The 72,089-nt window shown below is 36.4% G+C and overlaps 2 protein-coding genes across 3 annotated transcripts; one reads left to right on the top strand and one right to left on the bottom strand.

The window, feature by feature from the left end:
- The first annotated feature begins 33,383 nt into the window (after positions 1-33,383).
- On the top strand, positions 33,384-36,187 carry LOC120634518. Its single transcript, XM_039905193.1, has 4 exons — positions 33,384-33,436; positions 33,759-33,870; positions 34,348-34,430; positions 34,604-36,187. Exon 4 carries the CDS (start codon positions 34,606-34,608, stop codon positions 35,923-35,925), a length of 1,320 nt encoding a protein of 439 aa, XP_039761127.1. The 5' UTR covers positions 33,384-33,436; positions 33,759-33,870; positions 34,348-34,430; positions 34,604-34,605; the 3' UTR covers positions 35,926-36,187.
- A 293-nt stretch (positions 36,188-36,480) lies between these two features.
- Positions 36,481-39,078, bottom strand: LOC120634664. Of its 2 annotated transcripts, none has more exons than XM_039905402.1 (2): positions 38,890-39,078; positions 36,481-37,857 (listed from the first exon to the last, which is right to left on the bottom strand). In XM_039905402.1, exon 2 carries the CDS (start codon positions 37,850-37,852, stop codon positions 36,608-36,610), a length of 1,245 nt encoding a protein of 414 aa, XP_039761336.1. In that variant the 5' UTR covers positions 37,853-37,857; positions 38,890-39,078; the 3' UTR covers positions 36,481-36,607. The 2 variants fall into 2 exon arrangements, with proteins under 2 accessions (XP_039761336.1, XP_039761337.1); XM_039905403.1 differs by having other exon boundaries at positions 38,863-39,078.
- Positions 39,079-72,089: the final 33,011 nt, after the last annotated feature.

Raw genomic sequence — 72,089 nt, forward strand, 5'->3', positions numbered from 1 at the left:
ACTTCGTTTCTAAATAAATCAGGACTATTGCAAGACTAGACTAAACTATTATAGCGTTTGTTACCCACCCCTTGACTAAAGCGTCCAACTGAAATGTTTTGAGACAACAACTCGCTACTATATTATTCTCTTCACTTGAGCGTCCAGCTGAACGAAAGTGGGACAAAATAACATAATAAAAACACACGACTATACGATCAAAATACCATAAGTAATAATATTTAAAAGCCACGCGCAAAAGCTAGTAAAGACTATTGCAAGACTAGACTAGACTATACTGTATAGCCTTTGTTAGCCACCCCTTCACTTAAGCGTCCAACTGAAATGTTTTGAAACAACATAACAACATATTATTCTCCAATGTCATTATCATCATCGCAACAGTGAGAATTTAATTCAAAACAGTCGCAACAGAGCGACGATCTAAAACTCAAATGTATATATAAAGAGCGGATCCGGAAACTCATTGTGGCTCCGCTGAAACAAAAGACACAGATATCACATCTATAGATGCGACTAATGCGTAGTTTTAGAAATCGATCGAAAATAAATTATATTGAATACTGTATTTCTTAAACAAGTAGTTTCAAATTATGGTTGTGTAAAATTAATAAAACAATATAAATGTCACACGTACAGTAATATTGTCTCGTAAAATTAATATGAAATGATCAACTGAAAGTGGTAAATAATTTATCTGAATTGCTAATAAATAATAAAATACGTTGTATTTAATAGTTATTGTAGAATATATACGTTTTCATCATTATTATATTAGTCAATCTAAAACAACACTAAAAAGTTTGAAAAACAGTCAACAAGACACAAGGACAACAAGGACAAGAAGTCTTGACTTTTTTGGAGCGAGATTTTTTACGCTCAGCGGGACGCTGTGAGAGCAGAGCAGGAGAAGCGGAATAGTACGGTTTAAACCACACCATCAGCAATGTACTCTCTACGCACGTTGCGCTTCGAGGCCGGAGCATCATCAGGAAATGATGGATTATAAACAATTGCTTAGTCACTTTGCAATTGTTCATTTAAGCCTTAGGTTGGTGGACACAAGGTGGCACGTTGCGGGACGTGTTGTTTGCATGCTTCGCAGGGCATGCAAGGCGCACGTCCTGCAACGCGCCGCCCTGTCTCTTAGCAAAGTTAATTGTAAGTTGAAGCTTAATGCTCGTCGTATAACATGGAATTCTGCAAAGCTTATGCTTCTATCCAATATTCGTTCGATAAATAATACTCTATTAAAAGAACTCTTGTGCGACTAAAATTTTACTTTTAAGTATAGTTTGCTGCATTTTAACTGGTTTCTACCAGGTATCCTTTTTTTTTTATCTGTGAAAACCTGTTATTAGTTTTAAGTCAACCAATTTATGAACTATTTTCTAATTATAGCAGTTGGATTTCCAATTAATGTAAAAATTTAATTAAATTATAAACAAAAACGACCCTGTCCCATCTAGTTGCCATATAGCTCAGCTAAAGATGTTATTATCGCAGTTCGAGTGCAGCGAATGATATTGCGAGTATAATACAGTTTTGAACCCGTTAGGGAAATCGCGAACAGCTCTACATTATTATTACTATTATTATAAATACTGTTATTCTTGGATCTTTATTGCGCGGCAATGTTTATCAATGGCTTCTTGTATATTAAAGTGACAGGAATTCCTATCGCGTTAGTTAAATCCCCCGCGAAAAAGGGGAAGTTTAATACTATTTTTAAATTGAGAGAATTATACGTACAATAGTCGTTATGTCATGCTTATTACTGCCGAAGCATTGCTGTGTTCTGGCCTGAATCGGCGGTTGCCGGTGTTATTGGCACGTGAGGCTTACCTACCTAGTTAGGTACAATTTCGAGGAACCGCCGAATCCAACTCGGATGGGCAACGTTCGGGAAACTTCGTGACATCTTCTCGTCCAAAATCCCTCAGTGCCTGAAGACTAAAGTCTTCGAACAGTGCGTATTGCCAGTGATGAGTCCCTAACTATGGGCCTCATAAGATGGCACAGAGTTACTCAGTTGGCGATGGCGAGAGCAATGCTACGAGTATCTACGTAGTCAAATCAGAAATGAGGAGATCCGTAAGAGAACTAGAGTTACAGATATACCTAAGCGAGTCGCGAAGCTGGAGTGGCAATACGCACGGCACTTAGCTCGGAGAACCGATGGACGTTGGGGTCTTAAGGTGATGGAATGGCGACCTCGCAACGGTAAACGCGGTAAACGTAGTTCGGCCACAAACGAGGTGGACGGAGTGGAAAAACCTTTTCAAAATTTTTATCTTTCGCCTTATTCTACGTTCGATGAAAAAGCGACACTTACAATAGAAAAAAGAGTAGGTATTTAATACATTGAAAGTTTGATTATAACGCATTATCTAGTTCTCATAATCGGACAAAGTTCAAAGTTAGTATTAAACGTAAGCTTATAGAATAGTCCCAATATAGTATAAAGGACTACATAATCGATAAAAAAGCTTGGGTGTGAATGATTGCCTTAAGCAGGTTGCTCTTCTAATATTTTTAAATGGCAGTGTGAGATGGTGATGACAAAAAAAAACGCCCGTCTAATTTTGTTGTGGGCTTCTTCTTAGACCAGGACGCGTTTGGTATCCTCATAGCTTTCGTTTTAAGTTTACGAATATGGTTATCGCCATCATCTCACTACTGTGTAATTCTCGTGACGGGTCTCGTGTTCTCTTAATTGTGACGGGATTAAGGTTGTAGTCCACCACGCTGGCCCAGTTGTGGGATTCCACACACCTTTGAGAACATTATGGAGAACTTTTAGGCATACAGGTTTCCTCACGATGTTTTCCTGCAAGTGATCTCGCTTAATATACTGAAAATACGATTGTTTCGTCGCTGCAGGTCCCCACTTAGCAACTTGTTTAATGTTCGAGAACAAATCGTTTTGTTAACTGCCCTCACAAACGGTTTCCTTTTAAAGATCTGCTTTACATTGCGGTGACCATATTGCTGTTTCTGTTTTCATACGCAGCCTATTAAAAAAATGTATCATTATCACATCAACAAATTTAGTTTTTCAATGAATTTAATTTTTCACAGCTGTGCCAAGGCTTCTCTAATGTCCTGGCGTCTAACAAAGACGACAAATGGGTTATACCGTAGCAGTTTCTAGGTTGGGTATACCCCTTTTAAAGGGGGGGGGCACTCCATATACTCCATAATAGACCTTATGACACTCGTTTCAGAGTCGCAAATACTGTACTTCTGATTCCTTTTAACTTAAGTTCTGTCTAAAGGCTAACTAATTATAGGCAAATTGGAGCATTCATTTGAGCGATTTTTTTTTTATTTAAGCAAATTAAATAAAAAAAAAAATTGCTTTAAGCTTTGAAGGAAAACATCGTGAGGAAACCTGCATGCCTGAGAGTTCTCACCATGGCGTTATCAAGGGCGTGTGAAGTCTACCAATCCGCACATGGCCAGCTTGGTAGACTACGGCCTAAACCCGTGGAATTTGGAACTCTCTACAAAAGTCCTACGTCCAGCAGTGGACGTCTATTGGTAGATATGAAGAAGATGATGATGACATAAGATTCATTTTATTCAGATGTTCAAGCATTTCCTTACTAGAACCACTTCTTCTAAGTTCTAAGTAATATTGATTTTCCAAGTCGTAGGTTAAATGCAAGACGTGAAGCTACCTTTGCGTGGGCTATATGGAAGACAAGGTATTCAGCAAATAACTTTTTATCTCATCTTTCAACAGCAAATATTGTGAGACGGACGGACATCATGTCATAATTGGCACTTTAAAGAAAATAAGTATTCAAATTCAAAATGTTCTATTCATGTAGACCTTATTACAGGCACTTAAGAAGCGTTCATACATTTTAAATATTACACTAATGTTAGTGATGGTGATAACTGCATTCGTTAACTTAAAACTGAAGCTAGGAGGGTTCATAATGTGCCACGATCTAAGAAGAGCCCACAACAAACTGAGCCAGGTATCATAAGGCTTTAAAGTTTTTGTTATTTGTTTTGTTTTAATATAAGTTTGTTGTATAATTTTCGCTTGGTACTTAATTCCTAAGCAATTGCGGTTAATGTTATCGTTTATGTATAACTAAGTTGTGGAAACTTCATTGGTTTATATGTTAAAAAAATACGGCATTACTTTTATGTGTAAAAGTACTGTATGTTTCCCATGAAAAGCTAATAAATAAATAAAGTAAATAAATAGAAAACTACTCTTCCAAATCGTATACTAAGGCTTCAGAACTTACGTGGGATTGTCGTTAAAATATTCTGGGGCTTCATTGGCAGTTGACTTTCTCACACTAGGGCCAGTGCGTGACCGCAGACCAGAGTTTGAAATACTGACCCCATTGACAAGGATTGAAGTCCACAACTACAACGTGCCGTTATAATCGAAGTCATAGTTACGAACCCATTTTGTTTAAGCATTGCTGTGTTCCGGACTGAAAGGGAAGATTGCCGGTGTAATTACAGCCACTTGAAGGTTACTTTCAAGGACGTATTCTTTACGTCCACTTTGGATTTAAAGTTGTAAGGAAGCTATGGTGATACGCTCGACCGTAACTATAGGAAGATCTTCTTCCGAGCGGGTGATCGTGCTCGAGGTCCGATCATGCATCTTTGGAAGTGGTATATATATAGTAATTTTTTGTGAAAACTTCGCTAGCGCGATGCAGGATTTTTGGTAGCGCCATCTAGTTCGGTAATGTGGAGACTGCTACAAAGTTTTTCATCATGCAAAATTTCAATTAGTCCCTTTCATCTAGTACCCATATTGAGGGAGTTGTAAAAAACCACAATTTCGTAGCGGCGGCCATTACGATTTTCATCAAATATAGCTAAGAACACTCCCGACTAATTCAGCTATCAAACAAAAAAAACTAAATCAAAATCGGCTCATCCGTTCGGTCGCTACGACGCCACAGACTGAAACACACTCACGACCACGTCAAACTCATATCTCCCGTCATTTTTGAAAAATACGTAAGTAATATGTACGCGAGTATTTTAGGGATGTAACAGAACAAAGTACTTTATCCATGTCACCAGGGTTTAGTATTTTAAACCCTTGTTCTGCGGTCTACCACAGCCCCTTTTGGAAGGCAGGGAGGCAGCGAGTTGCGTCCAGTCAAATGCCGATGAAGCCCCAAAATATTTTAACGATAATCCTACGAAAGTCCTCAACTGGATTTAGCTTGACACTTCTCGGGGTTACCGTTCGATTACACGCAACGTTTTGTGTATTTTTAATACTTCTTTTAAGTCATGCATATGATTGTTGAATAAATCAAATAAAATAAAATAAAAGGTATATTTTTTCATTATTGTCATGTGATAGTGATACATAATGTATTAATTTACAACTAATGCTATGAGAGTTTCAAACGAGCGACGATGATCTAAGAAGGTCTTATTTTCAGGATTCGTTTATGTAATAATATGTCATTTTCTTAATTCGACCATAACTTTTATTATTCTTAACAGATTTGAATTTATCGGCTATAATTTGAATTCTTACACCATCCTGAGTGACACTGGCTTTAATCATATTTATTTCAATTGGGTAGGAGCTCGACTTCACTTTCGGGTGACCGGACAGCGTGGTGGACTACGGCCTTAACCCCCTTCATTAGTTCACAATTATTTTTTTACGTTGGTATACGACATTAACGGAGTGTTATGTTTTTATGATTCATGTGTACATTCTCATACATAATCTTAACATATTCTGATGTAGGTATATCCCGGTATCATTAAAATTCTCATATCATCCTCAGTGACATTGGTTTTGTATTTTATTGATAAAAAAAGCAATATGGACGACCTCATTTGAATTTTTTAAATTACGTTCTTAACATTTCATCAATAAAAGTAAGAAATTTACTATCGCACTTTAGAGATATTTAGTTATAGTCTTTCTTATGCCTAACATATTTCATTTCAAGACATGTAAGGTATAAGGATATATAATAGGACTTTATAACCAAATGTTACAGTTATTTTATAAAATGGGTAAATAATTAAATTTTGATAACTATAAATTCATATTGGCCATCTATTTTATAAAATTGATTAGAATTTTTCGACAAATACGCTCATAATTATTAATTTATTAATAAATACTTTCCAAGAAACAATTAAAATTATATTTGATTAACAACCAAAGTTGATGACATTGAGTTGGTGGGTAACTTGATATAAATACGCCTGCTTTATCGATGCACCGCAGTCCTACATGGACTCCAACGATGCAAAGATACCTCCCGGTGTCTTAGTCGTTTATCACAAGCATTTTCATTCTATGCGCTTATATTTCAAATTGTATGCGTTGTTTTGTTATACTTTTCTTTTTGTTCTATGTACTTTTTGTGGTGTGCAATAAAAGTATATTCATTCATTCATTCATTCGTTCATTCATTCATTCATTCATTCATTTTTAAATGAAGTCGCCAAGCCTACATTTAACGGCGTTCCTTGGATTTTGGTAGGTTTGATCCTACCCTAGGCGGGAAGATTCCGATGAGAATTAGAAGATAACTTATTATTCACGTCGTGCTAACGAGAAGGGCTCGCGATTATCTTAGCGTCTCCTTTTTTAATGAATTCTCAGAAAGGCATACCTAGTAGGTATTATAATAATGCATTACACAGTACACTTAACAGTAACTTACAGTAGCCTCGCATTATATTTATAACAAAACGTAAGTAAATATAAACAAAAAATCGATATAAACAGTCGAATTACTAGAAACGGACATAAATTAGTGATATCTTCATATCGTCTGAGAAAAGTACAGAAATCCTTTGTGGGGATGGGTATATGCTTTTATAACATGATACCGAAGGTAATTAGATCTACCTTTACCTAACTTTAAACAATATATTAAAGCACATTTAACAAATCGTGGTTACTTGGATTGATGAATTCCTTAACGACGTTTCAAAAGTGCTTTTAAATTAGGCCTACTTGAAATAAATGAATTTTGAATTTTTTTGAATGTTCTAGAGAAATAAGAAGCTTAATGGCCGTAAGTAACGTAAGGCAATGCCTAAGTAGGTAACGCCTTTTGAATTTATTTGAACGTTCTAGAGACATAAGAAGCTTAATGCCCGTAAGTAACGTAAGGCAATGCCTAAGTAGGTAACGCCTAATGCAAGAAGATTGCTAGGCGACAATTACCTTTCACCAATCGCTTTTCACTAGGCAACTCATATAACCTAACTTGTCTATGATTCTTGCCACAAGATGCGGTATTTTGAGGTTGTATTATCATATTTTTCATTTTCCGTGTGGATTGAAAAATGGCGTCTGACGCCGTTAGTCATCATCTAAGAGTTGGTGAAACGTTTTTTCCTCTACGCATCACCCAATTCATAAGGATTAAGCTTTTCCTAGGTTTAGTGAAAACGGGCTGTTGTTTAATTAAGTTGCTAACGGTACTCACTTCTGACTTACTAAGTAAAACAAATGCCGTATTATTTAGGCATTTGATGTCTATAGACAAAAATACATTTCACCAATGCCTTGGATTAGGCGTTACTTATTAAAGCACTTTCCTTGTTCGGCATCACTAATCCTTTCTCGATCGGTGTTACAAAACGACATGATGTTTTGTATTAATATAAGATATACCTACTGTTTGTTAAGGCTGGGATGGCCTAGTAGTTACAACTTCGGAATCCTCTTGCTGGAGTTGAATTCCCGACAAGTTCTGACTTTAAGAAAATAAGTGTTTTAAAAATTATATAACGTTGAGTTCGTTATTTGCTTTAACCTGCATGCCTGAGAGTTCTCCATAATCTCAACGGCGTGTGAAATCCACCAATCCGCACTTATCCAGCGTGGTGGACTTCGGCGACTACTACGTTAGTTATTGTGTAACTTCGAAAACTATAATAATGATATCCTAACTAATTTTATGTGCGAAACTGTTTGTTTGTCCTTCCTTCACGCCCTAACTAAGCAACCAATAAACTTGATTTTTGGCACAGATATAGTTGAAAGGACGTAGAGTAACACAGGCTATTTATTCCTGAAAAACTAAGGGTTAATACGATATTTGTATCCATTTATACAAACACGGAAAAAGAACGGCTGTTGTCTTTCTTTTTCCTATCTAATAATTATATAAAAACAATTATAGTAAGTAGTAATCTCTATCTAGTAATCAGTGGCGTGCACTTCATACATGCACAAAAGCATTGCCTACCCTAAAATTGATATTATAACTCGTATAGGAGATTTTTTGCTGTTTTATGCAATTTTCCTGCTGTATGCATACCCTGGTGAGAAACCCAGTGCAAGCCACTACTAGTTATTATATAAAGTCTATCTACTAATTGTATAAAAAACTCCCAAAACCGGAACTAAACGTATAAGTCAGGACGTCTGGCCACCCTACTTTTGACCGACTTCGGTAACATAGGGTTACAAAACAAAACTCGTTAGGACACATTCCCATTTCACGCTGTTGCTAACTTTGTTAACACTTGTGTTGCAAAATGGTGTTATTGTCCGCTCTGTAGATATAGTTTTATCTTTGACATAAGAGCTACTGTTTTCCAAAAGATGTGAGACGCTGGTGTCATGAGTTGTGGTCATGAGATCATCATGACGTCCTAGATTCGATTTCCGCCTCGGTCCACCTGTCAATAGTCTATAAAAGTCCACTGCTGGACTAATGGCCTACAGGATTACTTAAATAAATAAATAAATAAATATACTACGACAATACACACATCGCCATCTAGCCCCAAAGTAAGCGTAGCTTGTGTTATGGGTACTACGATGACTGAGGGTACTTAAATGAGGGGTTTGCTGCTGTCCGCTGAGGAGTTCTGTCCTCTATCTCCAACTAAGTTCATCAGATCTGCACAAAGTTTTGGGCAAAATTAAACACATATTATAACCTGTATAATCCAACAATAATTATTTAAATCGGTTATAATTTGTCGGAGTTTTGGTGGTGAGTGTATTGATTTGTTAAACGATACATTAGGAAAATTTAAAACCAAAATTATTAAAACGTTTGGCACTTCGCTAGAAGACTCGTAATCTGATAATTAGGTACCTCAACTTTGTTTTCTAAGTTCCTAAAATATTAACATTGGTAATGTAAGTTTCTATTTTAAATTCAAATTCAAAATTTCTTTATTCATGTAGGCCTATCACAGGCACTTATGAAGCTTTCTGTTTGTATTTTATTATTATAAATTTACATATCTTTTAATAATGCTTGTATAAAATTGAGTTATCGTTCATACTAACCAGTGCAGGCTGTGACTACCTATAAGTGATATTATGTGTCATTTGTAACCTAAGGCTAGCTTTATTCATAAGTATAAGAGATGTAATTTTGTTGGTAGTCCTAATAAAAATAAATAAATAAATAAATAAATAAGTAAAATTGTCAAACACTTTCATCCCCTCTCCCAAAGGAACCGAGCTTAATGTCGGGATAAAAAGTATCCTATATTACTTCTAATGCTTTCAAGAATATGTGTACAGAGTTTCATGAGGATCGGTTAAGAAGTTTTTGCGTGAAAGCGTAACAAACAAACTTAAATTGACATTTATAATATTAGTAGGGATAGGGATAGGGATAGGGATAGAGATATACTTAAAAACATAGAATATACGTATAAACCCCCGGCCACTGAAGAACAGTCATGCTCATTACACAAACATTTTCCAGTAGTGGGAATCGAACCCACGGCCTTGAACTCAGAAAGCAGGGTCGCTGAATACTGAGCCAATCGGCCGTCAAAGCAGATAAGATGGTAGCAGGCTAACCTTTTAGGGGAATGACAGGTGTATTAAACCCATAGGTTCAACTAAACGGTTCTACGCGACTGCAGTAGAAGTCTAAATCGCTTTGCGTACCTTCTTTGGAAGTACCAGTTACGGCTTCAAATTTCTACTAAACCAGAGCATATTTAGAAATTAATAATTGCCCCTCCCGGAGACTGAAAACGAGACCGGGGAAGTTGACCTATGAAATATTTTAACTGCTAAACACGGGCGAAATATCGACAAATCCCATATTATTGTCGAGCATTTAAGCCTGTTGAACTATATTTAAGAAATGTTAATTAACCACGAATATCTTAGTTTAAAATCTTTAGCTGCTAAACTTAGTGAATGTTGTAAAATGACGAGAGACCTCACTCATGATGAAAAAAAAATGAGGGACCACATACGAGTAGCCTCACTTAAAAAAAGATCACATAGTTCTATTTTCTATCTTGGTATTATCGCTCGGCTATTTAGTATTAATATAATCATTATTTATTGTTTAGTGCTTAAAGCGGTGATAGCGCTGGTAGGAGCTCGACTTAACTTTCGGGGGAGCCGAGTTCGAATCCCAGCACGCACCTCTAACTTTTGTAAGGTATGTCCGCTTTAAATAATTAAAATATCACTTGTTTCAACGGTGAAGGAAAACATCGTGAGGAAACCTACATACTTGAGAGTTCTACATTATGTTCTGAAAGGTGTGTGGAGTCCACCAATCCGCACTGGGCCAGCGTGGTGGGCTACAGCCTTAACCCCTTCTCATAGGGGGAGGAGAAAAGTGCTCTGCAGTGGGCTGGTAATGGGTCTTTGTGATGATGATGACTTTGTGAAATTTTGTTTCCTTCGTTGCGCTTTCGAAAATAAACCTTCAAGTACCTAATTAAAATATCACTTGTTTCAACGGTGAAGGAAAACATCGTGAGGAAACCTACATGCTTGAGAGTTCTACATTATGTTCTGAAAGGTGTGTGGAGTCCACCAATCCGCACTGGGCCAGCATGGTGGGCTACAGCCTTAACCCCTTCTCTTTGTGGGAGGAGACCCGTGCTCTATAGCGGGCTGCCGTGCTCTTGAGTGGGCCGGTAGTGGGTTGATGTGATGATGACGAGTTAGTGAAATTTGGTTTCCTCGTTGGTTGTTTCCGAAAATAAACCAAATGAGACACATTAATTAAAATCCCAAACAATGAAAGCGGATTAAACTTAACAATTAGCAAACAGAGCCTCCATCAATCCCCACAGTTTTAATTAAAAAGGTAAAATTATATAAAAAGCTATGCATCATTAATTCAAACAGTTTACTCAGTGACTTATTAAAGTCAGATCATAAAGTCCCGCAAAGCCTGCAAACACTGAAGGCTTTATAAGAGGGTCGCAGCGGGGCGTCCCGGTTAATTAAACTCTTACTTTGTATTAAAACCGATACTTTGTAACAGGTTCCTATTCAAAGCGGGACGCAGAGCGACTAAAATGTATTTGTTTACATTGGTTACAGCGGTAGAGCTTTATGGGACATAGCTCCCCGGCGGAAGTGTTACCGCCATGGTAATATCTGCAGCTGAAGGGCGTGGTTTCCGGTGTTGCTACGGGCACGTGACTTGGACCCTACGCCACAGATTGATGGTCACAGCGCGGTACTCTGTAAAGCGTGTCCTGTGAAGTTCGCAACACTGTTTATAGCAGATGGTTTTGCAGTCATGAGGGTTACCTAATTGTGTAATTGTTTACACATGTTACAGATTTGAATTTTGAAGGAATATCCTTACCTTGGAAACTGTCGCTAGCGATCGGCTGTGTAATTCCCTAAATAGGTCTTTATTTATAGTTAAGCTAGCTGTTGCCCATGACTTCGTCTGCGTTTGATTTTGTTTATTGATGTTGTATTCAATTTAGTTCTAGTTCTAAAAAAAAATAAAGTATTCAGTATCGCTAAGCCTTAAATGAGGGGTTTGCTGCTGTCCGCTGAGGAGTTCTGTCTTCTATCTCCAACCACATTTATCAGATCTACACAAAGTTTGGGCAAAATTAAACACATATTATAACCTCTATAGTTCAAAAATAATTATATATTTGGTTATAATTTGTCGGAGTTATGGTGTAAAATCGTCAAACACTTTCATCCCCTCTCCCAAAGGAACCGAGCTTAATGTCGGGATATAAAGTACTCTATATTACTTCTTACACTTCCAAGAATATGTGTACAAAGTATCATGAGGATTGGTTAAGTAGTTTTTGCGTGAAAGCGTAACAAACAAACTTACATTGACATTTATAATATTAGTAGGGATAGGGATAAATAAATAATATATATACTACGAGAGTACATATCGCCAGTAGCATACACATAGCTTTGGACAAGGGTATGTATAAAGTAGGAAGGTGGCATAAAATGGAAAAATCCTAATACAATAAGAGTTATATAAAAATAAGGGTAGGCAATGCATTTGCGCATGTATGAAAAGCGCGCCACTGCATATCGCCACCTAGCCCCAAAGTAAGCGTAGCTTGTGTTATGGTAACTGAGATGACTGATGAATACTTTTTTTTTATTTATATAAATACTTATAATATACATATAAACATCCAGACGCTGAAAAAACGTGTGAGCCGTCACGGGACGCCTGGCAGTTGTGAAACATACAAATTGTTTTCTATAAAAAAACAACCAAATGGATAACCACTCTTTTTTGTAAGTTATAATAATAACTGTTTTATTACAAAACTAACATTCATTTGTATTGTTACATACGAAATACAAAAATTTTATCATACAGCGTTGCGTCGCCACGGCATGTGTCGCCACGCCAAAAATCAGGTTTACCCTCCGCCTATAGATGTTTCACATAAAAAACACACACAAAAGTTTGCCAGTTGTGGGAATCGAACCAACGGCCTTAGACTCAGAAAGCAGGGTCGCTGCCCACTGCACCAATCGGCCGTTACAAAGTTCGAAATAAGCATTGCATTGTTGTTAAGATTATTAGTAAGAATGAATAAACCTAGAAATCGATCACAAAATTGGGTCAAACGCCATTGAAACGTATGGATGTCTTTAATTAAAGACCTATTCGTAATATAAGCCCAAAACAACATTAACATGATAATAGGCCGACTATCAGACTATAACCGCTTTTAATGGACACCGAATAAAACACTAGACGAAACGACTTTACTGGGCTGCCACTCACACCGTAAGTGAAAGCGTTTGTGTTGATAGACGAGAAAGCATTGCATAAGTATATAATTTTATAGTACCAAAAGTCGTGAAGTACTATGGTAAAAGGCTGAATTGTTTCATTGTGCCTAAAATCTTTAATACAATTGAGTTGCCTAGGATAGCTAATAATGTCAGTACAGTAGTTCTTAAGAAGTTGAAGTAAAAACTACTAAGGGACTAAGAGAGAAGAAATTAAATGTAATTTCTTCTCTGTTTTATAAGCCTCGAGTAGTGTTTTAGCCTATTTATATATTTATATTTCCTTTTTTTTCTCTTTGTCTTCGTTAAAATATTATTAATTAGGAGTAAGATATAATAGATATAGTTTTTATTATATTCTAGCTTTAAGTGCATGTTTGATGTATATAGACGAGCACTAACTCCAACGCCAACCCACTAGTTAACCAGTATGGCGAGAAAAAATATTATCTGTGCGTCTTTCGATAAAAAAAATTAAAAAACAACGTCGTTGAACAAGATCTGTCTGTTAAGAGGATAAATAAAACCTAAGAGACGTGTGATGACGTCAGATCAGAACGCAGTTCTCACCATCCGTCCTCATAACGCAGGTATCGTACGAGGCGACTAAGGAAATGTAATGAAGAACAGGCAGCGTCCTCTGTGCCCTACTACCAACCCGTATGCCGGCGTGGTGATGAGCAAACTCTTCTGTTAGGAAAGGCGTTCAGTCTACTAGTGAACTAATATAGTCTATTGTACGTAATTATTGGATAAAAGCAGGCGTTACTTTGCTGAAATCCATGATATATTATGAAAATTAAGCTTAATTTCCTATACTCCGCGTTTTTTTTTCGGGATATTAAATTTTAAACCATTCTCCAGAAACTTCATCTCGTCATTTGACAAAATGGTATCCGTATGTTTCTTAACTGTAGTTGCAGTACTCATTTCGCGGAGTATAGCAAATTAAGCTTAATTTTCAAAATATAACAAACTTAATACAAAACGCGTTAATCGAAAGAGTTTTTAATCCTCTGAGCTTTTTCAAATTTTGTCACAGTCGTAAACAAGTGGGATACCAACCTACAGCTGATGCCATACAAATCTACTGTCATTGATATCATACAAAATAAGTAAGCCTATTTTATTAGTTATCTTTTAAACTCTTATACTACTCTACTTACTCTTAGCTTACACAACTATGAATTCAAAGTTAAAGGAAAAATGTATTTATTTCATACTTTTGAAAGGTCTTTACATATTTTTTGATGATTGATTCCAAAACTTTTAATTGAAGTTACAAAGACTCCAAACACATCCAGTATAATCATGTGTATCGTTTTCTCGTCCCGTTGCTATAAGTTTAGACAAGTAAAAAGACAATCATTATCTCGTGTAGCGTTATATTCTTTTTGTTATTATAATCTAAAAAAAAAATACTAATATCAGAAATTACTTCTGCGTTGCACAACGGTGTGAGAGGGCGGTCTGGTAAAACGCTCTCCCATTAACCTGTGAACAAATCGAGGGGTCTCACGTACCCTCACCATCACTTAGCGAAACCTCCCGGGCATTTAGATACGAAACTATTTGCTGTGAATAAGTGAAAACGTGGTTTGCGAACGCTTGAAGGTACTTTGGATGGCCAATACGATAATAATTTAAGAATTTAAAATAAAAAAGACGTGTGTGTACTTATGTACACGCGTTAGAATGACTTGTAACTACTAAAAGATAAAAATCTTTTCAAAAATGTCTTCTGTATCTTTCACCAATAGAAAAAAGGTATTTCATACATTGGAAGTATTATTATAACGCATTAACTAGTTGTCTTATTATCGGACCACCGAGTCTTACTCAACATTAAAATTCGAGATTTTTGTACAGTTGAATCAATTAATTCACCGAAATGAGGCCGCAGACTTTGACATTTGAAAGTGTACACAGTCAAAGCTTTTTTTGAAAGAATAAAATGTTGACTTCATGGTGTCGGTTTTTTGCGACGGTGTGCGCGCGCATCGTAAAAAATTACACTCATAATTTGCCCCTAACGCACCAAAAGAAGTATAACTTCAAAAAACTCCCTACTTTCAATATAGTATACATTATTCTACTAATCAAACGTTTTCATTTGATACCCATATAGAGACAGTTGTGAAAAATGAATGTAAGTCGCCATTTTGTGGCAGCGGCCATTTGGTATTTTAAATTTGCCATAGTATAGTGTTCTACTAGTCAAGCCCTTTCATTTGATACCCATATTGGAGTGGCGAAAAGATATGTAATCCGCCATTTTGTCCAAGATTGCGGTCAAGGGCTGACTTGTAGTCCAATGAAAAAAAAATATATGTTCTCGAGCGAGTATAAGTTTCTAAGTCAAAAAGCAATAGTCACAAAATTAATTTAATTTCTCGTATCACAAATAAACACATTGTATCAGCAATATAACAAATGGCGGGTGGAAATAAAAAGCAACGGAGACGGGGTCATAGAGCGGAATACAAGAATTGCTACAATTCCACTATACGAGACTCACGGCCAATAAAAGCTTGCGTATAGGCGCCGCAAAACGTTATCAACAGTGATACAGAAAATCTGGAAGTAACAAACACATATAATATAATTTGCAAGTCTTTTCTAGTTACCACCTAGTCGACAAAGACGTGGCGATTTAGCGTTCTGGTACAATGTCACGTAGAAACCGATTACAGGTGAATAAGTTTAATATGATAAGGCCGAAGGTGTTTTTTGTTTATAGTTTCATTCGGTGGGGTGACCAATAAATAGATTTTCATTTCGCGGGTATGGGTTAACTGCCATACCTCCTAACAGGTTAGCCCTTTACCATCTTACCAGACTGCATCATCACTTACCACCACGGTGAGATTGCAGTGAAGGGCTAAATAATCCATACTTATAATAAATCTGTAACTGGAAGATTTCTGTACATTTAATATATAATTTTGACTGGGGGATGCTTTAAAATCGATACTGAGTCCAAAACAGATTTTTATTAAATTTTTGTGTTTGTCTGTCTGTCTGCCTGTCTGTCTGTCCGGGTATCACGTGAAAACTACTGAACGGGTTTAAATAAAATTTGGTATAAGTAGTAGCTGATATTTCGGGTCAACATATCCTTTTTATCCCGATAAACAGTAAGTTTCCTCCGGGAAATGGGATGAAATTTTTAACAATTTTACTTCATACAACCGTTAAATTTTAATATTTTTTTTCTTATTTGAAAGTGTATACTACTAAGCATGTATTGCCTAATTTTAATGAAGATCTGATAAATATTGTCGGAGATAAAGGACATAACTCTTATGATAACAGCACGTAGACATGTGGGACAACAATCGAATGCACGCGTACCATCCTGGAATAGCTCATAGGCTTCTTTTTATTCCGGAAAAGCAAACAGCTCCTACAGGATAGCGTCGCTTTTTTCCGCATTTGTCTTTTAAAATCCGCGCAACGGAGTTTTAAATTGACGTGGTTTTTTTAGATAGGCATAGTTGAAATATTGATAATATTGATTATATAGATAACAGCTTCTGAGTTTGTTTGGTTGAACGCGCTAATATCAGAAAATGCTTTTTTGATTTCGATTTTTTTTTGGATTGGTATGCATTATCTCTACCACCAGGTGAGATTGCCATCAAGGGCTTACTTGTAGTGGACAAAAAAATCTTGATTGTATCTCAACATGCACATAATTTAATTTTTTTTTTTTTTTTACAATACCTACACACATCGCCATTTAGTCCCAAAGTAAGCGTGGCTTGTGTTATGGGTACTAAGATAACTGATGAATATATATATATATATATTTTTTATGAATAATATACATAAATACTTATAATATATAGATAAACACCCAGACACTGAAAAACATTCATGTTCATCACACAAATATTGTCCAGTTGTGGGAATCGAACCCACGGCCTTGGACTCAGGAAGCAGGGTCGCTGCCCACTGCGCCAATCGGCCGTCAAATTATACTTAGCCAATATTAGAACAGTTGCGGTCCAAGTCTTTATACAATAAAATTTTGATTTGTCGCTTCTAGAAAGGTCGATATCACGGTGAAGCGAGGCTGATATTAAAAAAGAGAACTAGAACAATCATTGGGCCCGACTCGCTCATTTCAGCCCCGTATCCAATTACGAAGCGCTGAGTTGGGGCATAAGGGCCCTCCATGTTACAAGCCTTGATGATGAAAATGTGTGTTGCAAATTATTTTAGTTGCAAGTTGACAACGCTTTTGTATGCATGTGAATACATTTCCACTTATGTATTTTTTTTTTATGTATTTTTTATTTTAATAACGTTTGCGAGGCATGAGCTCGGCGTGATGTCGTTTTTAATTGTTCCGCATTTTTGGCTTAAAATAATTTATATTAATAATTGAAGTTTTGTTTGTAAATTACTGTGTGTGTAATTTAAATTATAATATACAACGTTTAACAGAATTACGAAATATTATTGAAGGATGCCTAAGTATATAATTTCACCCTGTAAAAAATATCAAATCAATAGAAGCATACTTATTTTTACATACAAACGAATTTAAAACATTTTAAGTATTTACTTATGACAACCCTAATGAAGATAAAAAACCGACACGCGCATAGTACTAGGTACTACGCTACGCTACGCGACGCATCAAATAAAGTTACAGGAGACACATGATTTTCATTTTTAATGTAATGTTGGCAGTGGTTTACTCAAAATCCATTAGGTTTTCGGCTTCACAGATAAGTCTCGAAGACAGTACATAATGTACCGCTAAAGCCTGCGAAGTATTATTTCGGTTTTCATTTACACTTTGAAAAATAATTAGTTATGTAAAGTATAATATATTATGAGTACATGCAGTTCCGACCCGTTGCAAGGATGTCCTATACAATTAGCACTTTTGGTCTAAAGGCTTGTACACTAAGGCCTTAGGCCAATACTAAAGGAACGAGCTAGACACGATTCGAAATATGCCTATTCTCTGAATTACTTTGTCACGTCGTAGGTTACTCGACACAGACACGTTAAGTACCTACAAGTTACGTTATCGCGCGATTATGAGCTTTACGATCTTATTATTAAGGCTATTTGTAAAAAGTTGTCTTGATTTTATTTTATATATAATATAGTGCTTTATTTATTTTTTAATAATAAGGTAAAAAAAACATGAAAGTCATTTTTAATATTTTTTCATGCTCCCTAATATATAACATACATAGTAAGAGAGAAACGAAAACATAATATATTATATTCTCGTGCTCACATTAAGAAAACATTAGTGATGTCCTAGTATTCAGGTACTATGTCGGGGACCAATGAGGAAAGCCTTATCATGTCCCTCGGAGCCTTAAAAGTAGTGGGTAAGAGACTAATGTTAGGGATCTGGAAAAAATGGACGTACGACTAGATGAGAAATTGAGAAACTCACGTTTGCTTATTGCGTGCGGCACCGTTTCGTAATAAATCAGATGTTAATAATCATAAAAAAAAAACTCTTCATTGATTAGGTAAGTGGTGTGATAACTGGTAACATCTACTGAATGATTTAATTTTTTAATTTTTGAAGGTATAGTTCTTTTGGTGCGTTAGGGGTGAAAATGGTGAGAGTAAATTTTTACGATGCGCGCGCACACCGTCACGAAAACCGACACCATGAAGTTAGCTATAGTCAACATTTTAGTTTTTTCTAAAAAAGGTTTGACAGTTGACTTTCAATAATTCAAACAATACCTTTTTTTCTATTGTAAGTGTTGTTTTTACTGCAAAAAGGCAAAGATAAAATTTTTGAAAAGACTTTTATCTTGTTACGCCAAATAAGTATAACTTCTAACGCGTGTGCAAGAGTACACACGCGTTTCTTTTGATTACAAAACTTCTTAATTGATCCATAAATCAATAATAGCTTTATTATATTTCAAGTTTTAAGTTCAATCTCAATGTTAATCTGTGTGCTGTTTATCTATCTGTGTTACTACCACGTTACTACAAATATTTAAAAGTTAAGTTAGTTTAAAGGTGATAAAGAAGAAAAAAACGATATTAATAACATCAAAAAACGCGCAACTTAAATCCTTATACTCATCCGTGTATTTTTCAACTTTACCTTTACTCATAAATTGTCCATTTAATCTTAGCACCCTGTATGTGCCTCATTTTCCCCCGACCAAGGTATCTAGCTATGGACCTTTAAAGAGGGGCTAAGGTCATTGTAAGGATGATCGCACATCTATTCAAGTGACTCAATTAAGAAATTCCAACGAAAACATCAATCCGCTTTGCAAGCTAGCGAATACACGCGTGGAATCGTTTCCAAGAATCAAAAACTATAATGTCAAAGATTTGTACGTATTTTAATGTTACTCGTTTCAAAGTCAAACAATCTGTAATACTGATTTAAAATTTAAAAACTTTTACTATTACTATTATTCAGAAACGCCATCTATAGGCGTATTTGAATAGAGAAATATTATATAATTTAGGTATCAAAAACGTGTCAGTGCTTTGATATAATCGAAACGATTTTTTAATAGCGTTAACATTAATAAAATAAAACTGATTTAAGCGGTGATAGTAACAACGTTTAAATCGGAAAGTATACCATACTAATATTATACATGTGTATAAGGAGGAACAAACAAACTTTTTGCTTAAACTAATCCACTAATAAACTTGATTTTGGCATATAGTCCGTTTAAAAGGATGAAGAGTAACATAGGCTTAAACAGTTCCCACTGTTTAAAAATACTATACTAAACGCAGACGAAGAAAGCGGGCAACAGCTACTAAAATAAAAATCAGTTATATGGAATGTTCTCCTGCAAAACCTAATGCACCCTATTGAGTATATTTCATCTTAAGTAGTTCGACGTTCCTAAACTATCAAAGCATACGAAATGTGCTAGTCTCCAGCTAAATGTACTGAACAGTTTGGTGCGTACGACGCGTACTACGCACGTACGATACAGTCTGACAGGTATGCGATCAGCATTGCTTGCGTGGCATTTTTGGTGACAGGTCATTTTGACCCGCTCATCGTGCACTGTCGGAAGTCTTCGCTAAAGTTCGTGTATCTTCGTTTTTTCCACTTCATTTGTCAGCTGTTCCGAGTAATTTCGCACTGTCACCGGAGATAGCATGGGAGAGCGTGGCAGTTTTATGATAGGTATTATTACGTCTTTATTATTGATAGGTATTGGTAGTGATATCGATTTTCGGCATCAATATAATATAATATCTTAATATATATAAATCTCCTGTCACGATGTTTGTCCGCGATGGACTCCTAAACTACTGAACCGATTTTAAATTAAATTGGCACACCGTGAGCAGTCTGGTCCAACTTAAGAGATAGGATAGCTTAGATCTTTAAGTAAAGTCACAATTTTATTTTATTGCAAATTATTTGTCTATAATTAATTGACAGTCACATGTTATATATATATACAACTATGCTCATTTAAGGCTTAGCGATACTGAATACTTTAAAAACAAAATCAAACCCAGACGAAGTCGCGGGCAACAGCTAGTAATAATATAAATATACTACGACAATACACACATCGCCCTCTAGCCCCAAAGGAAGCGTAGCTTGTGTTATGGGTACTAAGATGACTGATGAAAATTTGAATTATGAATAATATAGGTACATTAACACTATTAATATACAGACAAACACCCAGACACATTACTAACATTAAACAGTAAACAGGAACATCATTTGCAGCTGTCGGAATTGAACCTTTGACTCATAAAGCAGGGTCAATGCCCATTGCGCCAATCGGTCGTCGACATCTATATTACACGTCGATATTTACACTAATAATTGCACGAAACTTACTAGTTCATACTAAATCTATATTCAAAGTCAAAATCAAAAATATCTTTATTCAAGTAGGCCCACAGGTGGCACTTTTGATGCGTACATAAGAACCACACGGTAGTGAGATGATGGCGATAACCACATTCGTAAACTTAAAACTAAAGCTACGAGGGTTCCAAACGCGTCCTGGTCTAAGAAGAAGCCCACAACAAACTTAGCCGGGTGTTTTTTTTTTTGTTATCACCATCTCACAATGTCATTTTAAATTATTAGGAGAGCAACCTGGTTAGAGCAATAATTTACACCCAAGCTTTTTTATCGTTTACGTAGTCCTTTATACTATAATAGGACTTTTCTATAAGCTTACGTTTAATACAAACTTTGAACTTTTTAACAGACATCTCCACGCCACTATTTAATCGCCACGTCGCATCGTACACGTTTAAATATTACTATTATGTAATTTGTCACGATTGTGTTATTTTCAAAAAGTTTAGGATTGTTTCACAGTACTCAACCTGTATGGTCCGACAAATTAAACAATCCGACGGCTCACAAAACGTCTGTCAAAATCATTATATTGATAATTATTGATTCAAATCATTCAACTCGTATTAAAAGATCGACATCGTTATCAACCCATTATCGACCCATTACAGGCGATGGTCTCCTCTAACCATGAGAAGGGTTAATACATAGTTCACTACGCTGGCCAAGCGCGTATTAGTAAACTTCACATTCCTTGGTAACATTATAGAGAACTCTCAGGCATGTAGGTTCCCTCGCGATATGCTCTTTCACCGTTAATAAATATTTACATCACATTTAGTTATTGCTGGTATGAGATTGGCAAGACAACAAATATTCTATTATTTTTTGCCACCAGCTCTTCGGCTATTAATGTTGGCACAAAAACTTGATGGAAAAGTTCAGTTAAAGGTTTTGATGGGGGTGTACATTTTAAAAGGAAAATGTACGTTTAGCACCTTCGGGTGTTACCTACTAAAGGTTTTTTTTCTCTAAACACGCTGTCTATTCAAGACAGCGTGTTTTCACAAGAGTACATAATCCCCCACGCTTAGCGGCTTGGCGTCTTTGTCGTTAGGGTGGTAACAAGCCACTGCCAAAGCCTACCACCAGACAATTTTTTTTTATTCAATAGACTTGATTGTACATCAAAACATGATATAAAATTTAACTAGAATAACATTAGAAATATTAAGGCAGGTTAATAGGCGGCCTTATCGCTTACAAACGATTTTTACCGGGCAACCAATCACAGAACACGAGAAACGTAAAGTAAAGTTAGTGATAATAATATAAAACGACGGCTCATCGAGGCACGAGGGTTGACACCGCCATTTTCCTTACTGGCTCGTACTGGAATTTCTTAAACAAAAAATCCGCAATACCAAACTAATTTTTGGCCAGAACCCAGAACACCATAATGCGGAACATGCTCACTTGAAGTAAAACAAAAAAGTAGTCTGTGAGATGGTGATAACAAAATAAAACCGGCTAAGTTTGTTGTGGGCTCTTCTTAGATCAGGGCGTGTTTGGATTCCTCCTAGCTTTAGAGCTTAAAAAACACCACCAGCTAACAATAATGGTTACATAATATATGTATGAACGCTTCATATGTGCCTGTGAAAAGGTCAACAATAGAAACAATTTGAAATTTGAACTTTATTATTTTCCTTTAAGTAAGTCAATGTCACCTGGTGGTGCTGATGCAGTCTAAGATAGTAGCGGACTAAGCATGTTAGGTTATGGCAGTTACATTACCCCTAATCGTAACCTACCCCATAATCGGTTTCTACGCGAAACAGTACCGGACCACTAAATTGTTTGCGGGACGTTTTTTCGGAATAACTAGCCGAGGTCCAAACCACCCACCAGACAAGATCTCGGAAAATTCTGAAATAATAAATTCGCCATTTTCACTAGCCAGGAAACAAACCCGCCAATGATGTTTGAGCAGATGAAATAATAATAAATAAATATACTACAACAATACACAAATCGCCATCTAGCCTCAAAGTAAGCGTAGCTTGTGCTATGGTAACTAAAATGACTGAATATTTTTATGAATAATATACACAAATACATATAATATAAAGATAAACACCCAGACACTTAAAAACATTCATTTTCATCACACAAACATTTTCCAGCTGTGGGAATCGAACCCACGGCCTTGGACTCAGAAAGCAGGATCGCTGCAAAAGGCGCCAATCGGCCGTCTAAAGAAAGTCGCAGGTAGCCAGGGATATTTACATAATGAATCGCGCAGACAAAATGTATTCTTTTGACATTTAAATCAATGACTAATGAAAGATTCCGGAGTTTTTCACGATGTCAGAATATTGGTAAGTCCATAAATTCCCACAGAAAAGGTAAAAACACTAATGAAATCTTAAATGTAAGGGCAACCTTAAAGAATTTTAGTCTAACATAGCTCTATCATTGAGAATGTTGTGTGCACTTCGTATATGCACAAAAGCTCTGCCTACCCTACATTTTTGTATGCCTCATAAAGGAGAAGTATTTTTCCATTTCATGCCATATTCCTTCTTTATTCATACTCTGGCCAAGAACCTTGTGCACGCCACTGGTGGCGAGAGGTAAGGATCTGGTATGCCATCTATGTACAAACTGTAATCATAAAATTGCTATATGGTGTTCTGACTACTGGTAGGGTGGTGATTTTTTTTTTATCGTTTCGTACTCAGTTATATACTCTGACATGGTGTTAGAGACCTTCTTTATGAGACTTTTGCTCTGAATAGGTGCAACCTCACGATTATCGTGATATGGTTATGCCATTTAATTTTTTTTCCGTTTAACTTCACCTTCTCCTTATGACGTAGCGCTGTCCTCAGTAGCTCTGAGTGCTCCGTCAAATTTTATGTATATACGAGTATGTTAATAATGTAAAATGATTAATTCCATCAAAAAATAAAAGAATTCATATTAAAGTGCAATTTAATTAGTACGTTAATTTTTTTTATTTTTAACTTCCCAAAATTTTCATAAGTTGGGAAGTTATTGGTTTCACCCCGTTTTCATCAGATGTCGACGTTTTGAGGTCCTAGAAAGCTTTCCTGACTATTCCTTCGATTGTGTCATCATGTCTGTCTGTATGTATGTGTGTGTGTATGTGTGTGTGTGTGTGTTTGTGAATGTATGTATGACAAAAAAAAAAAATGAAATGAATGTATGTATGTAAACTTCTCATAACTTTTGCACGGCTTGATCGATTGGATCGTGATTGGCGGCATTTGAAACTTAGATTTTCTACAATTTCGAGATCAATTGAGACCGAAAGATTCTGAGAGATCCCAAAAAAACATTTAAAAAAAAAAGAAAGAAGACTGAGTCAGACTGCTCTGGGAGCGAAGCGAAGTGACATGTAAACCATTTTAGTACTCAAGTTATATAATACAATAATATATAATATCTTCTCAGAATACAGTTGTCGCCATACCTCCTCTATACGCGGGTGCCTTAATTTATGTTCATAAAAATCTTTGTAAATTTAAGAAAAAATGTGACTGCAATAATTTAAATATTAGAAGTAAGAATAAACTTACAGTGCAATATATAGTTACATAAAATTCATAATTCGTTTAAAGGAAATTGCATACAATTCTACAATAAACTACCAATTGACATCTTGGAGATGTCTCTTAAAAAGTTCAAAGTTTGTATTAAACGTATATAAAAGTCCAATTATAGTATTAAGAACTACGTAATTGATAAAAAAGCTTGGGTGTGAATGTTTGCTCTAACCAGGTTGCTCTTCTAATAATTTTAAATGACAATGTCAGATGGTGATACAAAAAAAAACACCCCGCCTAGTTTGTTGTGGGCTTCTTCTTAGACCAGGACGCGTTCGGAACCCTCGCAGCTTTAATTTAAATTCTACGAGTATGGTTATCGCCATCATCTCACTACCGTGCACTTCTCATGTAATGTACGCATCAAAAGTGCCACCTATGGGCCTACTTGAATAAAGATATTTTTGACTTTGACTTTGACATTACTGTGATCACCAACCCATCTCACACTCACACAAAAACGCGCGCGCACACACACATACACGCGCACATACAGAAACGTCGGGTTAAAAATAAACTGTCATATCTAGCTACTCATGTTAAGTTATTTTAATTTAAGCCAGCAAAAATCAATACACGAACTACAACCCAAACGCTTCGCTATCGTTCCTTAGTCATTTAAATGTCAAAAGAATACATTTCGTCTACTCTACGCGATTCATTATGTATACCGGTTTTTATTTCTTATTTTACCGTTTTACGGTTTATCGCTTGGAGAGATTTCCTTTTTATGGGGGAAAGAGGTGACTTTTTCTTCTTGTGATCTTATTGAAATATTTTCAGCAATGTACGCAAAAACGACGGGGTGATATAAGTTTGACGTGTTTGACGGATGCACCGTTCTGACAGATGTAACGATTTTGATTTTGTGTTTATTGTTCCAATGGTGAATTTGTCGGGAGTGTTCTTAGCTGGGTTAGATGAAACTGGTCCAAGATGGCTGTCTTGCATTTTGTTCACAACTCCCTTAATATGTGCATCAAATTAAAAGACGTGACTAGTAGAATAATGTACACCATATTGACAAACTTAAAGTTTTATTGTATAATTTTTTAATGTATATATTTTTATTGTGTCAGTGATTATTAGTAATGAAAAAGTCGAGTTGTTTATTACTACGCTACAATTTACAAAGCCATTCTTAAACAACTCCGTGATGACGTAGTGAATTCTGTAATCTTATGCTGGTCCCGGATTCTATCTCGGTAGAATCTGCCTTTAAGGTTTGTTTTTTTTTAAGTCACTAAAGTTACAAAAGTGCTTAATTAGGCCTACTTAACATAAATGAAATTTGAATTTGAATATGTATTTCTCCGCGGAGAAGCAGTTTGGAATTTTATAATTATTGAATTTTCTTCTGGTCTGATGGAAGGATTCGCACGTGGCTAATATTTGTGGTCGGTTGGCTGGTTATTATTTAGGGCCGTCTTACGTAGCCGACTCGATTTGTCAGCACAATAATCAGCCGCCACCAAATATAGCTCCCGTAACTAGTTTTGTTTATATCGCACAGTTTGTTAAACGTTATACAACGTATAACGGAATGACGAAATACATGGTGCATGAGTATATTTCATGAGGAGTTCAACCGTAAAAATATTAAATCAAAAGAACCATATTTATTTTTCCATTCAAAAGAATTCAAAACATTCTAAGTGTTTACTTATGACAACCCTATTGAAGATTAAATACCGACACGTGCATAGTACCTACTCTAGGCGACGCGTACCTAATAAAGTGACAGGGGTCATTGGATTTTAATTTTGCTTGTGTTGTTAGGGCTGTTTTTGATTTCTTAAAGTAAAATCTATTGCAGTGGTTTACTGAAAAAATATTAGGTTTTCGGTTTCACAGATCAGTCTCAGAGACATTACATAATGTATCTACCTTTAAATCTTGTGAAGTATTTTTTCGATTTTCATTTACAAGTTGTATTCTTTTAACCAATGCTTAATGTTTTTGACAAAAATATTCAGGCTTATTTGGGCTTTCACACTAGGTGGTCTGTACTGTGGAGACCATTGGTTGCCTGAGAAAACAATATCCGAGAAACTAGACGGTAAAGTATGGAATAAGTGTTTGTAATCAAATTTACTGCGGACTTCATAAGAAGGCTCAGATTCACTCAGTGGACGAGGGAGAGAGCTATTGATCAGTAAGTTAATAATCAGAAATGAGGAGATCCGTAGAAGAACCAGAGTAACCGACAGAGCTCAGCGAGTCGCAAAGCTAAAGTGGAAATGGACGGGGCACATAGCCCGGAGAACTGATTGACGTTGGGGTCCCAAGGTGGCGAATGGCGAACCCGTAGAGGTAAACGCAGCGTTGGTCGGCCCCCAACGAGGTGGACAGACGACATCAAAAGAGTCGCTAGGAGCCGCTGGAAACAAGCGGCCCAGGAGCGTCGATATTAACTCCTTACATAAGACCTTTGTCTCTCAGTGGACTTCAATCGGTTGAAGTGTTAATATGAATCAAAATTTACTTGATTCCGAAAGTGACAGCCCTTAAACTATAACTACCATATTTTTCTCCTTTATTTTTCAAAAATATAGCGCATGTAAACCGGTTTTGCTTTGCTGAACCCCGTTTATACCTTCCTTCTTCCTGTTATGAAATCAAAACAGTAACCCTATTAAATATTCCTTTTCTTTTCTATTAAATATTTGTGTAATCTAAAGGAGCGAGCCTGTGATCATTTATTCTTTGACCGTTGAAGGGTATTTACAAAGAAATACACCCGGGGCGTTAGATATTATGGGAGCCACCTTTGCAATGCACCACCCAGAAAACAAAAGTAAAAGCGAAAGATAAAATTATGTTTACTTCACAACCTTATTTAATTATTCATCATCAATTATTATTTAATTTATTATTTTTACTAAGACAAACCTACTTATGTTTTAATTATTTTTTTACAGACAGACAAATTTTGGCATTTCTAATATAAGTATGGATTAAGAAGACGAAATAACGTAACGTAACATAAGAGAAGAGAAGTAAAGAAATAACATTTTAATTTAAAACAAAATAATAACGACTGGATGGTCGGTGCTTTAAAACACTTGAACGTCATCGAAGACAATGTTTTAATTAAAAAAGCGTGTTGCAAGAGCCATCGGTTCTACATTATTACATTTTTAATTATCGGCATACCTTTCATCATCTTAATAATAATAAAGAATCGAGACTAGAGGTTTTTTTGTCTTTAAAGTAAAGGCAGCTTGAAATATTGAGCCATTGTGCTAGGCCAGCCTGTTGGGGCAAGATGACTGATCCCAAAGACCACTGTTTGCTTGCGCACCAATACTCTCGATGAGTATACAAAGTCTCACTCTGATATACTTCTTGCACAGATAAAATAATTTGAAATGTATGCGAATATTTGTTTGTATTTCAGTCACTTAGCATCACACGGCAATGGAAGCATTCATGACTACGTCAACGATAAAAAAGCTTGGGTGCAAGTTATTGCTTCTTAAATAGTTTAAAATGAGATGGTGATAACAAAAAAAAAACGGGTTAGTTAATTTTGGGCTTCTTCTTAGACTAGGGCGCATTTGGAATCCTCCTTGGTTGAATGTAGTTATAGCCATCAACTCACTTATATTGCACGTGTAATGTACGCATCAAAAGTGCCATCTATGTGCCTATTTGAATAAAAAAATATTTGAATTTGTCTTTTACTTTAATTACAAATCAACCAAACCAAAGCATAAAATAAAACAGAAAATATAAATTACTTAAATTTTCCCTGCCAGAGATCGAACCCAGGTCCTTCCACTTATAAAATCACTGCGCTCACCACTACGCCGGGGGTGGGGGGTCGTCAAATTAAATTTACAACTTAATTATTATCAACTATGGACGACAGCATTTGAAGTACACTTAAACGACATCGCAAGACATAATTTAAAAAAGCGTGTTGCAGGAGCAATCGGTTTTGCAATAAACAATTTTAATTATCGGCATTCCTTTCAGCTTTAATAACTAAGAATTGAGACCCGAGTCTGTTTTTCTACAGTTTTTTCTTTTTTAAAATGGAAATATATAATATATTCTTTATATTTATTTACTATTTTACTCCTGTTTATGCATTCGTATTTAGCTATTTGAATGTAGGTTTATAATAACTTTACACCACCGCTACGTTCTCGCTCATGTTTTCCTTATCCTAAGGTTGCCTGGAACAGATCGCTACTAACTTACCAAGCGATAAGGCCGCCTTTTGAATTCAACTTCCATCTTATTTTAATCTTCTTTTATTTCAATAACTTCTTAGTTGTGTACAAATAAAGAGTTCAATAAAATGAAAAAAATACGGAGTATTCAGTTATCCTCTGAAAAGTTTTGTTTTAATTTAAGTTATGTTTTTGTTTCCTGTTTTTAACTTCATCTTACAGTGTTTTCTTCGTTACAACAATAATATTATTGTAAACTTGCGAACCCGCACTTGTGTGTTTGTTTTTTTTTCAGATACGCATGCCGGTTTGCCAGTAATTGGGTTTACACTACAACTTTATGTTTCTCAATTTTGTAGTTCCTAAGCTTGTTTCAGTGTATAATCTGTTGGTGAAATAAATAAATAAAAAAGGAACTTTAATAAAAAAATAACCATTAATAACATTATAAATTTGTCCATGAACGTAATTAATTATATACGAGTGTTCGTCTAGGAATAGGTATCTATTGTATTGCGATTTCCCGTCAATTTCACCACCTTGTTTAAAAGTGAGTTGGCGTGTTCTTAGGATAGTGTTCACATGTCCGAAATCGATAGCTTAACGTGCTTTCCGAGGCACGCTGATGGTCAAAGCCAATTTCCTAACTCCGGGCTCCCTTCTCACTCTGAGATGTAACCGTAGTGGGAAGTTAATAAATTAATGATTACAAATTCAGTCTTTATCTACAATCTAACGTTTAACGGCCGATTGGCGCCGTTTGCAGCGATCCTGCTTTCTGAGCCCGAGGCCGTGGGTTCGATTCCCACAACTGGAAAATGTCTGTGGAATAGGGTTAATATGATGACGATGACGATCCATCATGGCCGCAGGTTAAAATAAATGTTGTGATGCATGATCCTAAAAAAGTGACAGGGGTCACTTGATTTAACTTTTGCTCGTGCTGAATCTAATTTATTTCAGTATATATTTTGGTTGTGGTTTACTCAAAAACTATTAGCGTTTCGGTTTCACAGATAAGTCTCAGAGACAGTACATAATGTACCTCGAAAGCCTGTGAAGTATATATCGGTTTCCTTTTCACGTTGTATAACTGTTATTGAATAAAATACTATACTGCTTTCTCACATTGTTAGTAACTAAAAGCATTATTTTAAACACAAACAAACACACCTAATGATGTGAGTTAAAAAAAAAAGTGTATAAATTATACAAATTCGATAGAATTGTGTCAACTGCAAATGTAGGACGTGTGGTCCGACTTTGAAGAGTATGGGTGCGGACACGGGGATGTGACGAAAGCGTTTATGTACCGAATTTAATTCGCGTACTTAGTACAGGATACGTAGTAAGTTAGAACTTATGCCACAGTTTCGAGTAGACAAAGTTGTAACCTCTTTTGCACCTCAACCTTTCGAAGTTATGAGCATTTTAAGCACATACCATCTAGTAGAGCTTGTGATAAAGCTCGTCTGAGGAAGTAATACCGCCAGGCTTATTACAGCCAAGTAGTATTGCTGTTTTCCGGTCCTAAGGGCGTGGTTGATGCTAAACACCTAAGTTGATGGACATATGACGTGGTACTTGTATTTCCTGTGAAGTACTGCTCTGTTTATTGTCGATGGTTTTAATATCATCATCATCATATCAACCCATTACCGGCCCACTACAGAGCACGGGTCACCTCCCACAATGAGAAGGTAAAAGGTTCTAATATTAAGTTGATGGACATATAACGTGGTACTTGTATGCCCTGCGAAGTAGTGCTCTGTTTATTGTCGATGGTTTTAATATCATCCTCATATCAACCCATTGCCGGCCCACTACAGATCACGGGTCACCTCCCACAATGAGAAGGGAAAAGGTTCTAATATTAAGTACTATAAATGAAGAACAATTAAATTTCTCTTGCTTCATCGATGAAGGAAAGCATCTTGAGAAAACCGGTATGCCTATGAATTCTCTATAATGTTCTCAAAGGGCTACGGTGTACTTTCTTATCCCGAGAAGAGGCCCTTGTCCTGTAGTGAGCCGGTTAAGGGTTGATCATATAATAAAAAACAACCAGAACCCTTTTTCAGCCATTATTGAATGCAGTGCATTGTGTCCAAAAACCGTGAAAACGCCCAATGTTGCTAGCCCACAAAATTTTCACATTTTCCTTATTCGATGGTCAAGATTAGCGGTAAAATAATTACTTTGTAGTGCTAAATGGAGTGAAGGAACTAACCGCCTCTTTAAGAAACACTACTAAAGTGGAGTGGTTTTTGATACTTCTAAATCAGTCGTCTATAGTCTTAATTCCGTGGTTGATAATGATTTAAAAGTTGGATAATAAGTCCAGATTCCGCTCCGTTTATGGTACGTAATACCACCACAAAAGCAGCGTTTCAATGCATGAGATCGGATTTAAATTTCAAAGGCGCCCTGTAACTAGAGTAATGCATGCATGCTTATACACTGAAATCTTGACGCATTCGTTTTTGAGTCCGCTCAGACCAATTTTCGTATTTTGAAAATTACAATGTTCGCGGATTTATGCTGACATTTTTTTTATCATCAATCATCGAAACTCGGCAGTCCCTTTAATATATCCTATAGCTATTATTAATATAACGTTACCTATATTATGTTTTAATAACATATATAAATTCAAAATTCAAAAATGTTTTATTCATGTAGACCTTATCACGGGCACACACACATAAAAGTATATTATTTCACTTATTCATTCATTCATCCATTTACTACACCACCACATATCACCAATATCTGTATTTCGTGTGTCCTACACGTGCTAAGTCCGCAACTTAGCACGTGTAGGGGACACACACACACACACACAAACACACACACACACAAAATGAATGAGAAGGGAACACCACAACCCTGGCCACAGCTTGACAATATTTAGAATTTTTCTTTCTCGTGTGAGATAAAAGCGAAGCGGCCAGCTTCCAAGCTTCTTTTAGAAATTCATCAATCGTATACCGAGTTTTAATTAATAATTTGCTTAAACTTAGGTAAAATAGATCTTTCTCCATTGAAGATAAAATCAAAGTGACAGCCTGCTTAGAAGAAATACTAAAAGGTCAGTAATCCCCTATATCTATTCGAATTTCGAACAAGGTACTAGGGTCATTTCGCCTGTTTGCGTCCACTTAGTGGAGTTGTTAGGTTTGAACGTGAAAAAAAAAGTTAGTAAAGTAGTCGGTAGTTTTGAATCAAATATAGTTGTAATGTAGTCCCTATATAGTCTTGTCAAGTTTAATGCACAGTTTTGGCCAACGCATCTGATGTTTTATTCTACACAGGTACAAATAGCTGAAACAGGCGATTTTCCCATTTTGCGTCCACAAAATCCAGATTGCGTCCGCCTGTGGACCAATTGGCGTCCACCTGTTTAGAAATAATTAGGAAGGGAGATAGGAAATAAAAAGGGAAGCTTGTGATTTTAATCAAAACATTTATTTAATAATTGTACTCGGTATTTAATAATTTAATTGTAATAATTGTATTTAGTTATCATAAAAGTAAACATAAATTGCACTTTTTTTCTCCTCCAACTAACTCCATTAATAGATTCATTATTATTTCGAATATCATGTCGATGGCTTTATAGGATTCTATTTTACCATTTCGGTACAAAGCCTTTAAAATTGGCCAAGTGCGAATCGGACTCGCGCGTTCCGTGTTTTATTCTATTTTTTTATATTTATTGTTATAGCGGCAATAGAAATACATCATCCATGAAAATTTCAACTGTCTTACTATCACGATTAATGAGCTACAGCCTGGTGACAGACGAAGAGCGAAGTCTTAGTACTAGGTTCCTGTTTTTACCCTTTGGGTAAGGAACCCTAAAAATGGAACAAAATTCAAATATTGGCAAATACATAAAATAATTTTCGTATAATAATTGTATATTTTTAGGTTATAAAGAGTATATTTAAATAAAATTATATAAATTTTACTCTATTATTTTCGTGTGATAAAAAGCTGGACGCAAAATGTTATAGGGTTTCTAATGTAGGAAAGCTGTGCGTCCAAGTCTGATTTTTGACATTCATTATCTTTTTTTATATCTCTAATAATATGGACGCAAATCGGCCATCATATTATGCATGTTAATGTTGTTAAAATTGATAGGAAGTTTATATTGTTTTTCCCATGTTATCGTATTTAATTAAACATCTGACTGAGAAATAGTCAGAGTAATCTGCGTCCACAGCAGACGCAAAGTGATTTTTTTATAAATTTTATGTACCAGTTCGCGTCCACCTTATATAAAGCTGTCAGTAGAAAAATATAAGCACAAAAATCGTTATTCCTATAGTGTGGTTCACAATTAAGGTCTAGGGATAACAAAGTATTCTAAATTTCACATAAACACCTTAAATACTTACCGTGAAAAGTACAGCTGCTCACTATTTTTTTTACAACACATTCGCGCGTCAGCACTTGTTGGTTGCACACGCAAGATTAGTTTATTTTTCATTAAATTTGGGTTGCACGCACAGATCTTTTGTTTGTGTGTGAGTACCTGTCATAGGTCCGAACATCAATAGAAGCGCTCTTGTTTAGATTGGTGTGTCGGTATTGTTATTTTTCACTGTTTTAAAACAGTGTACCGTCGTTTGGACGCGAATTGGGCGTCGGACGCGAAAAGGCGAAAAGACCCTACGTCATAGGTGCCATTTTGTTAAAGGTGACTGTTATCCCGCTCAACAGACGTCCCGCCTTCCCCACCAGCCCCAGTCGCTAGTACAGCCCCGTTCAGTGTAAACGTCTCTGCGCTACATTGGTAAGTGCCGCTTGTACTGTTGCCAAAAAAATAATATTTGAAACTACTTTCTAATTTTTTTTTTATCTCTCGGCTGACCGCAAGTTCGAGCGGTATTATTTGAGAGTTCAAACTACCATTTAAGCCTATTATTTAAAGTACAGTGAAAATGACGGACATTGGCAACCCGGGCTCCATACATAATTTAAAGCCCTTTGAAACCAAAAAGACGTGTCTCGCAGTTCGTACGAACCAAGTTAAATAACTGCTTTTTACACTTACTTTTATTTAAATAGACATGTTAATAACATCTAAAATTATAATATTTATTTATTCAAACCAGGTGAGCCTGGCGCCATTTTGTAGAAAATAGTTCGTCTCTGCCTCGACGCGTCGCCCCAATCTTTGCAGTCGCTACTACATCTTCGTTCAATGAACGCGTCTGTGTGACATTGGTAAGTACCGGTTGAAATAACTATATTTAATAATGTTATAAAATCTCACGGTTGACTAGAAGTTCACGCGTTAAATATGTAATAAATCCTATTCTCAAACTTTTCACCCCGTTGTCTCAATACAATTTTTACTACACTACTGTCAAAAACGACGTATATAAGCTTAACATGTGTGTATGTCTGTGGCATCGTAGCGCCTGAACGGATCAACCAATTTTATTCTGTTTGAAAAGGGTTCTCAGCTGCGTTTGATGAAAATCAGTCTGAGATTGCCGCCACCACAAAATGGCGGTTTACATATTTTTTAACAACTCCCTCAGTATGGGTATCAGATGAAAAGGCTTGACTACAGGAATAATGTACACGATATTGTAAAAAAGTTATATAGATCTATAACTTTTATAAAATATCCATTTTTGTAACATGAGATTAAAATTTATATGATACATATTTTTAATTTTTGATTGTTTTTTACAGGGCGATATCTTGACAAGTTGAGGAGCAATTCGCAACTTCCTTAGAGCATATTTTTTCGGAACGCGCATCAGAATCAGCCGTGAGTAAGTATTTGTATCTCGCACTTATTTTAAGCAACGTTTCTCCAACTTGCTTGAGGAGTGATGAGTGATAGTACGTACCTTGAAGAAAGAATTTTTTAGGTACTATGTTTTTAACACAAAAATTATCGTTATGTCTTCTGTTATTTGTAATGTCTTCATTGGTTTTATTTCAGATATGACTGAACTTATAAATAAATATTTATTTAATTCTACAGAAGAACAAAAATTGTATGATGTAAGGGCAAAACTGAATATAGCTAAATGCATTGTAAGTTTATGTTTAGGGAACGAATATAATTCCACTTCAATTCGTAATGCACTTTTGAACAGAGCTACACGATACTTTCCACGTAAATTATTAACTGAGCTTGTGACAAAAGTAAATGCTTCGGAGGATTGGCCTAAAACATTTAGCGACTGGATTGAGCAAATTACAACACGTGCTTCAGGAGGCACAGAAAACAACAACATTCATAAAGATTTAAGAGACACTATAATAGATTATTACTTAGTTAAAAAATGTTTACCGACCAGAGACGATATTGTGAAAGTAATAGTGAATGTAAACCCATCTTATTATAGGAAAATATCTGACATCAAGAAAGGCATCAAAACTAGTGGGTATAAGGCGAAACGGCTTCCGCGTTGTACTAAAACTATTATCGTAGAAGATCCTGAGCAAAGTTTGGCGAGAATGAAATATTTAAAATGTATAGAACAGTTCAGAAACGCTGGTGCCCATATAATATACATTGAACACAAATTAACCAACAAAAATGGCCTTATTTTAGAAAGTTTAAATTACAGTTATGAAGATGCAATATTGTTTAATGTGGCTGTATCTACTTCAATGGGAATGATAAGCAAGAAGATAGAAAAGGTATCAGATATTTTTATGCCAGCCTGTGAAGATGCAAAATATTATTTACTGACAAAGTGGATCCTAGACTTTGTTATCCCACAGGTATCCGTACCTAGTGTGTTTGTTTTAGAAGATAATCTGAAAACTGAGACTGACATGCCCACGATGTATAGCAGTAAAAAAATTATAATGAAGTGGCTAGAACTGAACGATATTCCACATAATTCAAATATGCACGCAGCTGAATTATTCGAGCTGATAAAAAGATCCAGATGCAATTTCTTTAAGAAAAACGTACTGGAAGAAAACTTAAAGTACTATGACCACAAAGTATTGCTACGTCCATGTAAAACACAATATTTAAACTATTTTAACATTCTCTGGGATAAAGTAAAATTTAAACCAAATAGTATGAAAATTGAGTTATTAAATAAATTTTCGAACTGGGAAGAGCTGGAAAAGGCGATAATTGAAATTGAGCAAAATACATTAAAAGAGGATATAGAAGTACATAACACCATTGAGAAAATATTAACGATTGCAAAGCATGAACGCATACCTTATGATTATATAGAAAAGTGTGATGAGTTTTTTGACGAAATAACGATGGAGGAAACTGTACAAGTTTTGTAATCTAACATGTCATAAAAATCTGCCAGTTAAAATATCGGAAACAACGGAAATATATCATTTTATTAATCCTGAGGTGCTGGTTAGTAAATAACTGATCGTAGAGTACGTAGTTTACAGTGGTGTGCACTTCATACATGCACAAAAGCAGTGCCTACCCAAATTATTTCATATTACTCGTACGAAATTTTCCACTTTTCCATTAAATTTTTCCATATACCTGCTTTATGCATACCCTGGCCGAAGACTCTGTGCACGCCACTGGTGGTTTATATAGTTAAATATTTTAATAAAGGAGCATAAGATCAACATGTTTTCTGGTTGTTTTACTTCGTAATACTCATATTGATATTATCATACATATGATACTAACATGTACATTGTTAGTGTTTTGAAAATGTTGTCATGGTTATGTTTACAATTTTTGTGGCATATCATTGAATGACAATATGTGTTTCATGATACTCTTAAATATATTGTTACTAGGCATTAATCATATCAGAAATTATGGAAGAGTAAATAAAAATATGTAAGTCCCTTATCTAATAGGATTTTAATTATAACACCTGAACAAAAATCTTTATTGTATCTTTAAGATGGATCTATTTTAAAACCTTAAATCTATCAATTTACCAAAAAATAATAAGAAAGGAAACACTGTACTGTAATACAAAATAATAAGATTTTATGAATCTGAATCACTTATGGATGGTAAATATAGATCGTTTTCACAGTAAATTGATGGCATCAAATTGTCAAAAACAACATCTAATTTCATTTCTAAACCAAAGAGCCTCTCTTCTTCTGCAAACAGCATCGAGCTGTAAGATGTTAATTCACTTTCATTTACATCATTCTCAATTCCTTTTAGATCTAGGTCATCTTTGAGTTTTATTTTTTTATTAATCACATGACGGGTGTGTGCCGCCGGGGTCATTTCGTTTAAACAATCAGGCAATCTCAATACGTCGTGGCCGTTCTGTTTCAACCAAATATCTGGCTTGTATAACCTTACATTTCTATCTGTGTATTTATTCACCAAAGCGTTAAGCTCAACGATACTCATCGTTTTAATGAAGGGTATTTCGTGAAATGCAAGCCATTCAATCAATACATGATTAGGACTGTTTTTATTTGGAGTCTCACAATAGGTATCACAGTGAAGTTCTGTGTTATCTAAAATAACAACACTATTTGTTTCTAGATTGGGCATGACGTCATTTAATAACCAGGAATTAAAAATCTCTGTGTCCAATTTATTGACTCTTTTTAAAAACTGTACCCCTTTATGAGAAGATACAGCAAATAATAAATGTATCTGCGTTTTGTGTTTATCTGAGACACTTTCATCGATATTCCAGACTTTTTTATATGACAAACTCACTTCAGATATATAATATATAGGTCTTTTATCTTTCCGATATTGTATGATATGTTTTAAATATAGGAACCTTTCGAACCTGATTGATGGTTTCTCGTAAATAATGAAACAATTTTCTCTTTTTTTGAAAATATATCCCATTTTTACAAGTTTCTTTTTAAAGCTCCTAATATCTTCATATGGTGGAAGAAAATCTTGTACACTATCAAATAATTCTGTTGCAGTGGGCATTATATTTTTATCTAAATAGAATGACATTAGCGCATCATAAACACATTTCCGGCTAACCTCTGTCAGTTCATCAACAGTTATCAAACCATCACTTAATTTTTTAAGAGTATTCATATGAAGCCCAGTGTACCGTTGAGCTCGTTGTAAAGGGTCTTCATCTTTATTGCATTTTGTTGCATTACCTTTTTCTTCCGCCAGTTCTCGTAAGATGTACTTCAATAATGTATATGTTTCCTTTCCATATCCTTTAAAATCTCCTTCTTTGTCTAACAAAAGCGGATCAATTGTGTGACTAGTGCCGGGCTTTGAAGTCGCCATGGTATCTAAAAAGAGTCCAAATTCAAAATTTAAATACCAGTTCTATACATATTGCTAATAATGACTTTGTAGATATCGTCAGTCAATAACTGTACCTAATAAGTAATAATGTTACACATATAGTAAAATTTATTCTATGGAATTATTTTACAGTAAAGACATAAACCAGTTTTCAGTTGTATGCCTATGAAAGTATCTTATACTTAAAATAATCGATCTGTATAGTTCAGTTAATAATCACCTAGTAAATAGGAACGTATCAGCAAAACCTAACCCAAAAACGGTACAGGTAGGTACAGGTAGAAATAATGCACTCTACATAACTATACGCTGACTGCACTTTTTATCGATATACATTTATGATTTTGATATTTGATAGATCATTATACATTCCGTCAACAAACCGTTCTACAGTTGGACGGAATGTTTGCATTTTATCTAACTGTAGTAATTTTTACTGAAAATAAACAATAAAAAAATTAAACATTACGACTGATAGGTATACCACCATATTATTAAAGTTGTTCATTACGTTGTATACAAATCTAAAACTAAATTGTCTAAAAATTATTAGAAGGGCGAAAATACTTTTAGGACTGTCAATTTATTCAATTTAAGGATTTTTGTGCGACATAATTGGTACTTACCTTCTCAATAATAACCAGTGGCGTGCACATATACTTCGACCAGGGTATGCATAAGGCGGGTACATCGAAAAAATCAATGGAAAAATGAAAAAATTCCCTTCCAATAAGAGTTATATAAAATAATTTGGGTCGGCAGTGCTTTTTTGCATGTGTGAAGTGCACGCCACTGATAATAACGGGGTACCTACTTAGATATTATTAATTTTGTCAATAAAACAATCAACTATCAAATACTTAACTAACTAAATAAAACACAAAATAGGGTTAATGCAACCACATGTTCGCTGTCCGTACCTAGCAAGAAAACAATCGTAGTTACATAAAAGATTAAGAAAAATACAAAAGAATAGTAAAACTACCTACATACATTTTTTTGCTGTTCGTACCTACCATACAAATACTCGCACACCGACCCGGTCTAGCTACCTAATCGAAAATCACTTTTAATAACAATATATTACTAACAAACGGTAAATCACAACAGATTATTGCCAATTTAAATCAAAACGTCGCGTAATTCCACTATTTGTTTGATAATAACACGTCAATGTTTAAACAGAATTGTTTAGACGTCTGTACGGCTTGAGTTTCCGGACATTACCGAACCGTCAAACTGGAGATACTCCATCTCTCTCTATGTTGCCATGATTCTTGAGATGAAAAGAGACAGAGATAGTCTATTCGCTCAGCAGTCGGCTTACGTCGGCTCAGGTCGCGCGCGCGACGTTAACCCACAGTCTGTTTGCGAAATAAAGGTACGGTTTATTTAACTAAGAATACGGAGTTTTACCAATTATATGATGTTTGTTTTTTTTATTTCGTAACAGTCATTATAAATGCATTACAGCTAACAGCGTATTAAAATGTATTTATAGCAGCTCGTATTGATATTCGGATCTAATAAAAAAATAAGTCATATAAAGTTATTTTTAATTTAATAAAAAGAAATAAAAATGTCATCTACTTACATTAACATCGGCCCACTACTTTGCATATTGGCAAGTTTAGGAAACGAACATCGACTTCTATGAAACTATTATAAGTTGTTAGATAACTAAAAACCAGTCCCTAATCCAATTACCGTTTCTAGTGGTTAGCAAGTTCAACTACACGAGGTTCTGGGTTCGAATCCCGGGTCGGGGGGTATTATATAAGGTAATGCGTATATTGTAGAGTCAGCCTGTGTCACGAAGGGCTCCTTCCCTCTCGTTTATTATCACTTAATTGAGGTAATAGACACTAAAACCCACCAACCCGCATTTGACCAGCGTGGTGGGTCTATGCTCCAAGACTGTCTCTCCTATGAGAGACGAGGCCTGTGCCCAGCAGATAGACGTTAATAGGCAACGGATGATGATGATGATGGCGAAAATTTAATTTGCTATAAGAAATTATGGTCGCTGTAACTTCTAGGAACCAATACAGGACGTTTTCTCCTCCGATGCCCAAAATCCGACCTGCAGTTTTTGAAGAACACCATATAAACATAGCACGCATCAGTAAGTCTCAAACGTACTAAAAATAAAAAAAAAACAAATTATTAAATGAAAGTTTTTTAAATTTATATTTCACCCAGTCATATTTCAGTTGTATTTTGTCGAAAACAAAAATAAGGACATATGGGGTGGTATGGACACATATTGGAACGTTTGGCAACTAGCTATAATCAACAATGGATATGAGCACCATTTACATAAGCACGCACTGTATTCTATCGAATGTATCGGACGGTATCGTGACCGATGACGCCGGGTGAGACACGAATTGCGGGGCAAGGGGTGTGGGAGGGGAGTGGTAGTATCGTGCTTACGCGTTCGGTTTAAGCGCTACTGCTCTTTCAAGGTCATTTTTTAAAATATGTCGCTTGTTTTTTTTTTTCTTTTCTGGCTTTACACAGATTAGCCAATGTCAGGCTCTCTCTCGTTTCTAAAACATGTTAACTTACCCACAATGGATTAAGCAGTTGTCTTGGGCATTACAGGTTGTAAGTGTGTTTGTAAAGCTAGAGACAGACAGACAGACAGACTTGTAAAGATAGAATAAAAATTAAAAACCCTAAGTCGCTAATGTTTTTATTTCACTACAATTTTTTTGACACGACGCGAAAAACGTCGGGGTGTCGACTTTGTGTGTGTGTTCTAATTTAAGAGTGCGTGTGTGTATTTGTGTATGTGTTAAATAACAAAAACAAATAAATAAATATGCTACGACAATACACATACCGCCAACTAGTCCCAAAGTAAGCGTAGCTTGTGCTATGGGTTACTAAGATGACTGATGAATAGTTTTATGAATAATATGCAAATTATATAAATACTAGCTGTTGCCCGCGACTACGTCTGCGTTTGTTTTTGTTTTTTGAGACAAATGTGACATTCATTTTAGCTGTAGTTCTACTGAATTTTTTAAGTTTTGTATACTTAAAAAAAATACTGATGTAATTTTTAAAAATGAATTTTTCAATTTACATAGTAAACAATCTAAAAAGAACCGTCTGGCAAATTAAACAGATATTATAAACTCTACAGTACAAAAATAATTATTTAAATCGGTTATCATTTGTTATCATTTATTATGGTGTATAATCGTCAAACACTTTCATCTTCTCTCCCATTGGATTTGAGCTTAATGTAAGATAAGAAGTATCCTAGTTTCATTGTGATCGATTAAGTAGTTTTTGCTTGAAAGCGTAACAAACAAACTTACATTGACATTTTTAATATTAGTCGGGATTGGTAATATACAGATAAACAGTAAACAGCAATACACTGAAAAACATTCATGTTTAACACACAAACATTTTCCAGTTGTGGAAGTCGAACCCACAGCCTTGGACTCAGAAAGTAGGGTCGCTGCCCACTGCGCCAGTCGACCGAACGGACGAACCTATTTTGATACTTATTGTTTTTTTGTTTGAAAGTTGAATAATTCGGAAGTGTTTTTAGCTATGTTTAATGAAAATCGATTCAAGATGGCCGCGTCGACGTCACAAAATGGTGAATAGCATTCTTTTTCACAACTCCCTCAATATTCGTTACGATACCTATCAAATCAAAGGGCTTGACTAGTAGAATAATGCACCTACTTACTTACCTTCGGAAGTAAATAATTTTATTAGATGACTATTAAAACCTACCTTCATATTAGGAATGTTTTAAGCATATACCTACTGGGAATCTTTACGCTGCTTAGTTCTTTATGCAACATAAGCAATCTTTTATTAGACTTTCAGAATTAGACTCTTTACCCTAAGTATAGGATATAAAATCGTATAAAACCTTTTCCAAACAACTTAACATATTTTGCCATGCAAATCAAGACTTAATGTTACGGAATGATTAAGCTTTAAAATCGTTTGATAGTGTATATTCGCAACATGCTTAGTTTTATTTTTAATTAACCTCAGGCTGTAAAGCGTTATCGGGTTCGATTCCTGGTCGTCTACGTGTTCAATTGCATTGTCCTTTAAGCTGATCGCACACTGCCGTACGAGCCGCAGCGACAGATCGCAAGTAGTGTTGCCCAAATGCAAGAACAAGACGAGACTTAGCCAGTCTTGGTCTTGGTCTTGCGCCAATACACCTGGTCTTGGTCTTGGTCTTGGTCTTGCGCTCCCAGTCTTGGTCTTGGTCTTGGTCTTGCAGCAAGAGTCTTGCAAGTCTTGCAATTACCTATTAGTCTATTACTATTTATTAAAGTTTACTTTAAATCTTAGAAAAACGTATTAGAATTGGAACATTGTGAGCTTGAATTAACATAGCCATAGTAAAGATCAAGCAGATTAATAAATAACTGAAGATTTGATAAGAAATTCGAAAAATCAACTGACCTATATGTCGTTTTCCATGGAAGTAACTGTTTCTTAATAAACATTTATGATTTATAAGCTTACATTTGCTAAAACAACTTGTAAAAACTTAAGAAATATAATAATAATAATAATAATAATAATAATTTATTTATTTCATATATAAAAGTGTATACAGCAGAAATCTCCTAATGGACACAGTGATACTCTATTTTATTTATTTGTGCACAAAGGAGTGCTTAAACACTCGCACTAAGGTAACTTGTGTTACGAGTGTCGCCACCTTCCTTCGGACCCATTACAACAACGTGAAATTAGGCAGATGCAAACATCGCAATACATAATAAGTTAATTACAATGATGTGATTGTTTTTTTTTTGTGGAATTGTGGTGTGTGTTTGTGTGTGTGTGTGTATGTGAGTGTGTGTGTGTGTGCATGTGTGCGTTTAAAAAGTGCGTAAAATACGAATCATTCTATGATTTTAAGTAGCTCCTCTGTTTCCTTGTATGTCAAAGTTTTTAACCACGACGTAAGTATTTGCTTGCATTGATTCCGTGTCTTGGAACTAATATTATTATGTATTTTGTTAATTTTATTATATATTCGAGCACCAAGAACACAACTGTGCCGACAGGCAAAAGCAGTTCGATATTGTTTAACGGCACAAGTGTTCCGTATACTGCGTTTTCTTGGTTTTAAGTGAGATTCTGGTGGAATTTCGGCATGCTTCCTTAATGCTATATTAAGGATATATAGCTGCCTGACAGTGAGCAACGCACCTTCTTTATATAGAAGATGCGTTGGATGTCGCACTGGTTTCTTATAAATGACTTTTATTATTGCTCTTTGTGCTCTTTCAAGGCGGAGTATAGTCGTTGCAAAGGAACCCCCCCAAACCGTTAATCCATATGCAATCTGAGACTGAACCAGAGCAAAATAAGCGGCTTTTAAAACGTCTTCGTCTGCTGTTTTTGTAATTTTTCTGAATATATACATAAGCTTCCTAATTCTTCGAGTGACGAGGTCAACATGCCTGTTCCAACGTAAAAGGTTGTCTACAATGATACCTAAATATTTTATTTCAGGAACTCGTGCTATATTAGAACATTTACAATCATTGCTTTCTTGTGTACAGTCGTGTATCTTTAATTGAAATGGTTCTGCAGGTTGTGATATTTCCCTAGCCGAAAAGGTTATAAGTTTGTAATGACTAAATGTACAATAATAGTACCTAAGTAATTAGTTTAAAACCATATAAGTAATCAATATTATAATTACTTACTAGAATGAATTATTATGACATCTACTACCTATCCTCACCATTTTATCCTAATCATAATACTACTTGCGTGATCAGTATAATGTATTCATTTTCATTCTAAGCACTCTGAAACTTATTTATTCTTTGGAACACCTGTAGGTACTCTTAAAATTCGAAATTATTTTGCATGAATAGTGTCAAATGTTATGATTTCGGCGCGGCGGCAACGATTGTTTTAGATTTCAAAAGAAGCCGCCGGCGCGTGTATCATAACCATGTACTTCCGAAAAGCGGCAAATTTCTTTGAGAAGTAAGTACAAAACCTTTGATGCCGCATTATCAAAGTGCCGATGGTTAAAACATAACTATGCATGCACTCAGTTTGATTTTAATAGATATTTTTTTATTCGCTATGTTTATGGTATTAGTCGTAATGCGCATAGGTCCAGTTTTTCATATACTTTGATATAGTTTTTTGCGTCTCATAGAATTCCTAAGCGTACCTACCTACCTATACACCGAACTGTTACACCTAACTACTCCGTGAAATAGCGCTAAGTCCTAGCTGCAAGACGCAAGAGTCTTGCAGGCTATGTCTTGTTCTTGCTCAAGTCTTGCACGGTCAGTCTTGGTCTTGGTCTTGCTAAAAATACGCGGTCTTGTTCTTGGTCTTGGTCTTGCAAAAACGCAAGAACAAGACCAAGACTGCAAGACCAAGACTGAATTTGGGCAACACTAATCGCAAGACATTAGTTACTTATAAATCTACTTTTGTTTCGCTAGTTGGCCTTGATTGCAATCTCACCTGGTGGTAAGTGATAATCAGTCTAAGATTATAGTAGTAAGTAATGCAGTTTTTTTAACCCCACACATCTAACCAGTTTCTACGAGCCATCGCGCATCGGACCAGAGAAAGTACAAGAATTATTCATTTCCCGGGGATATAGACAACTATAATTTTAAATAAATATTATATTTGTATTGCCCGGCCAAGATACAAACAGACAGACAGTAATTTAAAAAAATACAGTATCCATTATACAGTGCGCACCAAAAAAGAATTTCAGAATATCTTCAATGTACGGAATTCGACCCGTTACCATTTTATTACAAGTGAGATATCAACGTACAGATTTTTCATTGAAAAGTGTGTTGCACCGCACATTTCTGCGGTTTTTACGATTCTTGCTGTTTAAATGACAAAGTGCGAAAAACTCTATTGTTTAAATGTTAAATGAATATCTTCAATGTACGGGATTCGACCCGTTAAAGTTTTATTATAAGTTTGATAACAACGTACAGATTTGTCATTTCTGAATTTCTCTTAACAATTATTCATTGTAAAGTCAACATCTCCTGAGGATGCTCCGGTTTCGGAGCGAAACGTGCGTAGAGGGTATATTGCCGAAGATCTGTTTGGTGTTGAGTATAAGGATTGATAAAATTATAAATTACACAACACAGATTCTCCTGCTTTTCGCGGAGTATAGCAAATTAAGCTTCATTTTGATAATATATCATGGATTTCCGCAAAGTAACGCCTGCTTCTATCCAATATTGAAAAGTGTGTTGAACCGCATCTTTCTGCGGTTTTTACGATTCTTGCGGCTTAAGTGGCAATGTGCGAACAACTCTATTGTTTAAATGTTAAATGTGTGCACGTTAATTAGTAGTAGCATGCTCTTAACCCGTTCTTCCTTAACTTATCGGAGATCGGCGGTTCGTTTTGGTTTTACCTTTTTAGTTTACGGGATCAGGTTTTTCAGTTTATCCCGCAATGCAAAAAGAAAAGGGTTTAATGATAGGGTAGGTATATTTACCTAGTTAATTTGTCTAAGGATTATTATGTTTTTTTTTACCAATTGGTTAAAAAAAAACATGCAAGCTGTGTGGAAGTCGAACCCACAGCCCACTGCGCCAGTCGACTAAACGGACGAACCTATTTTGATACTTATTGTTTTTTTGTTTGAAAGTTGAATAAGTCGGAAGTGTTTTTAGCTATGTTTAATGAAAATCGATTCAAGATGGCCGCGTCGACGTCACAAAATGGTGAATAGCATTCAAGTCAAAAGTCAAAGTCATTCTTTTTCACAACACCCTCAATATTCGTTACGATACGTATCAAATCAAAGGGCTTGACTAGTAGAATAATGAACCTACTTACTTACCTTCGGAAGTAAATAATTTTATTAGATGACTATTAAAACTTACCTTCATATTAGGAATCTTTTAAGCATATAAGTACCTACTGGGAATCTTTACGCTGCTTAGTTCGTTATGGTTAAAAAGGGTTTAATGATAGGGTTAAATATACCCAGTTAATTTGTCTAAAGATTATTATGTTTTTTTTACCAATTGGTTAAAAAAAAAACATGCAAGCTGTGTTTGGGGACTGCCGATAGAATTGAAAAATAAATCTGTGTATGTACAAAACACTTCAGAACACCGAAATAAAATTTCAGTGGCTTTAGTTACACATTTACTGTATCTAAGACTTATCTGTGGAACTGAAACTGTGCGTTCGATTCCCAATACTGGAAATTGTTTGTGTGATGAACATGAATGTTTTTCAGTGTCTGGGTGTTTATCTGTATATTATAAGTATTTATGTGTATTATATTCATTAAAAAATATTCAGCTCAGCTATCTCAGTACCCATAACACAAGTTACGCTTACTTTGGGGCTAGATGGCGATGTGTGTACCTATTGTCGTAGTGTAGTGTGTGAAATATTGTATAGAAGCAGGCGTTACTTTGCGGAAATCCATGATATATCCATGATTATATTATCAAAATTAAGCTTAATTTTGATAATAGTGTGTGAAACGCTAATTGTTTTTGAGTGCACCATTGTCATAGTTTTTACTGAAGGAAATCAGATACCTCCCTAACGCCACATACAAAAGTAACATTTTGACGACCTTCCTTGCGGTTAATTTAAGTAGGTGGTTCCGGGTTCGAGGCCAATTTGGGAATTTATAATTTCTGAACGTTTCAAAAGTGCTTATTTATTAGGCCTACTTGAAATTAGCTACCTGTCTGTCTGAGGGGGGGCTCAAGCTGTCCTGATCACCTCCTCCTTAGCTTAGTAGCCCTGGCAATCAGTTGGGGTTGTTGGTAGACGCCTGGGAAGAGTACAACGGGTTCCCCGGACGTCCAATAAATCCAACGAGAGGGACATGCCGTGGTGGTTTTTAGTTCGGGTAAACGAGTCCCACATAACCTCTGTCCTGCCCAAAAGGACAGAGGTAGCCATAAAGCTTTTCCACCACGACAAAAAAAAAAAAAAAAAGGCCTACTTGAAATAAATGAGTTTTGTAATTTTGAATTTTTGAATTCTGAATTTTCTCTGGTCTGGTCTGGTGGGAAGCTTTGGCCACTAGTTACCATGCTAGACGTGCCGCTAAGCGATTTAGTGTTCCGGTGCGATGTCGCGTAGAAATCGCGTAGAGGGGAGCGTATAACCGCGTATACACCCTAACAGGTTAACCCGCTACCATCTTGGACTGCATCATCACTTACCACAAGGTGAGATTGCAGTCAAGGGCTAACTTGTAGTGAAAAAAAAGACACATCAAGTGACTCCTGTCACTTTATTAGCTACGCGCCGCGTAGCGTAGGTACTATGCGCGTGTCGGTCTTTTATCTTTAATAGTCATAAGTATGCTCTTAGAATGTTTTGAATTCGTTTGTATGGAAAGCCACTGTACTCATGGGATACGAGCGTTGACGATGAGGCGGGTTTCACGCTTTTTGTTCACCCAAAGAGTACACATTTATGAAACTTGCCGATAACCACGACATCCGGGGGGAATGTGGGAGACGTCGACCCGAGGGTACCTCCTGCGAGGAGGCTCGGTTCGACGTTGTTCTGACTGTTGGTGGACTTTTGGACTAATCATTGTTTAGTCCGAAAGCCCCTGGACCGTGGTAAGGGTTCACGTCGAAAATCGGGAAATCGAGGCCCTAGAGTTACTGTAGATCGAAATGATAAAAGGGGCTGATATACAATAAAACAGACAGAGGTTGCCTGTAAGAGATTGCTTGCAGCAATAAGGCTGCCTTTGCAAGCCTAAATTTTTGTTCCTTTATTGTTTCTTTTCTTTATTTTATCTACATTTCTTCTTTCTGCTTCTTAAAAAAAAACACTGTATTTGTTAATAGGGCCTAAGCTCCAAATCTGTCCGTCTGGTACTGAACCTATTGTGAGAAAATCATAATAATTACCTAAAACAACCCCCTTACATATATATATATATATATATATATAGTCTTAGCTAATATTTGAACATGTTAACAGATTGCCTGACCGATTTCGGCCACGGGGGACAATATCCAGATAGATTTTCTAACTAAGCGTGAAAATTATAGCGTGCAAGTGTTTGCGTAAATACACACAACCTTGCACACTATCATTTTATATTTGATCGGAAAGATATCAGGCATAAAGCCTACAGCTTTACGTGTTCTCCTAGGAACGGGGATGAATGACCGCCAATTTACCAGAGTCCGTGTTGGTACTAAAAATTTCTTGAAAATCCAACACTATTCATTGGCCCACCAAGCCGCATTTGAGCAGCGTGGTGGGTCTTTGCTCCAAAACCAAACCTCCAAAAGTCCTATGAGAAACGACGCCTGGTCTGACCAGTGGAACGTTAATAGGCAGCGGATAATTATGATCCATTGGCCCGACCCGGATATCGAATCCAGGACCTTGTGATCTGCAATCGAACATGCTAACCACTAGACCAACGAGGTTAATGGTAATTACACTACAGGTTTACTGAACCTAAACTTAGGTCCCTATGGATATAAGGTATATCAATAGATTTGTACAAATTACTTCATAACTCCAAATTGAATCGAACCCTCCACTTCAGGGGGGTAGGTAATTTGTTAACACAATAACTGCGCAGATGGGACCCAGAGTTAACCCAAATTGGGGGTAACTCCCTAAATTAATCGGGCGATTGGACTTAACTTTGGTTAACTGTAGTATTCCCAGTCGACTCCGATATGTCACGGAACATACCGCTATACTAATACTCATACAACGTGTAAATGAAAACCGAAATAATACGTCACAGGTTTTAGAGGTGCATTACGTACTGTCTCTAAGACTTATATGTTTAACCGGAAACCTAATAGTTTATGAGTAAACCACTGCCATAGTTTTTACTAAAAGAAATTAGATACAGCCCTAACATCACATGCAAAATTAAAATCATGTGACTCCTATCACTTTATTAGGTACGCGTCGCGTAGCGTAGGTACTATGCGCGTATGGGTCTTTTACCTTCAATAGGGTTGTCATAAATAAACACAAGAATGTTTCACATTCATTTGTATGGAAAAATGATTAAATTTTTACACGATGCATATATATATATATATATATATATTCCTACCACAATTAAATCAGACCGCCTGTACCAAAATGGCATAACTCACAATTGTTTCCTAAACGATTTACGCGTGGTTTTATGTTGTGGAGGATTAAAAAAACTCTGAAGTTTTTTATTTCTCTACAAGATGGCCTAAGACAATCTCACCTGAGATGGTAGCGCGGGCTAACCTACCTCCCCGGCCGAGCTCTGTCACAAAAAGATCTACTACCAATAAACTTATAGAATGAATTTGATAACATCATTATATTAATGATGTCAAAAAGACTTAACAGTGGTTATAATACAAGACGTATTTTTTTTTATTATAAAAAACCGACTTCTTTAATGTATATATCCCTATATACTTACAAATATTATACATGTCAATGTAAGTTTGTTTGTTACGCTTTCACGCAAAAACTACTAAACCGATCCTCATGAAACTTTGTACACATATTCTTGGAAGTGTTAGAAGTAATATAGGATGCTTCTTATCCCGACATTAAGCTCGGTTCCTTTGGGAGACGATTTTACTCCATAACTCCGACAAATTATAACCGATTTAAATAATTATTTTTGTACCATAGAGGTTATAATATGTGTTTAATTTTGCCCAAACTTTGGTTGGAGATAGAGGACAGAACTCCTCAGGGAACAGCAGCAAACCCCTCATTTCAGGCTTAGCGATACTGAATACTTTAATTGTTTTTAGATCAACAACTAAATTTGATGCCACATCAAAAAACAAAATCAAACGCAGACGAAGTCGCGGGCAAAAGCTAGTACGCAATATACCAATCAAAAAGGTATTAAATAATCAACCCATAGCCGGCCCACTACAGGGCACGCTCTCCCAGAATGGGAAGGGTTTAGGCCGTAGTCCACCCCGCTGGCCAAGTGCGGATTGGTGGACTTCGCGCGACCTTGAGAATATTATGGTGAACTCTCAAGCTCGCATTTTCCCTCACGATGGCTTTCCTTCACCGTTACAGCAAGTGATAATAATTTGTTCAAATAAAAAGTAAGATTTAAATCTCATATAATTATTTTTATTCCGGGTAAACTATGAGAAATAACTATTTTCTTTGATGTGTTAAAACAGATTTAATGAATCGTGGTTACTATACGATTGATGAATTTCTTAATGACAAGGCTGATAGGAAGTAGGCCGCTCCGCTCTGATCTTTCACAAGATATAAAAAGATCTTAAGATTGTAAACTGTAAAATGTTGTGGAGTTTCTTGCCAGCACTTCTCGATAGAATCTGCCTTCCGAACCGATGGTAGAGTCACTTCAAACAGACTGACTTGACGTTTCAAAAGTGCACAACCACCTTCTTGAAAAAAATGAATTTTTCATTTTTAACAAACGAGTTACCTTCTTTTTGAAATCAACTGATTGGTGTTATCACTGCTAGGCCAAACAGAAACGGTGGTTAAACTTTAAGCACCCCTATTTAAATCGGGGGTTGAAATAATTCCACCGTCTACAACACCTAATAAACCGAACCGCTTATACGCATTCCGGTACACATTAACCATATTTCAGCAATCGCGCCACGCCATAAATTCGCATTATTATAAATCAGACCGTCAGTACCAAAGTGGCATAACTCACAATAGGCATGATTACAGGTGAAACGCCGAATGACGTAACGTCTATAAAAACAAATTTGGTACCGGTTAAACTTCAAAAATCTAAAGTACTATGTGATTTCAAAATATCAATTACTAATTTTTTTGTTAGTTTGTTTAGTTATTTAGTAAAACTACAAGTCTATCAAAATTTAATATCTGTAGCTATGGAACATGGACTTACCAAAGTTCTAATTTGCCTATGACGTCTAGAGTGCAGCCGTGACATCGGGCGAGCGCTATCGCGGAAAATGTATTATGTAATAATACAGAACTCCAAAAGTAAACGATCTATTAACGCTTTTCGCAGGATTTGCTGCTTAAAAGTGTATTTACGAAAGCTCCATAAAATATAAAAATCTGGTATATCAGCTATTTTGAGATAGACCACTTTTGTACCGATACCCTTATTTCACTCTCGCATTACAAATATTTGTAGGCCCGAAATAATAAACATTATTATCGCGAAACGAAACAGGCTTCACAGAATCCGAGCTTTGTCTTAAACCTACCTATTATATTACACCTGCCGCCCAAAATAAGTTTAAACGCAAACGGCGTAATACAAAATCAATAGTAAATAGCGCTAACAGGGTCCTAGATGCTTTAACGTTAATTTTTATAGTAAACTAGCGTACCCAGCCCGCTTCGCCGGGCTAGATTTTGCTTTATTTTATTTAAACAATAAACTTACATCATTAAATTTTTTATTTAAGTCTCATAATATATTAAATCACTTATTTCTCTCCGTATTCATTCTCTTCTATTCTCTTCTCGAGCTACACCCATATGTACACCCACTAATAGAATATCATCATAGTAAATAAAAGCTGTATTTGACAGTTTGACAGTTCAAAAATAGGAGTGCTCCGATCGACACCAAACTTTACAGGATTAGTCGCCAGGTCAATCCGGAGATTCCCTGAAAGTTTCATTGAAATCGGCCCAGTCGTTTTGGAGCCTATACGGAACATACCCACACACTTTCTCTTTTATATATATAAAAGAAGATAGAAGATGGCTGTTGGCCGCATTAATTATGGCTATTCACAAATCCCGCATGAACCAACAGTTTTCTCGGGAATTTTCGTAGGTAATATGAAGTACTTCAGAGCGATAAGACCGCCTTTGTGCATCTTATTTATATTTTTATTGTTTTTATTATTTCTTGTTTTCACTTTTAATTTGTACAATAAAGACTTTATCTAGCTTTCTACCTAAGTTAATCACATAAAATAAATATACTACTAACACATACCGCGCCATGTAGCCCCAAAGTAAGCGTAGCTTGTGTTATGGGTACTAAGTTGACTGATAAATATTTTTATGAATAATATACATAAATACTTATAATATACAGATAAACACCTAGACACTGAAAAACATTTATGTTCACCACAGAATCATTTTGCAGTAGTGGAAATTGAACCAACAGCGTTGGACACAGAAAGCAAGGTCGCTTCCCACTGCGCCAATCGGCCGTCAAATACATGTAACTTTTATGTATCATAATGTGTATTGTATTTGTATCTCTGTAAATTTTCTCTGTGGTGTACAATAAAAGTGTATTCATTCATTCATTCATTCATTGATAGATAGATTTTTAATGTACCTATGTAATCATCCTGTATAAAATTCAATATGAACCGTATATTGAATTTTATATAGGATAATGACATAGAATTATATAATTTATCTATGTGTGAGTTACGGGATATTTTAATTGCTTCGTTTAGAGACGTATTATACAGAGTTTTCTTAGCAGTATTTTTTTAAATTTCACTATTATAAATCATATGTTATATCCTAGATTTGCGTGTTACTGTCTGTTTGTGACATATAAACCATGGAACTGATTTTGAGTTCCTGCTAAATATAGACGATCCCAGGATTTCATTTCTGGTTTCTTAAAAAAATCAGCGCGTACGAAGTCGGCATATTGAAATATCTGGCCGCGAAATCGGTACTCACATAATTATTTTATGCGAATAAAAAATGTGGTGTTGCAATTAATAAAAAATGGAAAAATTATAAACATTTTTAGTTTATTTAAAATTAAATTAAATTATTTGACGGCCGATTGGCGCAGTGGGCAGCGACCCTGCTTTCTGAGTCCAAGGCCGTGGGTTCGATTCCCACAACTGGAAAATGTTTGTGTGATGAGCATAAGTGTTTTTCAGTGTCTGGGTGTTTATATGTATTTAATAAGTATTAAGGTATATATAATTCATAAAAATATTCATCAGTCATCTTAGTACCTAACACAAGTTACGCTTACTTTGGGACTAGATGGCGATGTGTGTATTGTCGTAGTATATTGAAAAAAAAAAAAATTAACTTTCTACCAATTTACAGTAACTCAATGTGCGATAGAATCGCTGAAAATATCTGAAATAATGCCAATTCGTAATCGCAAAATATCTGACGTCAAAATCTCATACACAATTCTCTATTGAACGTTTGCAATCGACAAGCTAATAAAAATTCTTGACACCACTCCCCGTTATTATCAAAAACCTCTCGATTCATCGTTCAGCCATCATAGATATGCCAACATAGCCGACTGAAAAATCTTTATTGTATTGAATGGATTTCATTCAATTGTTTAACAACTGATGAGAAATCTTTGTATTTAAATCTACTTAAGAAATCATCTTTCTTACAGGTAGCATCTTACTATTATTTTATTTAAGATTTTTTTAATAACAATGTTCCAGTAAAACTTATGACTAACCTTATTATCGATTCGACGGCCAATTGGCGCAGTGGGCAGCGACCCTGCTTTCTGAGTCCAAGGCCGTGGGTTCGATTCCCACAACTGGACAATATTTGTGTGTGAACACCAATGTTTTTAGTGGCTGGGTGTTTATCTATATATTATAAGTACATATTTATGTATATTATTCATAAAAAATATTCATCAGTCATCTTTGTACCCATAACACAAGCTACGCTTACTTTGGGACTAGATGGCGATGTGTGTCTAGTCGTAGTATATTTATATTGATATATTTGTATTATAAAAGCCATGCATGCGTGGAATGGTGCCAAGAACACTAGCTGCTTTGACACGAGGAACGGTCAGGCTGATTCGTTATTATATGCATTGAATCAGAGAAACAATCTTATTAATCTATACTAATAATAGGATAAATGCGTGACTGTACCCGGTTGTTAATTGTTAACTGTGTGTAACTCAAACAATGTAGGCATCGATCTTAATAAAGAGAATACTTATTATTGCATCCTTAAGGCTTCTTAGGTCAGGGTCAAAGTGGCCAACAGCTATAAGCTTAGTACTTTTCACCGGTCTTTCTCCCGATGGAGTGTAAAGTTGGTATCGCTGCAAGCACGCGAGCAAGTCGGCTGCCGATTTTGAAGTTGGGTTGTCTGTAGACGCTATTAAACATTACCATGGGCTGTTAAACACGTGTACTGTAATATTTACAATCACAGATGTATGAGAGGGATTTTATTTGAATAATTTAAGAGGCACCTCGCCTGGAGCCGCGGCTGATCTTATCAGTTAAATTGTGCACACACCCCCCTTATGGTCTGGGATTGGAGGTGCGATTGGTCGGATGTGGTATATTGTAAACTAGTGTTTTCGTTTGCAACTACATATTTATATCTATTTGGTTTAAACAATGTATTTAAACATACATATTACAGCGATAGGAAGCGGTGATAGCCCAGTCGGTAGAAGCTCGATTTCACTTTCGGGGGGCCGAGTTCGAATCCCAGTACACACCCCTGACATTTCTAAATTATGTGCATTTTAAGTAATTTAAATATCACTTGCTTCAACGGTGAAGGAAAACATCGTGAGGAAACCTGCATGCCTGAGAGTTCTTTCCAAAGTTCTCAAACGTGTGTGGAGTCCACAAATCCGCACTGGGACGGTGTGGTGCGACTACGGCCTTAACCCCTTCTCATTGTGGGAGGAGACCCGTGCCCTGTAGTCGGCCGGTAATAGGTTGGTATATTAATTATTAAAAATTATTTATTTATTTAATTTTTAGTTATTATACCATAATGTAGCACTATTTTAACTAAATTAGCAAATGTAACATCCTAAGATACAAAAATGTATAAAAATCAGTCGTTGAAAATGGACTCTGACAACCTTGTCGGAGGTAACTATAGGCATCCTTCATAAATGAAGGTATATAAAAATAAAAATATAAATAGGTTGATATGAAGACGATGATGACATCGAGGTTACTATGCAATAAGCCGACTCCCGGACAAGTGCGGCGGTAGACTATGTACAAACAGACGGACTTAATGCTTTAAAGGTTGGCCTATTCTATTTTTTTTTTTAATAAATATACTACGACAATACAGACATCGCCATCTAGCCCCAAAGTAAGCGTGGCTTGTGTTATGTGTTCTAAGATAGCTGTCGAATATTTTTATGAATATAATACACATAAATAGTTATAATATACAGATAAACATCCAGACACTGAAAAACAATCATGTTCATCACACAAACCCCCGGCCTTGGACTCAGAAAGCAGGGTCGCTGCCCACTGCGCCAGTCGGCCGTCTGTTCAATTACTTATGAATTTTAAATTGGTGACAACAATGGTTACCACCTCGTTATCAATACTAAATTAGGCTTTTCACATCAATACAGTTTAAGAATCCTAATATGAATTTGAATTACAGTTAATAATTTGATTCAAAGCTGTTTATGACATTGTGTCTGTGGATGTTTTGATATGAATAAGGTGGCATAAGCGATAGCTAGTCTTATGAGAGACTCAGACGACGCAAAGAAACCTGCTGGTGTCTAAGTTGTTATCACCTTTATATAAAGGTAAACTCTAGAGCTAATTTAAAAATAACTTGTGGTAAGATAAAGAATTTTGTGACCGAATTATTAAAAATATAACGCTTTGCACAGCTATTAAGATACCACCTTCAAAATATTGAACATCCAAAACAAATTGTTACAAAAAAAAAAAAAACAAAATTGCAAGGTGTTGAAGCTAACACTGGGGGGAAGGGCAGAGATTAAAGATAACCCGGAATGTTACAAGATGTAATGAGAATTCAGACAGAATTCGTTATACGGGGAATGAGGTTTACCTCGCAATTATGATGTGTCAATGAAAAACGGTTTTTTTTATTATGCTACAAGTTGGCCCTCGACTGATCATGACTGATCAAATTGTTCAGCAGCAAGTTTTAATCGTATCGTAACTAGCCACGGCCGAAGCCTCCCATCGACCAGAGCTGAGAATACGGATAAAATAAATTCCCAAATCTCCCGCCGGGAATCGAACAAGGGACCTCCGACTCAAAACGCTTACCGCTGCGTGCTTCACTTTCGCGGCGCCTGAATTTTCTAGGTTATACGCGTATTAAGCAGTTAATATCAGTTGCTTTAGCGGTTAGAGAAATCGTCGAAACCCGCATGCCTGCGAGCTCTCCATTCTGTTCGCAAAGGTTTATGAATTCCACCAATCTACACTTGGCCAGCGGTTATAGTTATTAAATAAATAAATAAATATACTACGACTATACACACATCGCCATCTAGCCCCAAAGTAAGCGTAGCTTGATTGATTGATTGATTGAATACACTTTTATTGTACACCACAGAGAAAATTTACAGAGATACAAATACAACAGCACAATAAGGTAGAACGTACAATTTGGCGGCCTTATCGCTAAATAGCGATCTCTTCCAGGCAACCAAAGGCATACAAGAAAATGTATGTAGCTTGTGTTATGAGTACTAAGATGGCCGATGAATATTTTATGAATAGGATACATAAATACTTAAAATATACATATAAACACCCAGACACTAAAAGACATTCATGTTCATCACACAAACTATTATTATTATTATTATATTCTTTATTGCACACTCAAAAACAAAATATAAAAAGAAACACAATAGATACAATTAAAAAAAAAACTAGTTTAGGTGTGCAAAGGCGCACCCTTCTCATCCTGAGAGACCCGTGCCATGAGCGTAGAATATTTCTACACTAATGTAATGAATATTTCTTTAGAATAATCCAAATTATATCTTAACTCCTATTGTCTTAAAAAAATCCATACAAACCAAATGGTAACAGAGATTCCCGTCGGATAAATAAATTTCACTGTACCGCAGACAATTCTATGAATAGAAATTGCTTTGTTTACCTGAAAAAGAAAAAAAAAATATTGTAGTACTACACTTGTTTTCGGCTTACTATTATTGCAGTGTTATAAAAAACTTAGGGAAAATATTTTTTTGACTTTGTCTCATTTCTCTGCAACTGTGTCTACTTAACAATATCGTAAACAGTAAGAAGTTTTTATAGTCACAAGCACGGTTGGTATTTTTATTAGGTGTATAAAAAAACCCTGAAGCGACAGCGAGCGATGCGGCGAGGGCGAGGCAATAGTGTCAATATTAACTTTTTTTCTTGTCTATTATGCATGCAACTTATTACTGTAAAATATGTTTCAAAATACAATGCTTTATTTGCAATATAGTTCACGGCACGTCTTTGAAGGAAGGGTGGTAACTAGACCCAGCCGAAGCCTCCACCGGAACAGACCAGCGAATCAGGAATCTATAAATCTGAGGAGTTTGTTTGTTTGTTTACTTGAACGCGATGATCTCAGGAACTACTGCTCTGATTTGAAAACTTCTTTCAGTGTTGGATAGCCCATTTATCAAGGAAGGCCATAGGCCAGGCATATATCATCACGCTAAGACAAATAGGATCATAGCACCAATTAATAATGTTTTCAAAATCGTGATTTTTTCCTTTTGGGGGCTTCCGCTACGTAAACGGTTTCGATAAAATCATGTAAGACAAAGATATTTCCCTTTAAAGGTTCTAAAAAGAAGACCGCGACAGCATATGTCTATCTTTTAAATAATAAATAAATAAATAAATATACTACGACAATACACACATCGCCATCTACCCCCAAAGTAAGCGTAGCTTGTGTTATGGGTACTAAGATAGCTGATGAATATTTTTTTTTTATGAATATAATACACATAAATAATTACAATATACAGATAAACACCCAGACACAAAAACATTTATGTTCATCACACAAACATTTTCCAGTTGTGGGAATCGAACCCACGACCTTGGACTCAGAAAGCAGGGTCGCTGCCCACTGCGCCACTCGGCCGTCAAGGTTGACTTATACGCGGAAGAAGTCGCGAGGGACTGCTAATTAAAAATGTTCGCATTGCCACCGCCGTGAATCGAACCACGGACTTCCCACTTATGAGACCACAGCGCTTACTACTGAGCCAGGGATCGCCGAATTTTTTTTTTTTTATTTAATTTTCTGCTTGGTTCCTAAGCTTGACGGGTATTAATGAACAAACAAATTTCACGCTGTATCAAATCACAACACGTAATAAGCTTAACACATCTCAGTCTTTAAGATCAAAGTGGTACATTAAACATGCCTGATGAACTTTGCAGACACGTGTTGGGTAGGAGACAATGGAAACCGGGGGAGAAGCTATACGGTACTGCCCCCTTTGGCAATGTAATTGACCACTGGGTCTAATAATATGGATAGGTGTAATTCTAAAGTCACAAGAAGCGCTACATTGAATGTGCTAATGTACTTTGTACACATGTGACGGGCAAAAAGCGATGGACCCCAGAGGACAAGCTATATAAAACTCTCCCCTTGATCAAAAAACTGTTTCAGATCAGTGTAAAAATCTGTGGCGGTGTTGTTTCTGCTTCTTTAACGTTTTCTGGTTTAACAGTACTTATTGCAAGGTAAGTCTGGTGACAAGATATTTCAGCAAGTATGGGATGAGAACCCACGTGCAGCATGAATTGGTTTCACAAAAGTTAATAGAATAGATTCGTAATCTTCGTGCTAGGTAATTATTTTGTTTTATATATCCTTTACATCAACCGAGTAATCGACGTCCACGGCTGGACATTTCATTTTGGAGCGAGTTCCTAATATCACGGTCTCTTGTGTTCAGCGGCTACCTGTGACTCGTTTGATATTTTCAGTCCACCTTGTCGGGGGACTACAGATGTTGCGTTAAAAAAATGTAGATTACATAACAATTTTTGTTTCCTTTTGTTGTTTTGATGTTTTTGTGTATTTATATTTTCTGCAACGAGCGACGAATTATATTTTGCAGTCCACTTCATGAACTTTTACTACATGACTGGCCAGCCATATCGTGCCCAATACAAGAGGTGTTATTGGTGCTATGTCAACTCGCAAGCGTGTGGCTTGACGGCGTCGTCTAATACTTCACTGTATTGTAGGCTCATGGTGGAAGTGTTAAAGACTAAAATCGTTCAAGTGTTATAATTTTGTCAGTGTTTTCGAGAACACACCTTGAAGATAGGGCTGGCAATTCTCGAGAGACGACAATATCTTTGCTAATATTATGAATTCGAAACTATTTTTTTGTTTGTTTTTCCTTACTTCACGCCATAAGGAACGATTCAACTTGATTTTTGGCATAGAGTTTTCTGTAAAGACGGAGACTAACATTGGCTGTTTTTAACCAAACGGTTCCCTCGGGATTTGTAAAAACGTTAATGAACGCGAACAAATCACGCAACAGCTAGTAGAAAATATTAAAAAATAAAAATTATTTTATGACTTCCAAAAAGTTTGTAATTGATATTACATGATAATAATTACATTTCATGAGGTAGTGCGCGAGCTATTTGTACGTTAATTAATTAATTATTATTTAATACCTATAAATAAAAAAAAATTAAAATCATCTAAATCACATACTGGGGTAGCTGGACGAGATCTCTTATACAGATAAGCTTTCCTTTGTACACTTCATCATATGTTCACATTCACAATTTATGGTACACAAATTAATCAATAAATAAATGGTAAAGTGGTATGCAGACGAAGGCTTGTCCTCCGCGCCGCACCATAGTTCAAAAACTTACGACAATGGTTTGGAAAGAACAACAAATCATCAGCAGCAGTCTCCAAAGTTGGGATAGTTTAATGTTTGCCAACCTTCGTAAGGAGACTACACTCTAAAAAGAAATTTAATACCAAAAATTTACTTGTATCAAAAATTTTACTGCATCATCACTTACCACCAGATAAGATTGCAGTCAAGGGCTCATTTGTTCATTACAGCTTCCGCAAAGTAGTGCCTCTATCCAATATCCGAAAGTACTTCCCGCAGACAACCCTACACCTCATACGTCTATGACAAACGACTTCCTATTAAGGCGCCTATCTGAGCAGCACGGGGGATTATTTTTAAACGCCCCCCTAATAGATTGTAACGGGGCAATATATCGCACGCCTCGCGACGTTAACGAATACGCCCGGGAACGCCGCGAGACGGAACGTTATGATGTATAACGTAACGTTATGATATATAACGTAACGTTAAATAAGGTGATTATAATTTAGTTAAATTTTTTTTCATCATAATCATATCAACCAATAGACATAGGTCTTTTGTAGGGAGTTGCAGCGTCTACCAGCGATGCGCTTAATGTCCTCTGTCCACCTCGTTCGGATTCGACCAACGGTACGTTTAATGTAGGGTAGGTACTTTTTTACTTTGTTGCCTAATAAAGTGAATTGAGTGGGTATGTTAAAATATTGTATGACAAACTTAGTTCGAGTCAAGCTACCTAGCTGATACATATTGTTATTTCGAACTCTCTAGTTTTATTTATGTTTCTAAACATATTAGTCCGTCAATCGGCTGTGCTGTAAAAGGAAAAACTTATTTTTGAAATCAATATTATGTTTACCTTCTTTCTTCTTTTTATCTTTTGTTTGCGTTTGTTAAGTAAAATGTTTGTTTTCTTGCGATAAAACATAGCCTATGCTACTCTCCGATCTTTCAAGTAACTCTATGCCAAAAATCAAACAAACAATCCGACACGTGTAGTTATGATTAATATTTCATTAAACTTGCAGTTAAGACATTAAATTATAAACTGACGCTGATGAATCTCTGGCAACCGAAAGAGTTTATTGTTTAAGTTTAAATGTTATGAATTTGTATAACGCCTTAATAACGTAGAAAAACATTATCGTTTCCTTACAGTAATCATCATTAGACACGGCATTACTTGGAGCGTGGAGCTTAGGAAGGCTGCAGCCTAATTGGGTGTGCATTAAGCGCTTATGCTCATATAAAATGATTTATTCATGCTTTTGCTTTTTCTTGCTTTTTCGGAAGGACACTTGCCGATAACCACCTAAGGGGTTGCTACGGCGTCACCGGGGGAGTGGGGCGAGCGCGAAAGCTCGCCATGAGAAGAGCCCCAGGGCTCGACGACATCGGGGGGAGTATGGGAGACGTCGACCCGAGGGTGCCTCCTGCGAGGACTCGGACCTCGGCTCGGTTCGACGTTAATCTGACTGTTGGTGGACTTTTGGACTAATCATTGTTTAGTCCGAACGCCCCCGTGACCGTGGTAAGGATCCACGTCCGGATGACGTCAGAAATCGGGGCCCTCGTCTTCGCCGGCGAAGACGCTGTGAATGTTGCGTGTGTGTGTGTTGTTGGGACACGTTGTCGGTAGTTATTTTGTCGTCAGGGTCGTCAAGGACATGCTTCGGACGTCGCCGCTTTGGTTCGACGTCGGGGACGGGGGTATAAGTGGACGCCTCGACCACTAGGGGGTTGGGGTGTCGGACTGCATTTTCAAAGTAGGTCTTTGATAATGTTTTCATGTACTGGGCTATGGTGGGAAGATCGAGGTCTCGGTGGAGATCTACGTTGCGCATGTACCACGGACTGTCCGTGGTCATACGCATAAATTTGTTCTGCAGGACTTGAAAGCTCCTGTAGGAGCTGTGAGGGCGATGGGCGAATACGACGCTGGCGTATGTCATAATGGGACGTATGCACGTTTTATACAAGGTTACCTTGTGACGGAGGGATAATTTGCTTTTGCGGCAAATCATCGGATAGAGACGACCCATCACATACGCAGCCTTGTTGCGGGCCTTGCGAATGTGTGCGGTGAAGCTCATTCTATGATCGAACGTTACTCCCAGGTATTTGGCCTTGTCTTGCCAGGGTATGGGACGCCCGTAGAGGGTGACCTCTGCGGGGTTTACCGTGAAGCGGCCTCTCGGTTTGCCCGTGAAGAGCACCGCTGCGCTCTTCTCGGGGTTAACCTCGATCCTCCAGAGGCGGAACCACTTGCCCAGCAGGTGGAGCGCCTTTTGGAGTCGACTTGCAATGTTGCTCTTTTTGGGATCGGTCGCAAAGAGAGCGGTATCGTCGGCGAATTGGGCCAGTTTGACCGTCGCCGGTAGGTCGCGGGGAATGTCGCTCGTGAAGAGCGCGTATAGAAGTGGGGAGAGCGCGGAGCCCTGAGGGACTCCCGCTCGTATGGGTCTAGGGGAAGAGAGCGTACCGTCTAGACGATAGCGAAATGTGCGATCGGTGAGATACGCTCGCAGCAAACGAACGAGACTAGCTGGCACGCCCAGATGGTGCAGCTTGTACAACAAGCCGGCGTGCCAGACCCTGTCGAAGGCCTTGGCAATGTCTAAGAACACGGCCCCAGTGGGGCTCATGTGTCTGTATCGATTGAATCCTGCCAGTATGTGCTCCGTGAGGCGGTGCGCTTGGTGGACGCAAGAGTGCTTGGCTCGAAAGCCGAATTGCTCGTCGTTAAGGAGGTTTTTCTCCTCTACGACTGCCTTCAGTCTGTGTAATATTACCCTCTCATACACCTTTGCTAAGGTGTTGAGGAGGCTTATAGGGCGATAACTGGAGGGAAGGTCGCGGGGTTTGCCCGACTTGTGGATACCTATGACTGTTGCTTCCTTCCACTGGTTGGGGAAGTAGCAGTTTGCCAAGAATACATTAAAAATTACCACAAGTAGGTTGATAATTTGTCCTGGGAGTAACTTTAGGGTTTTATTGGTAATGCCGTCGGGGCCTGGGGCTTTCTTAGAGTGGAAACCCTTGATAATAGTATGAACTTCATCGCAGGTCGTCGGGGCGAGAGGTTCACCATCGGGAGGGGTCGAGAGGATTGTTGCGAGTTCGCTTTCGACTCGCAAGACGTGGGGCCTATCAATGGATACGGTGCTCGGAGAGCATTGGGATTCGAGGCAGTCAGCCATGCATTCAGCCTTATCGATATCTTCAAAGGCGGGCGGAAGGTCGGGGCGTGCTAACGGTGGGAGGGCGGGAGCGCGGGTCGTTTTGAGAGCCTTCGCCAGTTTGTAGAACGCACTACGCGATGGCGAGAGCTCCCCCAAGAACCTGTCCCATTGTCCGTGTCGGAGTGCGGTAATGATAGACACTACCTTCCTCTGGGCTCTCCAGAGTTCTAACCGATTCTGTCGTGTCGGATATTTGATTTATTCATGATTCGTGTCGCCTTTATATAGCAGGGGTCCCAATGGCCCACCCTGTAGCAACCCTGACGATCGTAGGTAGATACTACTTCCATTGCTTGTTTGGAATCATTTCCTCATTTACCGACTCACCACAGGGAACGGGTCTCATATCACAATGAGAAGAGGTTAAGGCCGTAGTCCACCACGCTGGCCCAGTGCGGATTGGTGAAATCCACATACCTTTGAGAACATTATGGAGAACTCTCAGGCATGCAGGTTTCCTCACGATCTCAATTCTTCTTCGATCTCGATTTCTTCAACGGTGAAGGAAATCTCCTTCATCGTTGAAACAAGTTATATTTGCATTGCTTAAAACACACATAACTTAGAAAAGTTAGAGGTTTGAGGCGTGCTGGGATTAAAACTCGGCCCTCCGAATGTCCAAGTTCTACACACTGGGTCACACCGCTTCACTTATCTTAGCTATCTCTGGGTAAAATGTATATGTTTGAATTTGATATCATTTATTACAGTAAATACGAAATAAGTTAATGCGAAGGAGTGTAGGGCAACTAGCTGGTGATTCACGCAGCAACGACGGCGTTTAAAGCCGGCATTTTACAAAGTTTGCAAATCTTGAAAACTAACAGAGTTTTCGCACATTTGAATACCTAATAACAAGGAGTATATGGCTAGCTGGTGATTCACGCAGCAACAATGACGTTTAAAGCCGGCATTTTAACAAGTTGCCATATCTTGAAAACTATCAGAGTTTTCGCACTTTTAAATAATAACTTCGGAGTAGAGCTCTGTGCTCCGTGGAAAAAGAAACAATAAAGCTGTAGAGAGAAAAATAACAGCAATGGAATATAAAAGCGTGAATAACCCCTACTGCCGTTCAGTATAAGCTGTTTTAATATCAAAGTGCCACTGTTTAGCAATAAACTATTCATTCACTTACTCGCCCGCAATTTTGCTTTTAAACTAAAATTACAATATTTAAAAACGTACTCGTACGACTTATACCAACATTTTTATAAATTTGCAATGCATATCAAAATTTAAATTTATTAAATTGATAATAATAATGTTAAATTTACTACGACACACACACATCGCCATCTAGCCCCAAAGTAAGCGTAGCTTGTGTTATGGGTACTGAGATAGCTGCTGAATATTTTTTATGAATATAATACACATAAATACTTATAATATACATATATACATCCAGACACTGAAAAACATTCATGTTCATCACACAAACATTTTCCAGTTGTGGAAAAACTCAGAAAGCGGGGTCGCTGCCCACTGCGCCACTCGTCCGTCATATTAATTCCCCCAAGTGTAGGTAAAAACACTAATAAAATTGGAATATATTTGGAACCGGTGATTACCTACGTGTACAATCTGCAATAAGTTCAGAAAAAAATTAAGATTTAATAGGTTAAGAATTTGACAGTTCTTAGTTGGTGTCTAAAGTTTAAAATTTTAAGTGTTATAGTAATTTGTTATATAAACTCTAAATATGTGAGTAAATTGCAAGCCAGCAAGTGGCAAACTGTTGGAACTATTCCCACTTACAACACCAAAACTAATGTACACAGTTAAAGCACTAAAATTGATTCTATTCAATTCTAAGAAGAAATACTTCATGTAATGCAAACCAAGAAATTAATAGTTTGGTGTGTAAGAAGCATCCTACATCAAGTGTCAGCGGCGCGGTGCGGCGGCCCTATCGCGGTCGTTACATGCAGCAGTAAAACATTCAAATAGGTACTTCGATGCAGAAATTAATGTTTTTAATTTTTTTTAAACTGCGGCACAGTAAACTTCGTTTATTTTGCATAATGCCCAGTTATAGTAAAGTGGATAGATTATGGCTGACTAAAGATTAATGATCTCACGATCATCATCATCACCTTCATCAACGCACTACCAGCCCACTACAGGGTACGGGTCTCCTCCCACAATGAGAAGGGGTTAAGGCCGTAGTCCACCACGCTGGCCCAGTGCGGATTGGTGGACTCCACATACCTTTGAGAACATTATGTAGGACTCGCAGGCATGCAGGTTTCCTCACGATGTTTTCGTTCACAGTTGAAGCGAGTGATATTTCAGTTACTTAAAACGGACATAACTTTTAGTTAAAGGTGAGATTCGAACTCGCGCCCCCAAAATTAAAGTCGAGCTTGTACCCAATGCGCTATCACCTCTTCGAACGATAATAAGAATGAATGTCATAACTAACATTTAAACTCTAATATATCTGAAATGGTATATACCCTAATATATCTATAGTTTAAATAAAAGCTAATGGTGACCCATTAATTTGTATAAATAGATCATCAGGATTTATTTTATTTTCACTTGCATATTAAAAAGAAAATAACCATTGTAAAAGAAAATGAATACTTAGTAATATTCCATAGTTACTTTATGATTCGACCGACGGAAGCTTTTTGCCGTTAACATAAGGCAGGATGGGGTTATTATTTGTTAAAATGTGAATTACTTATTCGGGTAAGTTAAGTAAGATAACTGCTCTTAAGTTATCAATTCAACACAAAATATACTTGAATTTTAAACATTTCATGACCGATTTCGATTCTAGTAGACCTAATCCCTACTAATATTATAAATACGCTAATCCCTACTAATGTTTGTTACGCTTTCACGCAAAAACTACTTAACCGATCCTTATGAAACTTTGTACACGTATATTTGGAAGTGTTAGAATTAATATAGGATACTTTTTATCCCGAAATTAAGCTCTGTTCCTTTGTGTTTGACAATTTTACACCATAACTCCGACAAATTATAACCGATTTAAATAATTATTTTTGTGCAATAGAGGTTATAATATGTGTTTAATTTTGCCCAAACTGTGGTTGGAGATAGAGTACAGAACTCCTCAGCGGACAGCAGCAAACCCCTCATTTAAGGCTTAGCAATACTAAATATGTACTTAAAATTTTTTTAGATCTTCAACTTAATTATATTATATATAAAAGAAAGTTCTGTTAGTTACACAATTTATAGCTCAAGAACGGCTGGATAAATTTTTATGATATTTGATTTTTTGGATTATTAAAACAAATAAAGTAATAAAATATAGTATTCACAAACATAATTGTTTGGCGGTACGAAGTTCGCCGGGACAGCTAGTATTAGTATATTTATATTGCAGAAATAATATTGGGCCAGCGTGGTGGACTACCCGTGGAGGAGACCCGTTTTCTGTAGTGGCACGGTATTGGGTTGATATGATGATGATAGTGACAGCACAAAAGAGCTGTACGGTCAATCTTATACTAATACTAGCGGACCCTCGCGACTTCGTCCGCGTAACAATGCGCGATGCTAACATAATAATCATCGTGGCTAGCTATGTACCATACTATTATTTTACGTGGTATACTGAGTTAGTAAGTTGTCATTATATTAGTTGATATATACATGCATACATCCATTCTCACAAACTTACGCATTTATATTATTAGTAAGACGGTATACATATATACGATGAATGTACATCGTTTTCCCATTTGCTTTGCGACTTGCTATTATTTGTGAAGAGTAATGTCTTTTATCTCCGACAATATTTATCAGATCATCATTAAAATTATACAATACATGCTTGTTAGTATACACTTTCAATTAAAAAACGAATTATTAAAATCGGTTCAAATTTAACGGATCGAATTTAACGAATCCTATACGTTGACCCGGAATATCAGCTACCACTATACCAAATTTTATTTAAAACCGTGCAGTAGTTTTCACGCGATGCCCGGACAGACAGAGAGACAAAAATTAAATAAAAATCTGTTTTGGACTCAGTATCGATTATAAAGCATTCCCCGGTTAAAATTTTCAAAATATATTTAATGTACAGAAATCTTCTAGTTGCAGTTTTTAAAGCTGAACAGCTTGTTTACTTTAACGCTGTGTTCTTTAAAACTAAGGTACGATTTGAAAAAATAATTTTAGTGTTGGATAGCCTATTTATCGAGGAAGGCTATAAGCTATATATCATCCCGCTAAGACCAATAAGGGCACCAATGAAGAATGTTTGAAAATCGGGGTTTTTTTTTCCTTTTGGAGCTTCCGCTAAAGTTTCGATAAAATCATGTCTGACAAAGTTTCCCCTTTAAAAGTTCTAAAAAAAAGTTCGCGATAGCATATGTCCATCTTTAAGGTTGACTTATGCGCGGCCGAAGTCTCGGGGGTAAGTATACAAACTTGTAAGTTCAATATAGCATATATGTTTATTTTATGTATATATATTTTAATATTTGTAGGTATCAAATATTAGTGTATTTTTTATTTATATTTAGTATGTATATTTATTAATGTAAGTTTATTTTATATCTTTACTCTGGGCACCATCTATTGACCGTTTTACTGATAGCTTCTTACCGGAACGCTAAATCGCTTAGCACAAAAGCACAAAATCGTCCAAAAAGTTGTAAGTGGAAGGGGTCACGACTCTCAGCAATGAGGAACACGACGTAGAGAGAGAGAAATCGCTTAGCGGCACGTCTTTGTCTTTAGGGTGATAACTAGCCACGGCCGAAGTCTCCCTCAAGACATAACACGATTGGTCTCGCTCCATGTATTTATGCTATTAATAAAAGTTGTTTTCATTCTCGGTTTCAGTCGTAGCTTTGAGTTTTGAGGTCAGAATGTTAAACTAATGGGTCCAAACGGAGACATTACTCAAAATTGTACTACTGAGAGTTAAAGTTAAGCAATTCGGTGCTTAAATACTTAATGAGATCTCATCTTAATATCTTGAGCCGCGCACTAATTAGTCTTAAGTTATTGCCCTAATTATGACTTAAGTGCAGGCGTTCTACATGACCTGGGTCTGACAGGTTGCTATGATTTAAGCGCTTTCTATTCAAGAATTCAGAGCGGTTATGTTAATTTTGATAGAGAATTTTAAACTTACAAAGTTGTAGGTTAAATAGCAAAAACATTTTGGATAGAAGCAGGCGTTACTGCGGAATTCCATGATATGTTATGAAAATTAAGCTTAATTTGCTATACTCTGCGAAAAGCAAGAGAATCTGTATGCTCTTCAAATAATTTTAAATGACAATGTGAGATGGTGATAACAAAAAAGTCGGCTAAGTTTCTCTTGGGCTTATTAGACCAGGGCGCGTCTGGAACCCTCGTAGCTTTAGTTTTAAGTTTACGAATATAATTATCGATATCACATTTTTCATGGAACGCACCATTAGTGCCATCTATGGGCCTACGTGAATTAAGATATTTTAGACTTTGACTTTGACTTTGCACATGCGGCATCTACGCCTGAGTTTGGTGGACACAGCCGCCCTGCGTAGGACTTGTTCCTTCTATGTTGCTGCGTTTATATAGGCTCTATTTTTGCTACTACCATCTCTGCTTGACAATGATTATCATAGAAAGATTAGAAGTTCATAGTTATAATTTTATGTTTCACTAGCTGTTGCCCGCGACTTCGTCCGCTTTTGTTTTTCAAAAGATATGTGCCTCATAAATGTGGCAGCACTCTATGTATTTAGGATAGCTAAGCCTGGTGTAAAATCGTCAAACACTTTCGTTCCCTCTCCCAAGAGAACTGGGCTTAATTTCGGGATAAAAAGTATCCTATATTACTTCTAATACCTTCAGGAATATGTGTACAAAGTTTCGTGATGATCGGTTTAGTAGTTTTTGCATGAAAGCGTAACAAACAAACTTACATTCACATTTATAATATTAGTAGGGATTCGTGCAAAGGTGTTACAAATAAAGAATTTTCTTTGTAAGTTCCATTCCATTCCATTTGTAGTATTTGCTTTCACAGTTAAGTCGGTCATATTCTCTTCATAAAAACCTGTGTTAAATATCGCATAGGTAGAGGCAGGTGGTTTATCACTAGACGGGGTTTATGTACCATGTCTTCGAGAACGGTATGATGAAAAACGTTTATTTTGGAGAAGGTGACTATAGTTTATGAACATATGATGATTATATAATATATTGATAAGTTTGATGAATGAATGAATGAATGAATACACTTTTATTGTACGCAACATAAACATATAGTAAAAAAATTGGTTGCCTGTAAAGTCGGTATACGGGCGAAAGTTTTACGTGACAACGACTTTGAGTGGTAAAATAATTTTAATGTGAATATTCATTCGTATAGTAGGAAGAAGGATGAAATAATAGTAACAATTTAAAACATTTATTTATACAAATAATTATATTTAAAACATTAATTTATACAAAGAATCTCGCACTGAATTTCATATTAACAAAATTTTATTTTTACCTTTACACATACATACGTATTTATATACAAATATACATACAATAACTTGCAATACATTTGCGTACAATGAAACAGCGTTTACTACAAAGGGACGCGTGCCTTTCACTTTTTATGTCTGTCTCTCTCGCTCTTAGGCGGGCTAACCATGCCCGAGTGGAAGGGACGCGTGCCTATCACTCGCTCTCATTGTGAGCGCATAACGTGAGCGGAGCGTAACGCAGTTTCTTGAAGTGTCACCCGGCAAACCAATTTATAAGACGTTGTCACGTCAACGTGTACATATCAACCTATTACCGGCCCACTACAGGGCACGGGTCTTCTCCCACAATGAGAAGGGGTTAAGGCCGTAGTCCACCACGTTGACCCGGTGCGGCTTGATGTGTTTTTGTATGCCCTGGTGCAAATAACATATATAAATAAATAAAGTGCCCTGTCCATATCTTCCAAACTGTAAGACGTCCGCACCCTTTTTAATATCTCTTCATGACAAGGAGTAAGGAGCCCTTTAGGGTGTCTTGGCATTTCGGAACTATATGCTGGTATACCTATTATCTATATGTATGTATGTTCAACCACTTTTTGGTTATAAGGAGAGGTTTATTTTGATTATAAATAAAGTTGGTTTCTTATTACTTTTTATAATTAGTATTCCAAAATAAGGCGTTCGTAATGGATTGTGGTCTTTGGTTAGTGTTACTATTCAAAGATTTTTTTTATTATAAATCATAATACGATATATTTAAAACTTAATTTTGTTAGATTGAATAAATTTACATAGCGACTAAAAATAAGCATAAGAAAACTTTGGACATTTAATGGACGGGGAATATTAGGAGGAAGGACGTTGTAATTGAAACTTTTATTATAACGCATTATCTAGTTAAAAAAAAAATTAAATATCACGCCAATCCTCACTAGGCCAGTGCTGTGGGCTACGGCCTTAACCCCTTCTCATTGTGGGTAGAGACCCGTACCCTGTAGGGGGGGGGTATTGGGTTGATATGATGATAATTATGATGAAATATCACAAACAATATTTCTACATAATTAAAGAAATGTTAATTTTTTTCAACTTATACATATTATGTATTTACGATTTAATAAATACATAGAATGAATACAGTTTTCAGTTATCACGCAAACATACGTAGATGTCCTTACTTTTACTTTGTTGGTAACTTTTTTCGAAAAACTGAAAAGTTGACTATAGCTAACTGCAGGTGTCGATTTTTAGTGACGGTGTGCGCTCGCATCGTAAAAATTTACTCTCATAATTATTCCCTAACGCGCCAAAACAAGTATAACTTCAAAATTTAAAAAAAAACTGTAATAAACGCGGAGAACTGTTTTTATAAATTTTTGAACAGTTTTAAGTGTGTGTTTTAAGTCTTCATTTTGTGCCCGCAATTGTTTAAAGTTAAACAAATACTTTAGAACTACGTAGGAATGCTTGTACAAAGGTTTATGCCGCCATACAAACTACTGGGAAAGTTCATAATAAAGAAATTAATTCCACTCGTCTGAAACAAGGCAGATGCAGTAGGTACGAAGAATGTCGCGTAGAAAAACGACTCATCGCGTCATGAATAATTCATTCCCGTTTGTGACTGCGAGAAGTTGCGACCGAGTAGAAGTGATCCAAATATAATGGCAGGCCTTTGGCAAAGTTATTTGCTGAAAAAGTTGATTAGAAGTCTACTCAATAACATTCGAAGTAAAATTTGACTTGTGGTGATGGCTTGGTATAGTTTTAACGTTTTTTTTTTAAACTTTACAACTAAACTAAAAACTAAATTAAACTTTACAACAAAAAGGAGCATGGATCACAACTTCGTAGTGCTTATAACATTTGCTTAAACAAACCACGAACAAATTACGGTAAGAAAGACATAATCTTTGAAGGAGCATTAATGTATAATAAATTACCTAACGACATTAAAATAGAACAAAATTTTAATATTTTTAAGAAAAAACTTAAAACCTTTGCAATTGACAAAATCCTAGTGCGGTCCTGGCTATGTATGACAGTATGAAGTATTTATTTATAATTCTACCCTCAAGTTTTTTTATATAATTTCTGATTGTTTTGTACGTGCCGTTGTTTGTAATTTTAATATTACCTACATAAAATAAGTTGTAAATATTCTCAATGAGTGAAATTGTAACTTCTTTTGAGAAAAATAAACGTCTTTAACAACTTTTTTTCCGTGGACCCCTAGGATGGGTCTGTTGACACTAGTACTTCGGACCCCACTTTGGGAAACCCTGGCCTAGTGGTTTAGACTTAAGCGTGACTTTCATGGGGACCGAAGTTTAAACCCGGCAGTTTTTTTCGGAGGTATTAAGTAGGTGCTATTATCTTGAGACAGTGAAGAAAAACATCGTGCGGGTTGCGTGCCTTAGAGGTTTCTATGTTATCAAGTGGGTGCAAAGTCCACCAATCCGCATTTGGTCGGTGTGGTACTACGCGCTATCGTATAACATTTGGTTCAGCTACTTGGTACCAATGAATTATTTCATACCTACTAAGGAAACGAAACTTTCACCAAGGTATGGTAAAACCAAAGAATTAAGAAAATACAGAAACCGTGCACACTTCTATTATTGTAGCATCAAAAACCACTCCACTTTCAAGCACTGGGTTTCGGTGCAGCATTAGGCGAATATAAAATAAACTGTAGTGCTTTTGTGAAGGTTAGGTATAAGTTAACCCATAAAGTATGACGAGCGTTTGCGATATTAATATTTTTATTGTTATTATTATTTTATTGTTATTTAAACTAAATTTATCTCTTTGTGTCTTAAAACTGGGTTTATAACTTTGAATGAAGATTATTATTATTATTACTACTATTATTTAGAAGTGTT

This window comes from Pararge aegeria, chromosome 24 (assembly GCF_905163445.1).
Source record: "Pararge aegeria chromosome 24, ilParAegt1.1, whole genome shotgun sequence".
NCBI lineage: Eukaryota > Metazoa > Arthropoda > Insecta > Lepidoptera > Nymphalidae > Pararge > Pararge aegeria.

Bases quoted from the DNA above. Each gene is read 5' to 3' on its own strand.
- LOC120634518 (XM_039905193.1), top strand. From the start codon at position 34,606: ATGACTGAACTTATAAATAAATATTTATTTAATTCTACAGAAGAACAA.
- LOC120634664 (XM_039905402.1), bottom strand. From the start codon at position 37,852: ATGGCGACTTCAAAGCCCGGCACTAGTCACACAATTGATCCGCTTTTG.